The sequence below is a fragment of the Gopherus evgoodei genome, chromosome 21 (assembly GCF_007399415.2).
Source record: "Gopherus evgoodei ecotype Sinaloan lineage chromosome 21, rGopEvg1_v1.p, whole genome shotgun sequence".
In the NCBI taxonomy this organism is placed as follows: domain Eukaryota; kingdom Metazoa; phylum Chordata; order Testudines; family Testudinidae; genus Gopherus; species Gopherus evgoodei.
This window is the reverse complement of record NC_044342.1, coordinates 9811278-9883366: the sequence shown is the minus strand read 5'-3', so window position 1 is coordinate 9883366 and position 72089 is coordinate 9811278. Positions and strand designations below refer to the sequence as shown.

Below are 72089 nucleotides of genomic sequence, written 5' to 3'. Positions count from 1 at the left end.
AAGGTATATAGGCACTAGTGGTTATTTCAAAGAAATTTAGGCCCCAAACACCAGTTGAAATCAGGTGATATTGAAAACTGCTGTTACGCATGTTGAGAAACCACCTTTCTGTACCAGCTGCTGCTCCCATGAAAGTCTTTGCATATGCAGCCCCACTCCTGTTCACTGGCCCAATATAAGGTTGTTAAAGACAGGGAAAGTTGGCCTTGTGACTTTTTACACAACTTTGGGAAACTGGGCCTGCATTGTGGATCAGTGTGTGTTCATCTCAGACCAAACCCACTCAGACAAATCACCAGAAACAAGGCTTTATTCTGTAAAGAAACACAGAACAGGATTACAGTCCAGCAGCCTCCTGTCCGCTTGCCTGCTATGTGCTCCCAGCGCAGCCAGTGCTGGGACCTCTTGCTGGTGGGGGATGCAGGGGAGGGCAGAAGGTATTTCCTGGCAGGGACCAGGAAATTCTCCCAACATGCCCCAGTTTGTATCCCACAACTTGCTGTTCCCATGCCTGCTGCTGCTGAAGTACACTGGATCTTGGGCTGCATATATGCTGGTGATGTGACTGTGTTTATTGTTCATAATTGCAAAATCCAGGTTTTGACTGAATGTCATACTCTTTCAAGCAGGCTTCCTTGGTTCTCATAAACTGAAGGAAGAGTGACACACTTCTGCTGTGAGCTTGGGTGCTCTTCTGCCCTCCAACTTTCCCAGGTGGATTTTGTGGAGCCAAACTGGCTTTAAGACACTGACAAATATGCTGGGACTGGATGATATTTTGGGTTGGAATTGTGAGGGAGTTATGGAAAAGCTAGAGGAAAGGATGCAAATTTGAAGTATTTGCCTCAACTGTCCTTCCGAGGATGGGTGTTAGTAATTAACAATATAATTGTTAATATGCTGTGGCAAAGTGATCTGGTTTTGGATCCTGCTCCACACTTTTTAGGAAAAAAGGTTCAGAAGGTTCCTTTGGATTTTTTCTCATATGACAATCAATCTCATTCTGGGGTGCAATCCAGACCAGTGAAGGGGGATCACCTCTTCTCTGCAAACTTAGGAGTCTCACAGTATTTTACTGCTGCAGCTCCCATCTGGGCCACTCACAAATAGCCTTGCAGCATGCAGGTAACAGCGTGAGTGTCTGTGTATAGATGTAGCCTGCCAGCCACATGTCACTCACACTCTGGCTTCCACCAACCTGGGTTACCACTTGCAGGGTGACCCCAACACACTCCCAGTCCTTGATTTTCCTCCAACATGTGTGTTCTGCACTGTCTAGCTCTCTCCTGGTCAGTCCAGATATTTTAGATTCATTGCCTCTCTAAGGGGATCAATATACTACTATATTACCCAAACAATTCACAACACCAGATTAGTTATAACTGAAGAAAAAAAGTGTATTTACCAATACAGAAAAAGATTTTAAGTGAGTACAGGTATAAGGTATTAAAAGAAGAAATGGTTACAAGACAAAATAAAGATAAAGCACTTTCTAGTGCTAAACTTAACAAACTAGACATGATTCAATTACCACACATTTCCAGTAACATTGCTGACCAGGCTGTCCAGGGGGGTCTGCTCCCAAAGGACAATGGCTATTTCTTTTGTCTTTTAGGTGAAAAGAAGACAGATGAATAGAGAGAGATAACTTCGGGTGTTTTGGCCCCTGACTTTTATACTTCAGTTACCCTTTCAAATGCATTTTCCTGTGGGTTACCCTAGATAAAATTCATTTCCTCTGTGTGGCTGGAGTCAAATAATCTGGTGGTGAACGAGATTCCTTACTGTTTGCCTACATACAGATCTATTTGTTCCTCCCCACTTTTCTTATGAGAGAATGGCCACTTGGTAGGTGATTGCCCATCAGCTTTGATGATACCTGGCTAAAGGTGGCAGCATATCCTTTGTCTTTGAGAAACAGTTTTTCCACTCCCCAAATTTGTTTGGTAAACACGCTTCAGTCAAGACTTCAGCTTATGTTTATAATTTTACATATAATGTTACTATACACATTTCTTCATGATATTATTGACCAGTGAGTTTTTAGTTTTGAAATGACATCTCACAAGGCATATTTTGCACAACAATAATTGTAATAGTGTGTAGGATATTAATACAGTGTTGCATTCCATCCCACCATCATTTGCTGATGCAAAGTATTTTGTAGCTGGAAGGGGGTCAAGGGTCTCTTTGATATTTTGAACAATGTTGCTACTTTTCCATTACAGTCTCTGCAGCAGCTCTTGTTTGGGAATGAGCCTGTTCCTTGGAAGTAGCTAACCTTTGCTTTTCTTTAGCGAGCAGGGTTTGGCTTTTGATAGGAAACTTTGCCTGCCTCAGTTTTGAGATGTTACCTGTTTTAATGCTTAGAGATTTCTTAAGCTGAGGCTGCAGGACTCACAGCTGGACTTCCCAGGGCTGCTTGCTGAACCTCTTGCTTATAAACCAGCAGTGAGGATTCCTAGTCTTGTTTCTAGGAGTCTTCTCTCTTTCCTTATTGCAGCAGGTGTAACAAAACTGGTTTGTTGAATTGATTTTACTAATTGTACATGGGTCTCAGCAGATACCTTGGCTGTCAAATTTGATTTTAATTTCATTCACTGATTACCTTGGTTTTTATCACTGGTGCAATCTGTCCTCTCTAGGGGCAATATTACCAGTCTGGACAGCTGCCTCCTTGAGTGAGCTATTCCTGAATGTACTAATGTTTCATTTTGCTGCCTCTTTTTTTTCTTGTGGACTGGCATGTTGACAAGCCTGTTGCTTGTCTTTAATGGGTCTTCTGAATTTATCATAAGCTATAAGTCATTGTATATGCTTGTGGTAAAGATTCATCACTTTTGAATGCTTCTTGGGTTGGGCAACTGTTTTTGGATTTGTATTATTTGTGTTACTCTGTTTCTCAGAATGGATATTGAAAAAAGATTTTGGTGCATTAACAACTTCAGATGCTATCGCCTGTAGCAAATAGCTGACGCTACTGTAGTGGGGCTTGCATTTTTTCTTGGTGTGGTGAGTCAGAGTGCCATCCTTTGCCCCTATTCTTGGGCATTGTGGGCTTCGCTAGCGCCCCGGTGGGAGACAGAGAGGAATGGGGAAGGGACCCAGGTTCACTCTCCTACTCAGGGTCCAAGCCCCTTCAGCTCCGCTTGGACAGGGTTTCTCTTCCTCTTTGGCTAACAGCAATAATCCTCCAAATTCTAGTCAGCTCTCCTTCCCTCTCTCTGTCTTATTGAAGCAGGGTATTTTTATTAGGTCTTTGCCCTCAGATGCTCCAATTACCATGTAGTAACCTTTCCCTAGAAGGGCTGCCCAAAGGATTCAGGGGGTCTGGGGCAAAGCAACTTTGGGGGCCCCTTCCATAAAAAAAGGTTGAAATACTATATTCTCATGTGGGGCCCTGTGTGGCCCGGGGCAAATTGCCCCACTTGCCTCCCCACCCCCACCCCCGAGCAGCCCTATTTCATTGTCCATGGGAAATAAGGACTTGATCATCCCAGGGCTTATATACCTTCCATCTACCACTCTTCTACTGCTCTCTGGCCCTGCTGTATCACATGCCATATCTCAAACACACTGTTGGTCTCTCTCTCTCTTTCTCCATATATATAGAATCATAGAATCTCAGGGTTGGAAGGGACCTCAGGAGCAGGACCAATCCCCAACTAAATTATCCCAGCCAGGGATTTGTCATGCCTGACCTTAAAAACTTCTAAGGAAGGAGATTCCAACACCTCCCTGGGTAACCCATTCCAGTGCTTCACCACTCTCCGAGTGAAAACGTTTTTCCTAATATCCAACCTAAACCTCCCCCACTGCAACTTGAGACCACTACTCCTTGTTCTGTCATCTGCTACCACTGAGAACAGTCTAGATCCATCCTCTTTGGAAGCCCCCCCTCATTCTTCTTTTTTGAAGACTAAACAATCCCAGTTTCCTCAGCTTCTCCTCATAAATCATGTGCTCCAGCCCCCTAATCATTTGTCTTGCCCTCTGCTGGACATGTTCCAATTTTTTAACATCCTTCTTGTAGTGTGGAGCCCATAACTGGACACGGCTCTCCAGATGAGGCATCAGAAATGTCAACTAGAGGGGAATGATCACGTCCCTCGATCTGGTGACAATGTCCCTACTTATACTGCCCAAATGCTGTTAGCCTTCTTGTCAACAAGGGCATACCCCTGACACATATCCAGCTTCTCTTCCATTGTAACCCCTAGGTCCTTTTCTGCAGAATTGCTGCCTAGCCATTTAGTCCCTAGTCAGTAGCAGTGCATGGGTTTCTTCCGTCCAACATGCAGGATTCTGCACTTGTCCGTGTTGAACCTCATCAGGTTTCTTTTGGCCCAATCCTCTAATTTGTCTAGATCCCTCTGTATCTTATCCCTACCCTCCAGTGTATCTACTACTCCTCCCAGTTTAGTGTCATCTGCAAACTTGCTGAGAGTGCAGTCCACGCCATCCTCCAGATCATTAATGAAGATATTGAACAAAACCAGCCCCAGGACCGACTCTTGGGGCACTCGGCTTGATACCGGCTGCCAACTAGACATGGAACCATTGATCAGTACCCATTGAGCCTGATGATCTAGCCCGCTTTCTATCTACCTTATAGTCCATTCATCCAGCCTATAGTTCTTTAACTTGCCAGCAAGAATATTGTGGGAAACCATATCAAAAGCTTTGCTAAAGTCAAGGAATAACACGTCCACTCCTTTCCCCTCATCCACAAAGCCAGTTATCTTGTCATAGAAAGCAATTAGGTTAGTCAGGCATGACTTACCATTGATGAATCCATGCTGACTCTTCCTGATCACTTTCCTCTCCTTTAAGTGCTTCAGAACTGATTCCTTGCGGACCTGCTCCCTGATTTTTCCAGGGACTGAGGTGACACTGACTGGCCTGTAGTTCCCCAGATCCTCCTTCTTCCCTTTTTTAAAGATGGGCACTACATTAGTCTTTTTCCAGTCATCCGAGACCTCCCCCAATTGCCATAAGTTTTCAAAAATAAAACTCAGTGGCTCTTCTATCACATCCACTAGTCCGTTTATCACCATTGGATGCAGCACATCCAGCCCCATGGACTTGTGTTCATCTAATTTTTTTAAATAGTCCTGAACCACTTCTTTCTCCACAGGGGACTGGTCACCTTCTCCCCATACTGTGCTGTCCAGTGCAGCGGTCTGGGAGCTGACCTTGTTTGTGAAGACAGAGGCAAAAAAGCATTGAGAGCATTAGCTTTTTCCACATCCTCTGTCACTAGGTTGCAGCCGGGGAGGCGAGTTGAGAGGGAGGGACAGGGAGATGGGGGAAAGGGAATGAGGCTAAACACTCCTCCCTGCTAAGCTGTATGCAGGGAAGGAGGGTACCAGCATATAGGAGTGAACTGTAGGGAGTACCGGGGGAAGGGAAGAGCCGCCACCTCTCTCCACTAGGCTGCAGGCAGGGGAGCAAGGTGCCAGTGGTGGGGGGACACAGGCAGATAAAGTGGTGGTGGTGGTGGTGGTGGTGGTGGTGGTGGTACTGGGGTCCTCGCTTCTCCCTCCAGAGGGATATAGGTGGGGATGGGGGGAAGGCTAGAAAGGATCCCCTTCCCCACACCAGCAGCAGTCCTCCAAGGAAGGGAGATCCCACAAAGCAGCAGCAGTCGTTCAGGGAGGAAAGGAAGGCAAGAGCTCCAGCCAGCAGGGAAGCGAGAGCAGACTGACCAGTCACTGTAGTGATCATTACACTCCCCTTGCCAGGCAGAGCCTAGATTGCCCTGCCCTCCTTGCCAGATGTATAAAAGGCAGGCCCTGCAGCACAGTTGGCATTGAATCTGTTGAGGAGAAGGACACTCCCCCTGTTCTGCAGCGTCCCAGAGGGGAATCTATGCCTGGCTGTTCCTGATCCTCAGACACCAACAAGGACTGGCCCGGAGGAGCTGGAAGAGGCCTAGAGGCCACAGGTATCAACCCACTAGGAGGGAGGAAGTAGCCCGGTGCAGCTGGCTGTGGCTCAGTTGGTATGTTGCAGCTGGATCCTCGCCGATGCAGGGGCAGATGATCCTGCCCCTGCCAGGCCCTGGGTTGGGACGCGGTGCAGTAGGGTCCCCCTGCCACCCAACCCAAGGTGACTAACTCCTTATACTTCCCTGAGAAGCTCCTGCTCTGGAGAAGGATCCTCTCTTACCAGTCAACTGTAGACTGTTTCTTTGCTGGTTGTCTGAGCTCCACCCAGGTTAAAGCCAGCCACTGTTTCTTTGCTGGCTGCCTGAGCCTCCTCAAGCCCAGGTCCCAGCTCAGTTATAGATCTGTTTAAGGGCTCACAGCAGGAGATGCCCAAGCCCAGGCTAAAGCCTCACTGCGACTGTTGGTCGCCCAGCCCTATTGTGGGCTTGTGATTGTCCTGCGGACTCTGGTCCTGGCCAGATGGGACTGGACTGAGTGGCCTCTCTCTCCCCGGGAGAGTGAGGGACCATTACAGGATCACATCCTGAAAGAAATCTTTCCTAAACCCTCTCTTCTGGCTTTCAAACAACCCCCCAGCTTTTCCAAGATCATCATCAGAAGCAAATTTCCCACAGATCAGGTCACACCAACTCAGAGCTACATCAGACCCTGTTAGAACAGATGTAAAACCTGCAGACATATCTCCACTGCCAGGATGAGCAACACTCCCCTCAACACACCTTTCAAGACCCATGGGTCCTACATGTACCTGTCATGACACAGAATGTACCTCAAGTAGTGAATCAAATGCCCAGACAACAGCTATGTGGGTGAAACCAGACAATCACTGTGCTCTCAAATGAACTCAAAGGCAAAGCGATCACTTTATAACAGTCCCTTGAAATATGTCCTAAGTACTTATGCTAAACAAGCTGTTCCAGCTTGTATTTAGCTGTGACACAGAGTACAATTCCTAGACTTGAAGAAGAATTCTTCTGTATAAGCTTGAAAGCTTGTCTCTCAGCAGGAGAAAGAATAAAAGATGTTACCTTATGCCCCCACCTTGTCTTTGTAATATTTTGGGACCAACAAGCCATGAAAACAGTGAATGACTCTTTTTTTTTTGACACTTTCCATCTGAAGGTTTTCATATGTCAGATACCAAAAAACATTTTTTTCATTTTTCAGGGTCAGTTGTTTTGACAAAAAGTAAAAATCTTGTGTGCACACACATATATTTTGTATGCTGTATTTCTGTATCAGGGTCCACTTACACCCTCCTTCTTTTAAAATTGAAACCAGACTGATTGATCCTTGTTTCATTCAAACTAATATTAATTCTTTATGAGGGCCACACATTTTCTGACAGCATTTCTCAGGGCTACCTTGACCTCTCTGTTTCTCAGGCTGTTGATGAGTGGATTAGCCAGGGGAGTCAGAACAGTGTAGATGACTGAGAACACTTTGTTCAGGGCTCTCAGTGTGTTGGATTTTGGTAGCATGTAGACAATCATGATGGTCCCATAGAAAAGTGCTACAATGTTGAGGTGAGAGGAGCAGGTGGAAAAGGCCTTTTCTCTCCCAGTGGTAGAAGGGATTCTCAGGAAGGTGCTGATGATACAAATGTAGGATGTCAAGGTTAATAGAAATGGGGAAACTGCATCTAGGAAGGAAAATATATAAAGAACCAATGTGATGACGCTGGTGTCGCTGCAGGAAAGCTTTAGCATTGGAGTGAAATCACAAAAAAAGTGGTCCATTTCATTGAGGCCACAGAAAATTAATTGTGACATAAAAGACATCATTATTGTACATGGTAGAAATCCACTTATCCAACACTCAGCTGTTAGCTGGAGGCTCAGCCTGCCACTCATATGGGTTCCATAGTGCAGTGGTTTGCATATGGCTAAATGCTGATCATAAGACATTGCTGCCAGGAGATAACACTCTGTAGTGGCTAGAAAACAAAAGAAAAAAAAAACTGTGTCATGCAGCCCCCACCCTCCCGAAACAGTTCTGTCCCCCGTCAGGAGACTGGCTAGCATCCTAAGCAGGATGGTGGAGGTGTAGCAGGTCTCCAAAAAGGACAAGTTCCCCAGGAAGAAGTACATGGCAGTGTGAAGGTGTTGATCAGTCACAACTACAGCAATGAGGAGGAGGTTGCCAGCCATGGTCACAATGTAGGTCACTAAGAAAACCAGTATGAGAAGGGTCGGCAGCTCAGGGAGATCCCCAAACCCCAGGAGGATGAATTCTGTGATGGCTGTTTGGTTTTCTCCTTCTCCTTTCTCCATGAGCTGTATCTTGTGACAGTGAAAAAGTAATTAGCATCGAAAGATTTGGCTGTACCATGAAATTAGGCAGATTTCCATCACTGGATTCCGTAAGGGTTCCAGCTGCAAACTGAGAACTGGTTATGTATTCTCTCACACCAGAGAAACTTCTTCACTTGGAGACTTTTGGAATAAAATTCCTCACCCAACAAACAAGCTGTCACCCAGTTGATTTGCCACTCTTCTGCCCCATACCCCAAATGTTTTCATTAATCTATTCTTAGATTTCAGATAAAAAGGGACCTGGCCTGGAGTTTGGCACAACTGATTAAAAGAGCTTTAAATTAAGAACTTAGAGGAGATGGTTAGGAGATGCTCATGTAATAGCAACACCTGATTTTAACCTAGAGATGGAGGGAAATCAAGTGAGAAAGGATACAGAAATTTAGAAAGGAACAGCAGTGGATAGGAGAACGGACTTTAAGAGGAAGGACAGTGCTGATACTAGTCAGACAGGTGACACTGGCAGTAGAATGACTGTACTAATTGGGTGAAGCCAAGCAGCAACAACTACAATGTGTGTACACCAGTGCAAGGAGCCTTGATACGAAAATGGAGGAACTGGAACTACTGGTGCATGAAATGAAACCAGATATTATAGGGTGTGACAAAGTTCCTCCTCTGTCTTGGTGGGTCCTGCACTTATTGGTGGATTTTGCTAGCCTCAAAGATCTTCCTGTGATGGATCAGGAGTTGGGAGGTTTTGGAGGAAACCCAGGCCAGCTCTCTACTCCAGGTTCCAGCCCAGGGCCCTGTGGATTGCAGCTGTCTATAGCGTCTCCTGTAACAGCTGCATGACAGCTACACCTCCCTGGGGTACTTCCCCATGGCCTCCTCCAAACACCTTCTTTATCCTCACCACAGGACCTTCCTCCTGGTGTCTGATGATGCTTGTGCTCCTCAGTCCTCCAGCAGCACACCCTCTCACTCTCAGCTCCTTGCGCCTCTTGCTCCCAGCTCCTCACATGCACATCACAAACTGAAGTGAGCTCCCTTTTAAATCCAGGTGCCCTGATTAGCCTGCCTTCATTGATTCTAGCAGCTTCGTGATTGGCTGCAGTGTTCTAATCAGCTTGTATGCCTTAATTGTTTCCAGAAAGTTCCCGATTGTTCTGGAACCTTCCCTGTTACCTTATGCAGGGAAAGGGGACTTACTTAGCATGGGGCTTATATATCTGCCTTCTATCACTCTCCTGTAGCTATCTCGCCTGACCTTGTCACAAGGGATGACAGAAGCATGTTGGAATAATAGTCATGATTGGAGTAGAGTTATTGAAAGGGTAAGTGATGTTCAGGAAAGACAGAAATAAAGGCAAAGGTGTTGGAGTAGCATTGCATATAAATGATGAAGTAGACTTTAAAGAAAATGGAAGCGATGGAGTGGATAAGATAGAATTTGTTTGGATCAAAATCACTGTGGGGAAGAAAGCTACTAGAGGTATCCCTGGAATAGTGCTTGGGGTGTGCTGCAGACCTCAAGGATGTGATTTGAATATGGACCGAGACCTCTTTAATGAAAAAAAAACCCTACTACTAGGAATTGTGTGCTTATGGGAAACTTTAACTTCCCAGATATAGATCAGAGGACAAGTGCTACTACTAACAATAGGGCCCAGATTTTCCTGGCTGTGACAGCTGAGATTTATTCATCAACTAGTTGCCAAACCAACAAGAGGTGATACCATTTTAGATTTGGGATTGGTGAGTAATGAAGACTCCATAGAAGAAGTGGTTGTAGGCGACAATCTTGGCTTGAATGATCATGAGCTAATTCAGTTTGAACTAAATGGGAGAATAAGCAAAAATAGATCTGCAGCTAGCGTCCTTGATTCAAAAAGTAAGGGAATTAGTTAGGGAAGGGGAACTCAAGGATCTGAATGTGGAGGAGGCTTGGTGTTACTTAAAGTCAAAGGTGAAGAGCCCATCTGAAGCCTGCATCCTAAGTAAGGGAAAAAATTCGTAGGGAAGGGCAGAAGGTCAAGTTGGATGAGGAATCATCTCAAACAGGTGATTAAGAGAAAGCAGAAAGCCTACAAGGAATGGAAGATAGGAGGAATCAGCGAGGAAGGCTATCTTTTGGAGGTCAGAAAGGGTAGGGATAAAGTGAGAACTGCCAAAAGCCAAGCAGAATTGGACCCTGCAAAGGAAATGAAAACCAATAATAAAAGGTTCTATAGCCATATAAAGAAGAAGAAAATACGGAAAGAAGTGGAACCACTAAGCACTAAAGATGGTGTGGATATCAAAGATAATCTAGGCATGGCCCAATGCCTAAACAAATACTTTGCCTCAGTCTTTAATAAGACCAATGAAGAGCTTAGCGGTAGTGGCAAGGTGGCTAATGGGAACAAGGATATGAAGGTAGAAATTACCACAATCGAAGTGGAGTCAAACTCAAGCAGCTTGATGGGACCAAACTGGGGGCCCAGATAATCTCCACCCAAGAATATGAAAGGAACTGGCACATGAAATAGCAACCCCAATAACAAGGATTTTTAATGAATCTGTGCATTTGGGTGGTCGCATCCTATGACTGGAGAATTGCTACTACAGTTCCTATTTTTAAGAAAGGGGAAAAGAGTGATCCAGGAAACTAGTGGTTTCTTAGTTTGACCTCAGTTGTATGCAAGGTCTTGGAACAAATTTTGAACAGAAAGTAGTTAAGGACATAGAGGTGAACAACAATTGAGATAAAATACAACATCGTTTTACAAAAGATAGATCATACAACACCAACCTGATCTCTTTCTTTGAGAAGCAAACTGATTTTTTAGACAAAGGAAATGCAGTAGATTTAGTCTACCTGGATTTCATTAAGATATTTGATATAGTTCCACATGGGAAATTATTAAATTGGAGAAGAAGGAGATTAATATGAGAAATGAAAGGTGGATAAGGAACTGGTTAAAAGGGAGACAACAATGGGTCGTACTGAAGGGTGAAATTTTAGGCTGAAGTTTACTAGTGAAGTTCCTCAGGGATCAGTATTGGGAAAAATTTTATTTAACATTTTTATTACTATTCTATTAGCACAATAATGGGAGTGTGCTAATAGAATTTATGGATAACACAAAATTGGGAAGGATTTCCACTATGGAGGAGGACTGGAAGATCACACAAAAAGAACTGGATTACCTTGTAAACCAGAGTAATAGGAATGGGATGAAATTTAATAGTGCAAAGTGCAAGGACATGGATTTTGGGACTAAAAGTAATATTTTTGCTATAAGCTGGGGATGTATCAGTTGGAAGTGACAGAGACGGAGAAAGACCTGGATATATTGGTTGATCACAGGATGACTATGAGCCACCAATGTGATGTGGCTGTGAAAAAGGCTTCTACAATCCTAGGATACATCAGATGAAGTATTTCCATTAGAGACAGGGAATTGTTAGTGCCATTATAGAAGACACTGGTGAGACCTCATCTGGAGTATTGTGTGCAATTCTGATCTTTTATGCTTAAGAAAGTTGAATTCAAACTGAACAGGTACACAGAAGGTCTACTAGGATGATCAAAGGAATGGAAAACCTGTTTTATGAGAGGAGACACAAACAGCTTTGCTTGTTTAGCCTAGCCAAAAGAAGGCTAAGGGGAGATATGATTGCTCTCTATAAATATATCAGAGGAATAAATACCAGGGAGGGAGAGAAGTTATTTAAGTACCAATGTTGACACAAACAAATGGAGATAAACTGTCCTTCAACAAGTTTACTCTCAAAATTAGGTGAAGGTTTCTAACCATCATAGGACTGAATTCTGGAACAGCTTTCCCAAGGGAACAGAGGGGGCAAAAAACTTAACTGGCTTCAAGACTAAGCTTGATAAGTTTATGGAAGGGATAGTATGATAGGACTGCCTACAATGGCATGTGGCCAATCTACGACTGCTAGCAGCAGCCATCTCCAATGGCTGGTGATATGCGACACTAGATGGGAAGAGCTCTGAGTTACTACAAACAATTCTTCCCCAGGCAGGTGTGTCTGGCAGGTGGATGTTGGCCACGTGCTCAGGGTCTAACTGGTCACCATATATGGGGTCAGGAAGGAATTTTCCTCTGTGTCAGATTGGCAGGGACCCTGGGAGGTTTTTGTCTTCTTCTGCAGCATGGGACACAGACCACTAGCATAAATGATGGATTCTGTGTAACTTGAAGTATTTAAAGCATGATTTGAGAACATCAGTAACTCAGCCAGAGTTTAAGGGTCTATTACAGAGGTTCCGTGGCCGGCAATGTGCAGGAGGTCAGACTAGATGATCATAAGGGTCCCTTCTGACCTTAAACTCTATGAGTTATTAAATTATCCATTCTGATCTCCTGGCTAACAATAATCACAGAATTTCCCCAGTTACCCAGTGTTGAGCTCAAAAACTTTCCTAATCAGAGAGGGATCCAGTCTTAATTTGAACATATCAAGAGATGAGAATCAACCACTTCCTTTGGTAGTTTGTGCCAATGGATAATCACTTCACTGGGAAAAAAAACTGTGCCTTATTTCTCATTTAAATGTGTCTGACTTTAGCTTTCAGCCATTGGTTCTAGCCGTGACTTTCTCTGTTTGAATAAAAAGCCCTTTTCTAACCAGTGTTTTCTCCCCATGAAGGTACTGATAGGTGGTAATTAAGTCACCTCTCAGTCTTCTCCTTGATAAACTGAACAGATCAAGCTCTTTAAGTCTTTTACTGTAAGATATTTTCTCCGGCCTGCAAATCAGTTTTGTGGCTCTTTTCTACACCCTCTCCAATCTTTCAACATCCATTTAAAAATGTGCTCCCCAGCACTGAACACAGTATTACAGTATCGGTATCACCAGTGCTCTCTGCAGAAGTGAAACCCCCTTCCTGCTCCTGTTCTGTGCCCCTTGTTTATACAGCCAAGGATGGCATCAACCCTCAGCACTGTGCTGGGAGATGATGTTGAGTTACTCACGCACTGTATCAGAGGGGTAGCCATGTTAATCTGGATCTGTAAAAGCAGCAAAGAATCCTGTGGTACCTTATAGACTAACAGAAGTTTTGGAGCATGAGCTTTCGTGGGTGAATACCCACTTCGTCGGATGCATGTAGTGGAAATTTCCAGGGGCAGGTATATATATGCAGGCAAGCTAGAGATAACGAGGTTAGTTCAATCAGGGAGGATGAGGCCCTGTTCTAGCAGTTGAGGTGTGAAAACCAAGGGAGGAGAAACTGGTTTTGTAGTTGGCAAGCCATTCACAGTCTTTGTTTAATCCTGACACGCACTGTAGCCACTACCCATGCTGTGATTGGGGCCAGGGTCAATACACGAGCTGCCCCAGAGAAGGGCAGGAGGGAGGTGGCACCATGTCAGTGCCTGCAATGAGGGAGTGACACTGACAGCACAGACAGGAAAGTGACTCTGCCCCTGGCTGTGCCCAAGACACAAATCAAACCACACACAGCTTCCTCTCGCTCATAGAGCAGTAATGACTAGTCCAGACACACGAAAACTGCTTAGAAGAGATAACTGGCTATTAATTAATTGCAACTATTAATTACTGACTATCAAATTACTGATTTTTCATGCTGTGGCAGTGCCAGGGGATTGGGTCCTTACTGTGTTGGGTGCTGTGTAAACACCAAACAATTAGTAACAATTCCAAGCTGCTAGACGGCTTGGAGGGTCCTCGGTGGAACTGCAGACAGAGTCTGTGCCCCCTTCCACCTGCCACAGGAAAGCTGTAATTCAGCACTCCCAGCCCCTCTCTCACTTCAGTCGTACCAGGGCCTAGGATGGAAGATTTGGGGGAAGAATGGAAAGTCTTCCTGTGAAAGATACGCATCCACCCCTGTTACTGCAGCTCCTCACAATTTCTAATGTATTGATTTTTGCAATACCCCATGACATAACATTAGAAGCCTCTGTGCTTCTGAAAATCCCACTAGGTGCCTAAATACCTTTCAAAATGTGATCCAAAGTGACTTATCCCTGGTCACCCGGAAAGGCTGCTGCTGAGCAGAGATGAGACCCCAGGTCTTCAAAGTTGCAGGCAGGTGTCATAATTGCTGTAATACCTATCACCTGCAAAAATTAAGATAGAGCAGTCAGTGCTTGGTCAAAGATTGTGGCACAGACACGGGACACTGCTTCCTAATCTGTAAGGATTCCAGTCTCCATTCAGTGCATTTTAAAGATACACCCTTTCCTGGGAGGAACTCAGTACCACCCAAGAAATGCTGGTAGGCTCTCTGCTCCCACTGAAACCCACAGAGGAGACACTCAGCATCTCAGCACTGGGCTGGGAAGGGGCATTGGAATCTGCATCCCCCAGGAAAGGCAGTTTAGAATCTGAGGGGCAAGGTCCATGAGCAAACCATGAGCTGTCAGGGGGTGGGGGGGAAACAGCCAGACAGAGAGCACCATGGGGCGGGGATGACAGACACATAGTGTGTAAGGGCAGAGGTGAGAGCTGGGTCTGCTTTCTGGTCCATCTATGTCTCTAGCTGCAAATCACAAAGAAACTGACTCTGAAGTCCTTCCTTTGGCACAGCTCCCAGCATGTGAGGACACCATTCAAGAGGGTGTCTCAGAGCAAGGGCTGTGTAGGAACAAGGACTTGAGGATCTGCCACGAGGCTAGTGACACTCACTTTCAATCCTCATGCTCTTCATGGCTAGGGACTGGGACTAGCATCAGTCAGCCTTCCTGTCCCAGTTCCCGGGAAGACCTCTGCCTATGGCTGCTGAGACAGGTGCCTCTTGCTGCCCAAGCTGACTGCTAGCATCACACAGACCCTTAGTGCCTCCTGCTCTGGGTTCCTACAGGGTTTATCAGGGAAAGCAGCTGCCCCCTGGCCGTTGTTACTGCTGATGGGATCTCTCTTAGGACTGCTGCCTGTGATGCTCTGGGTTCCATTCAGAAGTCAGTTGATGTTGTGTTACTTGTTAAAACAGTGTACCTGCAAAGCAGGTGCAACTGGCATCCTAATCCCCAGGGAAATCTCTCATTTTCCCATGTGCTCTACGTGTGTGAAGAGCCCATCTTCATGGGAAATTATTTACAATCCCTTTAATGATCATATTGAACTCCTACATACCACTTTCCAGCCGTGGATGTCAAAGCACATCGTAAAGGATAGCAAGTGACATTATCCCCATTTCTCAGGCGAGAAAACAGAGGCACAGAGAAAGGAGGTAATTCCCAAATGTAACCCAGCCTTGGCGTAGCCAGGAATACAACACTTTGACACAGGCTTCCTCTGTCAAAATGCACTGACCTGGACCACATACTCCAAGACCCTTAGTCTATTACATATGGAAATCTTTAGAGGTTATCTCAGGGACTTATAAAGCTGCCCTTCAATGTAGTACCTAAGCACCTTCTATGTAAAATGGATGACATTAAGGAAGCTCCTCATAGATGTCATGAATTTTCCAGTTTTTTTCCCTTTTTCAGGGTAAAAAATCTCTGCTTTGGTGTAGGGGGTTAAAACTTTTTATATTTTGTTTTCTTTTGGGGGGATTGGTAGGTGTGATTTTTTGGGGACAGATCATCCTTAGCATCAGTATAACAATCTCACAGGGTGCACAGAGACTGCTTGCACACTGAGCGCCACCCATATCAATCTCTAGCTAGGTCCTGAAGTGCTCTGGCCCCCCGAATCAATCTCTAGTTAGGGCCTGAAGTGCTTTGTCAAATGGATCATTCTTTACCTACGTCCTGAATTACTCTGGCCACCTGGCTCCTCTAGGTAGGTCCTGAGGAGCTCCAGAAACCTGGATCAACCTCTTGCTCAGTCCTCAAGTGCTCTGATCATTTGTATCAATCTCTAGCTATATCCTGAAGTACTATGGCCATCAGGCTCAGTCTCTAGCTAGGCCCTGATATTCTTTGGCTACCCGGATCTACATCTAGCTAGGTCCTGGTCCCCTCATCTATCTCTGCCTAGGGCCTGATGTCCTCAAACCACAGAGAACAAACTCTACTTAGAGCCTGAAGTGATCAGGACACCTGAATCCATCTCTAGCTTGGTCATTAAGTGCTTTAGCCACCCAGATATGTCTCTAGTTAGGGCCTGAACTACTCTGGCCACCTCGATCAAGCTCTAGCAAAGTGCTCAGTTGCCTTGACCACTGGGATCAATATCTAGCTATGGATCACTTGATGACCACTTGTTCTGTTCATTCCCTCTGGGGCACCTGGCATTGGCCACTGTCAGAAGACAGGACGCTGGGCTGGATGAACCTTTGGTCTGATCCAGTATGGACGTTCTTATGTTCCTATGTTCCTGAAGGGCTCTAGATACCTGGAATAAATTATAGCTAGCTCCTGACTTGCTCTCACTGCCCAGATCCATTTCTAGGTAGGGCCTAAAGTGCTCTGGTCACCCAAATCAATCGCTATCTATGCCCTTTACATGTTTCCTCACTCACTGTCCTTCCCCTGCTTTGCTCCTTCACCTCGTACGTATCCTCCACAGCAGGGTGCATCCCACTCCCAGTGCTGTGCAGAGAATCAGCCCTTGGTCCGGGAGATTGTCGACCATCACTCCCTGGTGGACGTCTGGTGCCACCACCACCCTGACGACATCTCAGTGTTCACCTTTGTCCAGATAGAGGCCCATCATTCGCACCACTTCTGGTTGGACTGCATCTACCTGTCATGCTTCCACCTTTCATGGGCGCACTGCTCCAGCATCCAGCCAGCCCCGTTTTCAGATCACCATCTAGCCACCATGATGGCTTCTCTCTGCACAGAGAAGCTGGGGCCATCCTATTGGCACTTTAATAACAGCTTGTCAGAGGACGTGGGCTTCGTGGTGTCTTTCCGGGAGTTCTGGTTGGCCTGGGGAGGACAGAGGCATGCCTTTCCCTCGGTGCCGTGGTGGTGGGACATGGGGAAGGTGTGCACCAGGCTCTTCTGCTGCGACTACCCCAGGGCACCAGCCGATGGAGGGATGTGGTGATAAAGCAGTTGGAACGGGAGCTGGAGAGGTGTCTGGCTGCCAGCCCCGAAGATCCATCCCTCTGCCTAGCGTACCAGGAGAAGTGGGAGGTGCTCCGGGCCCTTAAAGACCATCGGGCCCGGGGTGCTTTTGTTCAATCCTGCATCCGCCTGCTTCCCCTACACCCTGGAGAAAGGAGGGGGGCCAAGAAACACGTCACCTACCTTCTGGCAGAGGACGACACCTTCCTCATGGATCCGGCAGTGATGTGCAGGAGTGCCAGATCCTTCTATGCAAGCCTTTTCTCCCTGGACTCAACTGATCCTAATGCTTGCAAAGTGCTCTGGGATGGACTCCCGATGGTCAGTGCGGGCTACCGAGACCGGCTAGAGCTGCGTCTCACTCTGGCTGAGATTTCGGAAGTCCCCTATCGCATGCCTACTAATAAATCTCCGGGCATGGACAGACTCACCGTGGAGTTCTATCGCATGTTCTGGGATGTCCTCAGCCCAGACCTAGTCATTGTCTGGGCCAAGTCCGTGAAGAGTGTATTCCTCTCTCTCTTGTGCAGGCAAGCCATGCTCACCTTATTGCTGAAGAAGGGGGACCTCCGAGACTCACGGAATTGGCATCCCATCTCGCTCCTCAGCACAAACTACAAAATTATAGCAAAGGCCATCTTGCTGCAGCTAGGGTCCGTGCTGGCAGACATGGTCCACCCAGACCAGACCTACACCATCCTGGGCCACACCATATTTGATAACCTGTATCTGATCTGGGATCTCCTGGAGCTTGGGGGTAGGGATGGTCTGTCATTCGCCCTCCTGTCCCTGAATTAGGAGAATGTGCTTGACAGGGTAGACCATGGGTATCTCCTGGGCACTCTGCAAGTGTTAGGCTTCGGAACCCAGTTTGTCAGCTTTATCTAGGTGCTGTATGTTTCCGCAGAGTGTCTGGTCATGCTCAACTGGACCCTGACCCAGCCAGACAGCTTCGGGCGGGGAGTATGGCAGGGGTGCCCACTCTCGGGCCAGTGGTACACTCTTGTGATCGAGCCCGTCCTCTGTCTCCTCCATCGGAGGCTGATGAGGTTGGTGCTCCAAGATCCGGAGCTGCGGCTGATCCAGTCTGTGTATGTCAGTGACATACTCCTTGTGGTCCAGGACCCGGAGGACATGGCGTGGGTGGAGGCTTGCCAGGCCATCTACTCAGCAGTCTCCTCCACCCGGGTCTACTAGGTCCAGAGCTCTGGCCCTGTGGTCGGGGACAGGTGAGCTCCCTCCCACCCGCTTCAGGCCATCCGGCGGAGCGCAGGTCCACTGCTCTATCTCGGTGTTTACCTTTCTGCCATGCATCTGTCTTCGCCGGAGAACAGCTATGGTTTGGAGGGCAGAGTGACAGAGCAGCTCTGGAAATGGACAGAACTAATCCGGTGCCTCTCTCTCCGAAGCAGGCCAGCTCCAGGCACCAGCTCAGTAAGTAGGTGTTTGGGGTGGCCAACAGAGAAGGATTGCACATCCAGCTCTTCCACAGCGGGTCCCTCAGTCCCTCTCGGAGTGAAGGACCTGCCATCGAATTGCTTCGGTAGAATGAAGTGGCGGCAGTAGAGCTGTGACATATGGCGATTTAAAAAAAAAATTGTGGCTGCTTAGGGCGGGAAAAACCCTGGAGCTGGCCTGGCTCAGGAGCAACCCAGGAGCAGCCCAAAGCAACTAGGGATTACTAGGGAATTAGGATCTATAAGTTTTTTTAAAATAATAAAATGTCTGTGGAGACCCTGGTTGCAGATCTGTACTTAAACAGATTCAACTTCTGTGTCATTCCAAGACAACATAATCTGTGCAGCCTTGAGAGTATTATCAGTTGCACACAATGCTAAGAGGCAGTAAAGGCTGATAGCATGAATCAATAATTTAGAGTAAACTATATTAGAAGGAATTTGTATTTACCCCAAAAGAAACCAGGAAACTGACAGTTAAGGTGAAACTAAAAAGGAATACAAGGCACTATGGCATTTCCTGACAGTTTGGAATTGATTGGGTGTGATTTTCAAAACTTGCCATGTTGGATAAAAACAGACAGACAGACCGTCCAGGCTGATTCCCCACTCTGGCACTTCAAGTGCAGAAGGTGGGGGCCGAAAGGACTCTAAAAATTAATACTGGCCACTCCAGGCTGGTATTAAACTCCCAAGGTTACAGGTTTTCTCTGACCTTGGATTGGTAAATGCTGCCACCACCCAAGTGCAAAACCCCTCTGGGAATCTAGGGAGGTGCACTTGGGAATTCTTCCCTGTGGGGTGCCCTCAAGCCCTTTCACCCCCCACTCTGGGAAAGAGCTGAGAAAGAAACCAAAGGAAATCAGCTGTTGCCACCAGATAATTAAATAACTTGCACAAACCTCTTAGGACACAAAAGCCCAATCCTGTTCTTAAAAACAAAGGGACATTTTATTAAAAACAAAAAGAAAGAAAACATCTGGAAACACAGGTGATTGCTAGATATTAAAAACCAGCATCGTTGCCCTTTTCCATTATTTAATTGCCTACAGAAATCTGTTGGTCACTGTTCAGTATAGCTGACTTCCTCTCCTTTACTCCAGAGACTGGTGTTGATTTCTCAGCACAACAGCTTGTTACTGTATTTGTGCCCTTTACTCTCTTCAAGTGGAGTCGTTATCTCAATCTAGCTGCCGCCTTCCCATTCTTGACTCTCTTGTGCCACCTGGTGGCAATTATTGGGTATAACTTCCCGTTTCTCATTCCTTAACCTCTGCTACTATCCCCAGTTATCTATAGCATAGAGGCCCTTTTCTCTTCAGTGCCCTTTCCTCACCACTTACACACTATTACACAGCTTCTCCTCTCTTTTCACTTTGCTCTCTTGGTCATTTGACAGCATGACTCCTCCTTTCTTGTCCTTCCATTTCAGCTGCTATCCATCGGTCTTGCACAGCGCCCCCACACCTGTCCCATTTCTCTGCCCTCTTGTGACACTAGACAGCATAATCACATCTTTTGTCATTTCTTACCTACTTCTAGGTGTGCACTGAGCCATTGGGAACAACACCACACAACAGCATGACTGCAACAGCAGATATTACAACAGGCGTTTCCCATCAGTCCAGTGCATTGCTGTTAATGTGAGGTCCGTTTCCAATGGAAACGCATAGACTGGACCTCCAGTGACAGAAGCCCAGTGACTATCCAAGCTGAGATTCTCAGAGGAGTCTAGGGGAGTTCAGTGCTGAGCTTCTGTTTCAAAGGGATTTGGGTACTTAACTCCATTAGGCCCCTGGGGAAATCCTTTCTGCAGAGTTGAGCCCTACAATTCTCACTGATCGCCAGTTCCCCTGGCTCCAGCGAAGTCCTGATGTGCTCACAGTGACTGACACAGCACTGCTGTGTTTAGCATCACAGGTGTTCTGCCCATTGCTAGGTCATAGCCACTTCCTCTCATCATAGGTTGCCTCATTCCCTGAAGAGAGGGCCACATGTGGAGCAGAGCTATCAGAGGCACCTGAGGCTGGCTGGACATATGCTGAGAGCTAGCCCTCTCGGGCCTTGCACTTCTTGCAGTCAATTCTGGAGACAATCCCTGCCTTTGAACTGCTCAAGCAGCAGAGCGGTTTCTCCCCTGCAGTGCCATGTGCTGAGTCCCTTTGTGGTGACTGTTTGACTGGCCTGGCCCTAGAACAGCCTCAGTTCTATTTGTGCGCATCTCCTAGTGCCCTGGCAATCCCCAAGCTGGATCAGGCTTGTCCCCATTGACCTGGGCTCCAAGTCTGCTTCTTTGTGGTTGCCCAACCTGCCTGTACCCATGAGTCCAGTGAGCCTGGTGCTGGTGCTTTGCCAGAGCTGTTCACAGCCAAGTATAGCGCAGGTATGAGCTATGAAGCTGTTCCTGGTGAAGTGTTCAGAGGTCACTGCTGGGGCCCAGCATTTGGCCTGTTGGAGCGCAGTTGCAGTGGTTCGCTTGCAGGGGGTGGTATGGTGGGGGTGGCATGAGGCCAACCCCACCATATCACCCCCCACATGGAACTGAGGCTGTTCCTAGGGCCAGGCCAGTCAAACAGTCACCACAAAGGGACTGAGCACATGGCACTGCAGGGGAGAAACCGCTCTGCTGCTTGAGCAGTTCAAAGGCAGGGATTGTCTCCAGAACTGACTGCAAGAAGTGCAAGGCCCGAGAGGGCTAGCTCTCAGCATATGTCCAGCCAGCCCCAGGGGTCACAGATTTCCTAGACTGACATTCCCACATGCTGCACCAAGAGTTCATATTTTCATTCCTCATATGTTTATTTTTTTTAAAATACAAACACAGCTTTTTATGGAGATAAACACTTAGTGACAATTTTGTCTCTACTCTGACCAGGGCCTATTTAAAAACTGCATGATGGGAACATGGGTATGGCCACCTTCCTCCCTGCTCCTTCCACTTAGATGGACCACACTGACCTGAGCTCTGGCTGGATTCTCCATTCTGTCCTTGGGAGTATAACTAGCAAACTTTATGAAACTGTCACCCATGGGTCTTTGGCTGGACTAGGCTGTTGGAATTGGATTATCAGATTTTATTGTCTAACATAGAGAAAGAATGAGTGACAGAGGGTGTACACAGGGATTTGCTTTGATATTTAGTGGCGTTTTTGCCTTAGGAAACATGACATTTTTGGGCATTTTCAGATGCTAAACACACTCCTCAGCCAGGGTGAATCTTTAGACAAACCAGGGAGAAATACTGTCATCCTGTATGTACCAGTGCTGGACATGTGACATTGCTCCAACTGTCCACAACCTCATGTTCCTATTTGTTGTGTTACATGGACACAATGAGGGACCATAAACCTCTGCCTCAGTAACTCCATGCAGATTGTCTCCATTTGTTTTTCACATCAGGGTTAAGATATTTAATAGGAGTTTTTAACTTAATTTCAATGGGGGCTTTTTGTCTATTGAGGCAGTGGGGTAGCAGGGGTTTATGGTTCTGGGTATGCTGAGCAGAACCTCAGTGGTGGAGAAGTTTCTGTTTGTTTCATGTTCATAGACCCAGAACAAAATAGCCAAGAGGGGAGGGGAGAATAGAGTGTACCAGGGGAAGTGCTGGGGTGGGACCCAGTCAAGTTCGCAGCTCTCTTCCAGGTTTGTGGGTGAGACCTAGGGCATGTCTCTGCTGGACAAAGGACAACCCTCTGCTCCTTAAAATAATCTGCATCCATGAGAGAGAAGGGCTGATTCCCTTTGTGAATCTCAGCAACTTCCTAGAAAGGAGCCAATGCTCTTTGTCCAGGACCTTCTCCTGGACCTCATAGGGGTCTGATACTCTCACTTCCAAAGCTGGCCTGGAGCTTGGAGTTAGTGCTCAACAAAACCAGGCAGAGCCCTGTCTTAAAGCATCAGTACTTTCCCTGTGTCCCTGAAGGAGGCAGGACCCCAACACTGCTCTGCCCTGACTGCTCTGACCATGGGTGGCCCAATGGGCTCTCAGGTACCAGGACACAATGGAAACATGGATCACCCAGTCTCTCATTTCCAGGCCTCCCCAGCGTTAAAGTAAAATTCCTGCTGCCACTCCCCATTATGATCACCTCCAAGATGTGCTGGAGTTTGTGCTGGGAGTCGCTGTTAGCAGGCTCTTCAGCATGGCATCCGTGTTCTCTGCAAAGGCTTTGTTCATAGCCTGCCAGCAGAGGGAGACCATGGGTCATGGCTGTGGAGCCTGGGACTACACCTGCCAGGATGACACCTGGCTCTGCAATCCTTGCCCAGAGCAGTTCTCTGCAGAGGACCTGGTGCACAGCAGGTATGGAACAGCCAGGCTACTAGGGATGGGAGCTGGGCTTCCTGGCAGAGACCAGGGACCAAAGCACAGCATCTGCAAGGGAGGGAATCCCCACAGAGGGGTAACATAATCTCCCACAGAGTGAGAGTCTCCCCCTGACAGTTTATTAAACCTATGGCCTGTTCCCATCTCTGCCCACCCTACACCCGCCTCAGCAGCTCCAGCTATGGAAGAGAGCAAGGACTGGAGGCTTTCCTGCTCCTGGGACAGAGGAGTAGGTTGATCTATCTGGATGCAGGTGTTTGCCTTCCCCATGCCCATGGGCAATACTCCATGCAGCGCAGCACACAGGAACTGCAATTCCTGTTCCAGATCCAGGGGAAGCTTCAGTTAGTTGACAGGAGACAGTGCATGAGACCTTGCAGTTGGGGGCTGACACAGACACTAACATAGGTATGGAAGTTAGAGGAACAGGGCAAGGCCATTATGGGGCAAGGAAGGCAGGGCTTTGGGAAGCAAGAGCGGAGGATCAAACACTTTCTAAATATGGGTCAGGATTATTCCCACTTCAAAGATGGAGAAAGTGAGGCATCAGCGAGGAGAGCATATTACCTGTCAATGTCAGGGATGCAATACAACCCATTTCCTGCTCTCATCACTTGACCCTGCTGTATAAACCCTCCTGCCATCCTCTCCTATAGCCATCCTAACTCTGCTGGATTCAACTCAACCTCCCAGCCAGGAGAGAGAGACCTGCTTTGCCAAAGAAGGGGATCTGGAAAGGGAAGGGACAGTGACTCCTGTCTCTGGGCCTGAGCAGCACTGGGGTTAGGGGTTTCAGGCAGGAGAGTACTGGAACCTGAGGTTGCATATGGCCACTATGAGTTGTGCTGTCTAAGGGCAGCTCGTCAGATATCTCGTGTCATGCCCAAAGAAAACAAAGGAGACTGAGAGATTCAGGCCACATTGACCCACGGGCACTTCCCATAGAAGAGGCTACACAGAAATCCAGACACAGCCAGCAGGATCTCACCCACTGGGCCCTGTGTGTAATCTCCTCCCAGTCCCACAGCTTCCTCCTCACCCCAGCCTGAAAGGATGTGGATAAATTGGAGACAGTCCAGAGAAGGGCAATGAAAATGATCAGGGGGCTGGAGCACATGACTTACAAGGAGCGTCTGAGGGAACTGGGTTTGTTTAGTCTGCAGAAGAGAAGGGGGGGATTTATTAGCAGCCTTCAACTACCTGTAGGGGGGTTCCAAAGAGGATGGAACTTGGCTTTTCTCAGTGGTGGCAGATGCCAGAACAAGGAGAAATGGTCTCAAGTTGCAGTGGGGGAGGTCTAGGTTGGATATTAGGAAACACCATTTTACTAGGAAGATGGTGAAGCACTGGAATGGGTTACCCAGGGAGGTGGTGGAATCTCCATCCTTAGAGGTTTTTAAGGTCAGGCTTGAAAAAGCCCTGGCTAGGATGATTTAGTTGGGGTTGGTCCTGCTTTGAGCAGGGGGTTGGACTAGATGACCTCTTAAGGTCTCTTTCAAACCTTATCTTCTATGATTCTATTAAAGAAAATCCAGGCCCCAAATTTGTTTCAGCAGAAAATGCATTCTCTGTTACAAAAGTAAATACTGGGTGAAATTTCTGAGCAATGTGATTAATTTCATTTAATTGATTTCCTTTGTTCTTGGGATACAACCATGTGGATTCCCACTCTGTTGCACTCTTTATCTGTATCTGTCTCTCTCTCCAAAAGGAGAGAAAGCCATTTACAAAGTCTTGCAATTTGCTTTCACTTAGCAAAGACGCAACAGGTCAACTGCGATTGAATTTTGCTCTCTTGTGAAGGATCTTTGACCGCGTACTGGATCTACCATAATCTCAAGAAAGCGATGTTGGAGTTATTGTGCATAGTTCTCTGAAAACATCCACTCAATGTGCAGCAGTGGTCAAAAAAGAGAATAGAATGTCGAGCATCATTAAGAAAGGGATGGATAATGAGACAGAAAACATATTACTTCTCTATAAATCCATGGTATGCTCACATCTTGAATACTGCATGCAGATCTGGTTGCCCCATCTCAAAAAAAGATATATTGGAATTGTAAAAAGTACTGAAAAGAACAACACAAATGATTAGAGAGATGGAACGGCATCCATATGAGGAGAGATTTAAAAGACGGACTTTTCAGCTTGGAAAAGACACGACTAAGAGGGGATATGATAAAAGTCTATAAAATTATTAGCTGTGTGGAGAAGGTAAATAAGGAAGCATTATTTACTCCTTCTCATAACACAAGAACTAGGCATCATCAAATGACATTGATAAGGCAGCAGGTTTAAAACAAACAAAAAGAAGTATTTCTTCACATAATGCACAGCCAATCTGTGCAACTCGTTGCCAAGGGATGCTGTGAAGGCCAAGACAATAAAAGGGTTCAAAAAGGAACTAGATAAATTCATGGAGGATAAGTCCAACAGTGGTTTAGCCAGGATGGGCAGGGATAGTGTCCTTCCCTTCTGTTTGCCAGTAACTGGGAATGGGCAATAGGGTATAGATCACCTGATAATTACCTGTTCTGTTCATTCCCTCTGAAATATCTGGCATTAGTCACTGTTCGAAGACAGGGCACTGGACTAAGACCTTTGGTCTGTCCCACTATGGTCATTCTTATGTTCTTATCTCCTTATGACTGATAGCACTCTTAAAACCCTCAGTGCATCTGCACTTTCTCCCAGGATTAGCTATATGCCAGAGAAAGAGAGACCTCATTCTAGTGTTTGGTGAAAGGTGTAAATTTGTGGTCAGTTTTTCTCAGGGTCTCCTTCACCTCTTTGTTCCTCAGGCTGTATATGAAGGGATTGACTGTGGTAGTCGAGACCAAGTAGAGTGATACCATTATGCAAGTAGCTTCAAACCCACTTATCCAAAATCCAGTTGCTAGCTGGAGGCAAAATCTACCATTCATAAGGGATCCATAATGCAGCAGTTTACACAATGCTATATACCAGTCATAAGATATCAAAGATAGATAACATTTTGCAAATGCTATGGAACCAATGAAATAAAATTGCATGATGCAGCCACTGACTGAAATGGCTCTGTCTCCAGTCAGGAGACTGGCCAGCATCCTGGGAAGGACGGTGAAGGTGTAGCAGGTCTCCACGCAGACCAAGTTTCCCAGGAAGAAGTACATGAGAGTGTGAAGGTGTTGATAAGCTATAACTAACATAATGATGAAGGTGTTCCCAGCCAGGGTCAAGATGTAGCAAGCACAGCAGGATCTGCAGGTCAGAGAGATCGTTGAATTCCAGGAGGATGAATTGAGCATTAGACACTGATTTCTCCAGTCTGTGTTTGCCAAGTTCTGCAATGCAACAATTATAAAGTCAAATTTGGGGACATGAGTCTAAAAATTGCTTCTCCTCTTCCAGATGGAGAAGTTTAATAGTCTGTGCTTTGCAGAAGCTCAAACTAGAAGATCATAATGGTCCATTGTGGCCTTAGAATCTATAAATCTATGAATCTTAAGTCCTAAAATGGATTATGGATATTCTATGATCTCATCACAATTTGGAGATGGTAAACTTAAATTTACTGTAGGTATTCCAATTAAATTCCGTCACCTAAATCTACTCTTTAGCAAATGTCCCTATAACTAGATCTTGGAATTTCAATAACAGTTAAGTGCCTAAACCCCTTAAGCCCCATTCAAATCTGAGCCTATTTCATTATCTCATCATCCACGGAAAATATCCATTGATACAGACATCCACCACCTGTAAAAAGAGAATGGTCATGGTCATTGTTTCATTTATTGAGGTATCCCACAACTTGAGGCAGAAGAACAATCATTCTCGGGACTATTCTCTTTACCCGCTTCAATTTATCAACACCCTTCCTGAATTGTGGACACCAGAATTTGGCAAAACTGCCAAATACAGAGATAAAATAACCTCTCTACTCCCACTCAAAATTCCACTGTGTATGCATCCCAGGATTAGATTAACCCTTTTGGCCACATCACCACCACACTTGGAGTTCATGTTCATCTAATTATCCACCATGACCTCCAAATGGCATTCAGAGTCACTGCTTCCCAAGTTAGAGTCCCCCAACCTGTAAGTATGGCCTACCATTCTAGGCGTGGGGCCATGACATGGGAGGAGGGTCACAAACAGGGGTCAGATGCCATTGTGGGGTTTGCCTATGGTCCCAGTTTGACTTAATTTTCATCTGTAGAATGTTGCCCTCTACTGGTTAGAATTATGCCTTCCCCATTTTTTATTGTATCATCTGTGTCCTTAACAGCTGTTATTTATCTTAATTTATTTATTTATTTATTTTCATACAGACGTTTGAAAGCAGTGTGACCTAGTGGAGTGAGCACTGGCCTGCTGAGTGACCGTGAGCAACCCACGTCCCTTGGCTGTGCCTCAGTTTCCCCATCTCTGAAAAGGGGCTAACGACACAGTCTGAGATCTGCTGATGGAATGAATTATAAGAGCTCAGGATTATTATTCTTAATTTAAAATTATTTCTTCAAATCCCGCCTGGATACATTTTATTATGATAATTACTACCGTAGCACTAGGACCCTGTCATGGACAGTCACCCCAGACCTCCCTATCTCAAAAGAGAGCAGTAATGCTGAAAGTGAGCCACGTTGTGGCTTTCAAAGGGCTCAGTACATCCCCAGTAAGTGACTGGGAGCAGCGGTTTGTGGTGATGTGTGGGGAATAGTGAGAGGGGGGCTCCAAGGCCAGGTTCAATTCTTCTGCACCCACAGGCCTTATCTTGTCAGGCACTTGCTTGCCTTGCTCTAACACCCTGGACTGGGCATCTCCATGGATTTCCTCACAGCTCTAGGGCCTGTTTATAGCAAATCTCCTTTGCACACTTACATTCTTTCCTTGCCTCATCTGCTTTGCTGAGGTTGGAGGATCTCACTATTCTCTGCCCTGGCTTCATCTTCTTCCTCAGCTGAGGGCTCAGTCCCCCGCTGGGCAAACTGCCGGCACCACCAATCTCTTTTCCCAGGAGCACAAGAGAGACTTGCTCACACTTTCTCCTCTCTAACCCATACCCCCAGCTGATCACTGCTCCTCTGCCATGATCCAGCCCAGCACTGCTCAGCCCAGCCCAGCTGCTTCTCCCAAGTGCCCATGGAGATGCCTCTGGCTGGAGTGATGTGACGCTGACCCAGGCCAGTGCTAAGCTAGGTGAAGTGGCTCACGAATGTGGCTACCAACCTCAGGGCAGACAGACTGTGGCAAATCAGGGTACAAACCACAAACTGATTGTATGTTCTATAATTAGATTTCACCAACCAAGTGTCAAACACTATAACAGCCTTAGCATGGAGTCACAGACAGTCCCCTTGGGCCCTGCAGTTTCTCTTGCCACCCTGGTCACCCTTACACCAAAAATCACAACAGTGTTCATGCTACTACCAGTCTCAAAGGTCCAGCCACTTACCCCAGTCGTACCTTAGACCTCACAACAAAGACAACACTTCTAGCCAGTGCTGTAATAAACTAAGTAAAGATTTATTAAGTATGAAAAAGAAATCAGAGAGTTGTTTACAAGGTTAAAGCAGATAACCATATACACACATACACTCGAAGAAAAGCTCTGTGTAAGCTTCTCTCTCACACTAACAGCAGTTGGTCCAGTACAAGATGTTACCTCACCCACCTTGTCTTTCTAATATCCTGGGACTGACATGGCTGTAACACTGCAGGACCAGCACTTTACATTCATCCATGCTTCTTTTCTGTTTGGTGAGTTACACAGGCTTACAATGCACACGCTCCATATGACTATACCATGGGATACAGATGTTTTAGGTGAGATTAATGCATGCAGAGATTTACGATCATTTCATGAAGTCTAAACACTACACACATTGTTATAAACCCAATAGCTATTTAAACAATGCTAACCCACAGGTGAGCTGACTGGTTTCCAGCTCTGTATTTGTCAGTGTTCAGTGAGGCCTAGGGGTGTTGGCATGGGCTAGCACCAAGCTCACAGCACCACTCCTATGGAGATGCTTGGGCTTGCTCAGGGGCTCCTCATTTTATCAATACTCAGTGTGAATCTCCACATGCTTCTGAGACCCTTTGGAACTTTACAGGAATTGGAAAATAAGCAATTCTCCAATTCATGAACGCTACTACACAGGTCTGTGCTAAATATGGCACAAGTATCTCCTGTGTCCTCACTCAGGTGAGTAATCCATATTCAGGAAAGGGGTCCATGGCATTCATTGGAGGTGCTGGTGTGAGTAAGGACTTCCTGAGAGAAGCAGGCTAGCCTGGATTGAAGGGTGCAGTGTTACATTTCAGTCATTCATAGCAATCAACCAATTTTGTGTTTGTACAACACTGAGCACAATGGGGTCCTGGGCCATGACTGGGGCTCCAATGTGCTACCCTAATTAAAAAAAAACATTATAGTATAAGCAGGAAAACTGGTTAGAGTATTTTTTCCCTCAGTTCAGTTTTGATGGAAATGCTGATTGTTTACCAAAAAACTAAAACCTTATTTTTTTCTGCTGAAAATGGAAAAATATTTTGTCCAGAAAACAAAACAAAAGAAAGAAAGAAAGAAAGAAAGAAAGAAAGAAAGAAAGAAAGAAAGAAAGAAAGAAAGAAAGAAAGAACAGTCGTGTTTAATATCCCCAAAATATTAGTGCAAAAACCAATTTTCGGATAACGTTTTTAGCTTTTCCATAGGAAGTTTAACATTTGTTGAGGAAAGCATACAATTTGTCTAATTTTTTTCTGTGGTCAGAAACCCAATTTTCCTTCCAAAAACGTTTTGGCAGTAAATGTTTGACTGGCCCCAATGGTGAAGGGTGAGCAGAGAGATCTGATGTGGTTTTAGAAAGGTGGCTGTATCGCGGCTGTGTTTGTGACATTGACACAAAAGACCCAGCAGTAACTCCCCTGACTCAGTCATTTAAACGTTCCTCACAGATGCAGTCGGGGAGACACAGCCTTGTCCTGAAAAGCTTCAAATATGAGCAAGCATCTCCACTTCAAACGGACGATGTTCTTCCAAATGAGATTGTGGCATTTGCACATCACTCGGTGGATACCTGTGCTCTTTATGGAGATACTCCTAGTTCTGAAGAAAACTCAGAGAGAATAAACTGAGCTGTGGGACCTTACTACTGGTCACCAAACTGAGAAATAAGAGGCCATTACTTCAAGCTGCAAACATCTAGGAGCTTTAGGTCAGTGTTATCCCCCTACTGCTCCTGCTTAGCGTGGATTTTATGCCTTCCATTCAGGACTCTCAATTGTTATTAGGTTTTTTTATTGATTTAGATTTTTAATTTGTCTCAACCCCACCTTATTTTTCATTAAACAACATATTGTAGTCTATATACTATTCTATATAGGTTCTTATACCTCACTCATCATTGTTGTATCTATTAGAAGTCAAGGCTTGATTCTCCACTGCTTTCCGATATGTGTAGTCATTTTCATATGTGTAAAGTGACTGTCTCATCTCCCTTCTCCCTTTCATCTCTAAGCTCACTGACTGCAATGCCTCTCTTCTAGTACTATCCTAGACCATCTCCAATCTGGCTTCCATCCCTTGTACTCCACTGAACCCCCTCTCACTAGAGTCTCCAATTGCCTCTTCCTATCCAGATCTCACTATCAGTATATCATCCTCATCCTCTTCGACCTGTCAGTCACTTCCAAAAGCATTGACCATGCTCTTCTTGAAATCTCTTGTTCTCCCTTGTTCTCCCTGTTTACTCTTCTGATTCTCCTCCTATCTCTCAAACCGCTCTTTCAGCATGTCCTTCAATAGATCTCCCTCATCCCCTCTCCAGGTTTTTGTGGGGTTACCACAGGGCTCTCTCCTTTGTCCCCTTCTCTCCACCCTCTCACTTTATCTCTGGGTGATCTCATCCACAAGCATGAATTTATCTACTATCTCTGTGCTGGTAACTCACAAACTGATCTCTCTACTCCATAGTTGTCTCTACTCCATACCTGTCTTCTTCTACAAAAACTAATATCTTGGCCTGCCTCTCTGACATCAGCTCAACATGGTTCTTAAATTTCCCACCCCAAGTCCTCCCCAATACAACTTTTCACAATCACACCACCGTCATTCTGCCTGTCACTCAGGCCCATAATCTGTGTAACCTTGAACTCGGACCTCTCTCAATGGCCTTGCACACAGCCTATGCCTAAATTGTGAAGATTCTTTCTTGAAAACATCTATAAGAGGTAGCCTTTCCTATCCCTCCACATCCCTAAAACTCTTATCCAAGCTCTCATCATCTCACACCTCAATAGCTGCAACGTCCTTCTCTCTGGCCTGGATAAATGCAGTCTTTTCCCACATATATACATTCAGAATACTGCTGCAAGGATCATTCTTCTAGTCTGTCACATTGACCATGTCAGCCTTCATTTTGTTAGGCTAACCAAGCCAATCCCCTTAATACTCCTTTTGTAAGGTAGGTTCTCCATTCCTTGGATCATCTTAGTACCTGTGACTGGGACGTGAGCACAAATCTGCCTTTGCAAATTGATTTATAGGCTCCTATGTTTATTAGGATGCATTGGAAATTGCAGCCTCAGGTGATAAAATTATATTACAGTTTAATGCTATGACACTCACATTATATAATACTGTTTGTTTAACTAGGTACATCCTATTGCAGATGGAGAGTGGGAAAATCAAACATCAGTCACAGAATTTATCCTCCTGGGATTCGGTAACAACTCTGAGCTGCAGACCCTCCTCTTCCTGCTGTTTCTCATGTTCTATATTGTGACTATGGCTGGAAACATCTTAATGATTGCTCTTGTTGTGGCTGATGAGCACCTTCACACCCCCAGGTACCTCTTCCTTGGGAACTTGTCCTGCTTGGAGACCTGCTACAGCTCCACGATCCTGCCCCAAATGCTGACGAGTCTCCTGTCTGGGGACAGAACTATTTCACTTAGGAGGTGTTTCACGCAATTTTATTTCTTTGCTTGCCTCGCTGGTACCGAGTGTTATCTCCTCTGTGTGATGTCTTATGATCAGTATTTAGCAATATGCAAGCCACTGCATTATGCTGCCCTTATGAAAAGCAGATTCTGCCTCCAGCTAGCAGTTGGATCATGGATAAGTGGATTTATGGCTAACTCCGTAACAATATTTTTCATGTCACAATTAACTTTTTGTGGTCCCAATGAAATTGACCACTTCTTTTGAGATTTCACTCCTATCATAAGACTCTCCTGCAGTGATTCTCATTTAATGGAACTTGTGGCTTTCATTCTGGCTTCCATATATACACTGCCTTCTTTTATATTAACTCTGATGTCCTATGTTTGTATCATGATAACCCTCCTGAGAATCCTTTCCAGCATAGAGAGGCAGAAGGTCTTTTCCACCTACTCCTCTCACCTCATTGTGTTGATAAGTTTCCATAGAACCCTGATCATTGTCTACATGCTGCCAGATGTCACCATGCTGAGAGACCTACACAAACTGTTCTCCGTTTTCTATACAGTCCTGACTCCCCTGGCCAATCCTCTCATCTACAGCCTGTGAAACAGAAAGGTTAAGGAGGCCCTGAGAAAAGCCCTCAGGAAATTTTTGGCTTCACAAGAATCCAGAAATTCCAAGCAATTTTTCTAAGGAAAATTAAAACAGTGTGAATCCAAGTTGTTTCAAAGCAGCACCTGTTTGGTTCCTGAGGCTCTCCTGCTCTGACTTTTTGTCTAATCTTGGAAGGAAAAGAGCACATTTTGGGTTTATGGGTAGATTATAACTCACACTTGGACTTGGGCTTCCTGCTGCTTCTGTTGGGATGTTTTTCTCATCTCCATCAATGAAACACTCATGATGCACCACATCCTCTTTCCAAGAAATGAAACTGATGTATCATGGCAGACATAGTCTCATTATCTACCCAACCTGAAGCGTGCAGTGGAAGCATGAGCCACCAGAACTTCAGCTGCTATGAGACACCATTTCAGCATTTAATAGTTGAAATATATCTTTCTGTTTCAGTATGGTTGGAATTATTGTTATTGATATTACAGTAATATTGTTATAGTAATAAAGAATACCCCCAGTCACTAATTCAAATTCCTTTATTAAATCCAAAGGCCAAATAATGTTTTTATAATGGCTCTAGACATGTCTAGAAACCTAAATACTAAGTAATTACTATATTCACCTGTCATAAACAGATAGCTAAGGGTTAATGCTTCTTTTACCTGCAAAGGGTTAAGAAGTTCACTTAGCCTAGCTAACACCTGACCAGAGGAACCAATGGGGTAACAATATGTTTCAAAAGGAAGGAGGGAAATTTACTTTGTTTAGAGTCAGTTACAGTTTCAGTCGGAGTGAAAAAGATCAAGGAACCAGCCTCTTATCAGGATAGTAAGTTTTAGAAAGGAATACATAGGTTTATGTTTCTTTTCTGTTGTAGCTTGTCTTTGTGCAATTAGGGGAGTAATCAAATTTGGGTATTCTTGTGTGTAATAAGGTTTTTGCCCAGGGGAACATCCTGTGTTTTAAATCTGTTGTCTGTGAGAGCAGCTTGTATGCTGTCTTCCAGAGGTTTTTTTTTCTTTTTGTTAGCAAAATAAGTGTAAAGAGGCCTTCTCTTCTGAACACGGACTGGTGCATCCGGGGGCAATTGCGGCTTCTTGGCTTCTGTAGGCATCTTGTACTGGACATGTCTTTGTGTCTAGTCTCCCTGTTTTAAAATCCCGCTCACAAAACTACGTGTTTTTATACACAAGGCCAAATGCTCATTGGTGAGTTTTTCAAATAACCCACCACACAATAGCTCATTTCTAAAAGGCTCTTGTTTAAAATTTTGGTACTCTAGAATTGGTTTAACAACTGCATTCTGTGACCTAGCTGTAAAACAACCTCTGACTGGTCCACCAGAAGGAGGGACTAGCTCCCCAGACTCGCCACCCAGAACAGCTATCATTTCACTACCGACAGTTGCTAGGGTAGGATGTCTCACTCTGCATGTGTCCAGTAACACAGACTCTTACTGCTTTATTTTTTCTTCTCTTTCTCTTCTTTCATGCTCTGCCTTTACTATCCTCTTTTCTTCCATAACTTACCTCTCTTCTTTCAAATTTTCTTTTTTCTCTAAACCTTACTCAAACTCTCTTATTTCATCTTTACACTCTCTCACACTCTTGTTTCAACCTTTTTTCCCCATGTACCCAAGCACAAACATACACAACACTTCCCTTAGTCAAACACATACATATAGACATTTTTTCAAAATGGCCGACAGCAACGGGGTGGGAAGGCAGGACATAAACCTAAAAGGGGCATGGAAACCTTCAAAAAATGCATGGTGATGAATATAATCAAGAGTTATACTACTCACCTGGTAAGGTTGGGCTCTAATTGGGTGAGCATTACCTGTGTCAATGGAATGGTATGCCCATTTGGTCTGTCCTGGGGTGGCTGAGAACATGGGTGTGAAGATAGTGCACAGTTTCTTGATCTGCTGTCACTGAATATGTCCGAGGGTCACAGAAAGCTTCACGTCTCCCATGTCACTGTCACTTTTTCCTTCATAATAGACACTTTCAGGCCACTCAATGTTATCTCCTCCCTGGTCTGAAAACTGAAAAAACCTTTAATTCTCTGGAATAAAAGGGCTTTAGAGAATTAATATGATACACTTTAGGCTTTAGGTTTGAGGTGGGGTTTGTTTAGGCTATGCTATAGTTAACAGCTCCCAGGTGCTCTTGGACCGTAAATTGCCCTTCCCATGATGCTTCTATCTTATGGGCCAGGGGCGCCTTTAAGACCATCACCTGGTCCCCTACTTTGAATGAATGCTCTCTGGCATGTTTATCATACCAGACCTTTTGCTCTTTCTGAGCATCTAGTAGCTTCTCTCTAGTAAGGGCTAAAGAGTCTCAGAGGGTGTTTTGTAGGTTGTTTACAAACAGAGGTGGCTCTAGGCACCAGCAAAGCAAACACATGCTTGGGGCAGCCCATTTGCAGGGGCAGCAGGGATCCCACATGGGAGTTGAGAACCAGAAGGGGGCCCAGGGAGCTGTAGTTCCTTGGTTAGCTCCTTGCCTATAGAGCCTGCCCTGGAGCAGGGAAAGAACTACATTTCCCAGCATTTCCTTGGGCACTACCGACAGGAAAGGAAGGGGGAGGAAGTGAGGTATCTGAGACCTCATGCTGCAATCTGCTGTGAATGAAGATCTGCACTGTGAAGAGTAGGGATACAAATTTTAACATTCAATAAATAGGACACTCCACGGAGAGGGAGGGTAGCCCCACCCTGACACCATCCATTCCCTCCAACTGCCCCCCACAGAAACCTCAACCGATCCAACCCACTCACTCCCTGATCACACCCTGCTCCTAGCAGTCCTCCAGGATCCCACCCCCTGTCTAAGCCTCCCTTCTCCTTGTCCCCAACTGCCCGCTGCTGAGACCCCTCCCAACTTCACCCCAGGACCCCATCTCCTACCTGTCCCCTGACAAACCCCTGGGACTCCCATGCCTATCCAACCACTGCCTGTCCCCTGACTGTCCCCCCAAACCCCTAACCCATCCAATCCCCCTGCTCCCTGTCCCTTGACTGCCCCCCCAGATACATAGTAAGTATTTATAACTTCAGATACAAAAATGATACATGCATACAAATAGGACAATCATATTCTACAAATTATAACTTTTCTAATTACACCTCGCATGACTTATCATGCCTCAAATACATCATAATTATACCACAATCTTGTCTTAATAATATCACTATGAAGAATATGTGGTGCAGTGTCACAGGGTCTACCCCAAGCCCTTTCTTGTGTAGCTCTGAGGCTGGGTCATGCAGCTGCGGGAGGGGTGAGAATTGCTGCTGTCTTCCTCTTGGCAGTTTTAAGATCATTTGGGATAAAGCAAAGAAAAGCAACACATTTTACATTTCTGAAAGGGCAGGTATTTCACTCTTTTATTCTCATAAACTAACCAAGAGATTTGCTTGCAAGTTCTTGGAAAATTCATCCACACTCACAGAATAAGTACTGTAAGTGTGGGGGCCAATTCACTGTATTCTTCACTTGTTAAAGTGGGAGCAGTGGAGGTGGGGAGTGCAAGTCTCAGGTATTTCCCTCCAAAATGTGTCACAGAGCCAGAGGTCAGCCACACCCAGACTCTGCCTTTATTTCAAGAAGTCCAGATCCTGCTAGTCTGGAGTTTAACAGGTACGCTAAGATAAGTTACGATTCCTCACAGGAGTGCTACTTTGCCAGATCATATCCCAGTGATTGCCCCATTACATATATGTCTGTTATCTTGAAATATCTATATTCTTGTCAAACACAAAAAATCTTAGGACAGCTGTCCTCAAGGCTTTCTTTACCTCCTTGTTTTTCAGGCTGTATATGAGGGGGTTGACCAATGGGGTTAGGGCTCCGTAAACAACAGAAAGCACTTTGTTCAGGTCTCTCAATGCCTCAGAGCCTGATAGCAGATACACAATGACTAGCGTTCCATAGAAAATTGTCACCACAATGAGGTGGGAGGAGCAAGTGGAAAAGGCCTTTTGCTTCCCAGTAGTGGAAGGGATTCTCAGGATGGTAGAGATGATACAAACATAGGATGCCACTGTTAATAGAAATGGAGGCAATGTGAATATGCAGGAATGTATGAAAGCAGTAACTTCCAGCATGTGGGCGTCACTGCAGGACAGTTTTATTATTGGGCTAAAATCACAAAAAAAATGGTCAACTTCATTGGAGCCACAGAATCTTAATTGTGACATCATAAATATTATGACAGCAACAGAACTAAATCCATTGATCCAAGACCAGGCCACTAGGTGGAGGCAGAACCTGTCATTCAAAAGGACTGCATAATGTAGTGGTTTCAATATTGCCAAATATCGATCATAGGCCATCACAGATAACAGAGAACACTCAGTGGTTAACAAAGATCCAAAGAAATATAACTGTGTGATGCAGTCACGAACAGAAATGGTTCTGTCACCAGTCAGGAGACTGGTCAGCATCCTGGGCAGGATGGTGGAACTGTAGCAGGTCTCTAAGCAGGATAAGTTCCCCAGAAAGAAGTACATGGGGGTGTGAAGTTGATGATCAGCCACAACTAGTGCAAAAATGAGGATGTTCCCAGTCATGGTCACAATGTAGATCACCAGAAACAGCAGGAAGAGAAAGATCTGCAGCTGAGGGACATTCCCGAATCCAAGGAGGATGAATTCTGTGATGGACGTTTCATTTCCCTGTTGTTTTTTTCCCATTAGTTTCATCTAAGGAAAATATATAAAAAAATCCAATTTATAGTGTAACTTCCATTTCAATAAACTCAGCTTTTTAATTCTGGTTTCTCACTGCTGGTTGCAATGTCTATGGTTGAGTCAAGACTCCAGATGGCAGAGGCATTCTTGGTAAATTTTTTGAAAGTGCCTATATTAAATCACTTTGGAATAGTTCCTATTGTCTGGTATCTACATGACAGAACACATCTCCTCTTCTGCCTCCTGAACATCCCTGTGTATTACTTTAACCACAATGTCTGAGATTACCACTGGAGATTAAGGGAATTAAATGCCACTCACATGGCTTCAAATCAAAATATCAGTCATCTCCAAAAGCTGGGCTCATACCTCTTTTACCCATATTTACATTGCAGACTCCAGCAGATTCCAATGGAGTGGACATTAGAATTGGATCCCAGAGACATTGGTTTTATTGCTTTCTCATCCACACCATGTCCTTGGCTTGTCACTTCCCCCCTCCAGGTCCCTGTGCCCTCATCTATAAAACAGATGATGAGGATGGTACCACTTAGCTTTTCTTAATATGATTTGAGATTTGTGAAACTAGAGCTCTACAAATGCTCAGTTGTTCTTGTGTAAAATGGATTTAATGATACTTAAGACAGTTTACTAAATTCTTTAATAGCTATGACAATTACTGCAATATAACAATGCTATGTTATCATACTGCTATCATATGAGACTATGCATATCTTTGAATAAACTCTCAGACGAGAAATTAAATGAAACTCACAGTCGCATCAAACTTTTATATTTTCACCTTAGTTTCTGTAGATATGGCATCAACTCTGTGTTTAACACATTATTTTTATACATTTTCTTCTCCGTCACCTCATTTTACTGATATACCTCTGAAATCTCTCCTAAAGGGAATCACACAGTATGTTTATTTCTCTGCAAGGATATTCACCATTCTTTCTGACAGCGGTTCAACACCTAAAATTTACTGGCAACATTTTCAAGAAATGCCTAAGAGACAGATTTTGAAATGTATTCATCCACCTTAACTTGTGGATAGGCACTTTGAACATTTTAAACATGACGCAGAGCATAATCTGTATAGCTTGATTTTGGAGGTCTGCCAATGTCTGTTTGGATACGGTTTGGGGAATATGTCTTTGTCCAGTTGCTAATTCCAGTTGGTTTGATGAATGCCATTTCTATTTGCAACCATCTCTCTGGATGGGATCATCTCTTTTGTAGAAGGAAACCTACAACGGGTTGTAGGGTAAGATATGCCTGGAGAGCAGTGACAACACCATCAAAGGCCATCATCACTGAATGGTTCACCCCTGATGAAACAAGGGGAGTGTTGAGAGGCCCACATCTAGGAACAGTGCACAGTCACTACCTGGATCCAGGCAACTCAGTAGAACATGGGATTCAGAGGTCAGATTCAATCACAATGGTCCAATGTCCATTCTGAGTGGGGAATTGGACCAGGAGGTTACACTTGCATCTAAGTTTTCCCCTTGACTGAAACTCAAAACTGCCCCACTAAAAAAAGCCACAGGAATATTTAGTAATCCAAAGAATGGAACAGATTCTTCTGGTTCTAATGTCACAAGGCTTCTGGTGCCATTAGAGTTTTTCAGCTAACAATCCTGTTTTCACTGTTTTTATTATTTGTACCTAACCTTTTTTTTATAACCCCATTGCTGCTGCTGAAAAACACAGAGAGGATGGGAATTTGGAAATATGGTGTAGTGACCTAACCTAGGCGGAGATATGGAAAGATGTTTTTCATTCATTCAGAATAACTGCAGAGATAGTCTGGCACATAATTAATGCACATGCTAAATAAATAAATAAATAAATGCCTAACTCCTATTAATGTCCCCAGCTCCTACAGTATCAAAACACACAGCTGGAACACAACATTTCATTTGGCAAATAAACTCTTGGGAATAGTTTCACGCACAAATGTATTTAGGTGTGTTTGTTGTAGTCAGGATAACCCTGCAATTTTCCATTGGGTGCAGGAGCATAACTCATACCCAGTGAGAACATAGAATGCAGGGTATGGGCAGGGGCGGCTCTAAGGATTTTGCCATCTCCAGCAAGGCAGGCAGGCTGCCTTTGGTGGCATGCCTGTGGGAGGTCCTCCGAAGCTGTGGGACCAGCGGACCCTCTGCAGGCAAGCCACAAAAGGCAGCCTGCCTGCCGCCTTCGCAGTGACCGGCAGAGCGCCCCCCGCAGCTTGCCGCTCCAAGCACGCATTTGGCATGCTGGGGCCTGGAGCCACCCCTGGGTATGGGCCCACCCAGAAGGAAATTAAGCCAGCCTGAAATTTTGACTTACTCCAGAATGAAGGGGCTCAGGTTTTGAAACAGTTACAGATGTTTTGATGGGATTTATTCCTCTAATTGCCATTGAAGAAGATGTTCAGTGGCAAAATAAGGCTGTTAGGTTGAAATTCCAAACATAGTCCAGGACTGACTCAGTTGAAATTATGATGTATGTAATAAATTCCATGTGTCAGTCTGAAGTTTCTAAGCCTGAAAATCAAAAAGGAATCCTCCAAAAGGTGGAAACATGGACAAATTTCTATGGAGGAGTACGAAAGTATATCACAGGTGTACAGGGACAGAATCAGTAAGGCTAAGGCACAAAATGAGTTGCAATTAGAAAGGGACATCAAAGGCAACAAAAAGAGGAATTAAACTTACGTTAGTAGTAAGAGAAAGACAAAGGAAAGTGTACGTCCTCTACTTAGTGGAAAAGGAAAGCTAATATTTGATGACATCAAGAAGGCTGGAAAATTCACACAACCGGCATACACAAGAACTCCAAACATCTATCCAAAGACTAGAATGTCAGTTGAGTCAGTGTGAAGTGATGGAAGTAGCTACAAGAATATTAAAAGCTCTTTTTGTTTAGAATATCACCAGGTTCATTTATCACTGTGCTTCTCTGTAGACTAGTGTCCAGTTCTTAACTTTTCAGCCACTTTTGGACTTTCTAACACACATGACTTTGAGATACACTCATGGGCCAGTGCAGGCTTCCAGCTACTAGTGAAGAAGTAAGCAGATTGTCTCCAGATTGCTTGGCACAGTGACTTTGCTGACCTGGCAGCTAAATGGTAGGTAACATTTCAGAGAACAGGGACCTCAGACAAATTTGATTAAATTAACTCTAACTTTTAAAAAAACCTTTGATTAATCCCTACTGGATGGAATATGAAATGTCACTCTCCTTTCCCCTCCCTACCCATTCTTCCCCTTTCTTTTCCCTCCTCTCTCATTTATTTACGTTTCTGTTCTTCTGCTTTATTTTATTTTTTTGGGGAGGTTTTTGTTCTCCACTTCATTTTGGGGAAAAGAAAAATACAAACAAATTAATAAGAAATGTACACAGTTAAGAGTACATTACTATTACTGAGTTAACATTTAAATAAAGAACGATTAGACATTTAAAGGAGTTTAAAGGAAACAATTTCCTTGTCACTTACCCCAGTGATGTCAATAGAGATGCGCTGCTGTAACACTGCAATAAGTGAGAGGAGAATGACACCAAAAGAGAGGTGACTTCTTCTTTCTCTTCAATTTTGTAATGCCCCTATATAAATTCTTGGCTTGCACATTTGTCACATTCACAGCACTGTTCCCCATGGCTGAATTGCAACCACCTATATCTGCTCCGGTGACCACATGGGAATTCTCACCAAAAAGTCTCTGCTGTGATGTTGCCAGGCAACTAGAGCTATTGTTTAGTTACAAATGGTGACAGAGGTCAGCTGTGACTGATACCAAGTTTCTGCTTGTACCTATTGGGTGTCTGGGAAGTGGGCGGGCAAAGCCCGCCCACTGCTAAAGGATCCTCCCCTTGCCTAAGGGGAGGAACCACAGGGCCACAGAACCCACTGAGTGCGGGGGACAGCTAAGAAAAGAACAGGGACAGGAGTGAGGTCAAAGGGTCAGAAGGAGGGAACCTAACGGGGACACCGAGCAGAGAACCCCGGACAGCGCCCACTGCTCCTCGAAGGCGTCAAGGGAGCCAGTGGACGCCGCCCAGAGGAACTCCGCCCGGATGCGTGATCGGACCATGGAGCGGAAGCAAGCCCCACAGTCACCGGAGTCTCCATCGGCCAACCTCCCCTCCCTGGTCGCGTGGATGTTTCTGCTTGTAGTTGGGTGGTTACCTGGTCCAGCCCTGACAAGGTAGAAGCAAACCCTGGGAAAGTGCAGGGTCTAGGCAAAAAGGCCCAAGCTGACTGGGGAAGGAGCTACACCTGGGCCACACCCCAATCAGGGCAGCTGGGCCTTATAAGAAGGCCAGGGCAGCAGAGCAGAGGCTTACCTCTAGCTGTGGAGGGAGACTGGCCTGGCCTGGACTGTAGGGGAGTAAGAAGGTACCTGGGTGTGAAGCAGTGCTGGGGAAGAGCCAGGGGAGCTCCAGGCTGGTGACTCCCCAGGCTGCAGGGCCTGGTTCCAGGCCCATAGAGATACTGGGTGGTAGAAAAAGGCAGCAGGCCAAACTTCCTTGCCTGTGATGAGTGGCTTTTATACTGCAGTCTGTCTAGTGAGCAGGGGCTAGGTAAGGACTGGTAGTAGCCCAGAATGAGGTGAGGTGAGGTTGGGGTAGTGGATGGGGGCTCTCTGGAGAAGGGAGACTTACGAGATTGTTGGGGTATTGCCAGGGGGCAGCACACGAGAGAAAATGGGCACTGGAGTCTGGGAGGGACATGGGGGGCCAAGATGTGGCAGATCACTGGCCTGCAGAGGGTGGTCTGGGCTGGAAATCAAGCTAATTCCCTGAGAGACCAGTGGGAGGTGCTTCAGGGATAAGTCCACACACTGCTACATCTGATATGGGGTGAGTTATAGAATGGGCAGCTTCAATCCATAAGGGCTGAAAAAGCTGAAGAGGAGGGGGAGGTCACTTGGTCATCAGAGAAAGCTGCAAAATGATCATAAATGTTGTTTTGTAGTGACTGCCTGGGAGGACAGGTGTCATGTTGCTGTAGTATCCTGGTGAGATACCATAAGGACACAGATGTTAACGGTAGCCAGCATGCTGAGCATGCCTATAGGTGAACCTCTACTATCTTCATTTCAGAGTTGGGAGCAGATCCATTCCTGCCTTGGAGTTAGACCACTATGTTACTACTCTTCTTTAGCATTTCAAGTTCTTCCTCAGTCTTCCTGCATCCTGGAGGGAAGGGAGATGGTTCCTTTCTATTCCCTCCACCTCTCAGCCCTTTCTGGGGTCCAAGTCTCCCCCTATAAAGTGTGACTAGTTCAGTGTTGTACACTATGGCAGGTAGGAAGAACAGGGCCCCCTGGATGGGATCTGAGAGGAGCTGTTCTGTTTCCTCAGCAACCCCTGTCCATTCTCACGTACAGCACTCAATAATGGGAATTGCTTCTCTTTATCAGCCAGGCATTAATCTGCCTCAGTTCTGCCATGCCTCTTCAATATGTGCTCCCCATGGCAACCATGCATAGCAATCCCCAAATCCCTGTGAAAGTCAATGCCTAACGCTGGGGGACATAGTGAATTCTTATTCAGGCAAAATTCCACGGGTTGGTGGGCTACTGATGTGAGTCACAATACAGATTTAGGATTCAAAGACAATTGAATTTTGATTCCCTATCCTGAGCCATATCCCCACACGTAATGAAAATAGTTTTTTAGCAAAGATTGGTCACCACTCAGCTCTAGAAACTTTCCCCATAGCTGAGTACAATTGGAAATGCCATGCATACTGCAACCATGCTGGCTCCTGTCTTTCCTCCTTGGCGTATCCGTAAGATGAATGTTTGGTAAAAGTGATACCCTAATGTAAATACACACCATTTATGTGCACACGATCCTGTTTCTCTCTAGTATCAGCAGTAAGCAAATATAACTGCCTGCTTCTAATTCACATGGAAAGATGATATTTCTTTAGATCAAGTGTTAAAGGTCTACGGTGATTCAGGGTTCAATAATTTTGGCAGGGCTAGCTAGTATCTATGTACTCCATATGCACATCTGTCTTATATGTGTAAGGTTATAAAATTTTCAGATGACACTCAATTGGAGGGGGTTGCCAGCACTTGGGAGGACAGGATTAGAATTCCAAACAGATGTGACAAAATTGGAGAATTGATGTGCATTGTACCAGATGAAATTCAGTGATAAGTGCAAAGTATTTCACTTTGGAAGGAAAAATCAAATGAACAGCAATAACAAAATGGGGAGTAACTGACCAGGCAGAGTCCTGCAGTAACTGGGAGTCACAGTGGATCAAAAATCAAATATGAACCAACATTGTGATGCAGTTGAGGAAAAGGCTCATATACTTTGGGGGTGTATCAACAGGAGCGTTGTATGGCTGCTGTACTCAGCACTAGTGAGGATTCAGCTGCAGTACTGTGTCCAGTTCCGAGTGCCACATGTAGGCCTTGCTGGAGCCCTTGGTATAACTAGCAGTGTGAACCAAAGTCTGTGAACCAGAGAAGGCCTGGCCTTGGCAAATAGCAATGCACCAACTATTAGCTAATACCAAGTAAGCACATTGCTGACCTGAGAAGATGGTACAGGAACACCCAGAGTTCAAGTAAATGTGTAAGCACGTTCCTAGGAGATGGTACAGAGACACACTGACCCCTCGTATGATAAAGAAAGAATGACAGGATAGTGGAGGAGAAAGTTTCATGGAACTAACAGTTACAAAGTACAGATAGTAACATAGTGTCTGGTGTGTAATACATAACTTATTTGTGTAAAAGGAGAAGTCACAGGAGGGGCCTCTTTGTGCCAGCCTAAGGGACAAGATCCTGGCATCTTTACTGAGCCAGTGCCCATGTCTTGAGCATGCATGCGGTAGTGTACATGTAACCATTGAGCTGGGGATCTAGGACTGTGCCTCATCAAAAATAAACCTGGCTGAGTAACTTCACCAATGAACCCAGCCTGTGGTCTTTGTTTATGAACAATATCAAGGTCTGATAAGCTGCATTCCCTGTTAGTGTAGCTGATGTCAGAGCTCCAGACACAGCAGCACTTAGCAGCTTTAGCACTGCAGCAGCAATACATCACTTTAAGAAGGATGCAGATGAATTTGGTAGGCTGTAGGCTGGAAGGATAATGGAATGGTAAAATATTAGTTTCCATTCCCAGTGACCTGGTAAGCAGCAAATTAGTGCTGCCAGGGAGAAACGGGGAGCATTCTTCCTGAGTCATAAACTCTTCCTTTGGCTGCTCCTGGGGCTGTGTGACCCACCTCTCGTATGTAACACAGGAGTATGTAACATGTAGCCATGGAACCTTTAATAACACTGATGAAGGCCAAGTCATCAGTGAGAACTCTTGGCACATCCATACATTTACCTTCTCTCGTGGAATCATTTTATGATATAGACCTGCAGCATGCGAATTGGCAGGAAAGGAAGAGTGATGTCATCGTGGCTGCACTTAAGAGTGATCTGAGCTGCTGACATAGCCATGTGCATAATTTATTCCTAATCTAATTATTAGACAATTTTTCTTAACAATTTAGCATCATTAAAATCTAATGGTTACAAACATAGCCTACATAAATATTTTAAATCAGTTTTAACATTATGGAAAGTATGAACGGTATGGTTTATTTCAGTTATAAGGTCATTCGGGGGAAAAGGTAGGAGAGGGGACAAATGCTAAATTAATGCTAAAATGCAAAAAACACTTTTTAAAATTTTATTCTCATGAAGTAATTAAGATATTTTCTTGCAAACTCATCTATGCTCAAAATATAAGTAATCAAAGTTCAGAGATGATATACAGTATTCTTCAGACATTTGAGTGTGAGTGCTGGTGCAGTGTATGTCTCAGAATTTATCTTGATGCGCTAATACCCCCCTCCCCCAATTTTATCACATGACTACAGGTGCTCAACACACAGACTGCGCCATTAAAATCTGTCCTTGAATTCAAAATATCCTTATCCTGATATTCACTAGTTCAACAGGCACACTAAGATAATTTAGGGCTACTCACATGAGTCAGACTTTGCAAGTTCATGTCCCAATGATTACCCCATTACACATATGTCTGTTATCTTGAAATATCTATATTCTTGTCAAAGACAAAAAATCTAAGGAGAGCTTTCCTCAAGGCTTCATTTACCTCAGTTTCTCAGACTGTATATGAGGGGGATGACCAGTGGGGTCAGGACTCCATAGAAGACGGAGAACACTTTGTTTAGGTCCTTTAGTGCATCAAAGATTGATAGCAAATACACAATGACTAGAGTCCCACAGAAAATTGTCACCACAATAAGGTGGGAGGAGCAAGTAGAAAAGGCTTTTTGCCTCCCAATGGTGGAAGGGATTCTCAGGATGGCAAAGATGATACAAACATAGGATGCCAGTGTTAATAGAAATGGAGGCAGAGTGAATATAGAGGACTGTATAAAGCAGTAACTTCCAGCATGTGGGTATTGCTGCATGACAGGTTTATTATTGGGGTTAAATCACAAAAGAAATGGTCAATTTCATTGGGGCTACAGAATGTTAACTGGGACGTCATAATAATTAACATGGCAATAGATGTAAATCCACCTATCCAAGACCCAACCACTAGCTTGATGCAGAATTTGCTGTTCATAAGTGCTGCATAATGCAGGGGTTTGCATATCGCTAAATACCGATCATAAGACATCATAGATAAGAGAGAACATTCAATGGTTGCCAGAGAACCAAAGAAATAAAATTGTATGATGCAGCCTCTAACAGAGATGGTTCTGTCCCCAATCAGGAGACTGGCCAGCATCCTGGGCAGGAATCTCCATTCTTTTAAGGCCCTGGCTGGGATGATTTAGTTGGTGTTGGTCCTGCTTTGAGCAGGGGGTTGGACTAGATGACCTCCTGAGGTCTTTTCCAACCACAATCTTCTATGATTCTAAAAGGAATAACATAGCATGTTCATTTCTCTGCACCATTCTTTCTGACAGTTGTGTAACACCTAATATTCATGGAATATTTTCAAAAGGGCCTAAAGGTGATATTTTGAAAACTATCTGTGATAAATGAAGCTGGAGGGAGGAGCTCCTTTTATGGACACCCAGCGAGCCAGTTAGCTTTAAAGTCCCTCTTGGTGGCTTCTTGCTTTACCTTTAAAGGGTTAAAAAGTCCCCCAGATAAAGAAAAGGAAGTGGGCACCCAACCAAAAGAGCCAATGGGAAGGCTAGAACTTTTTAAAATGAGGAAAAAAGCTTTCCCTTTGTCTCTCTGTTTCTCTCTCTGGCCTGAAGAGAAGGGGGCAGCTAGAATGCTGTGTAAAGTTTGGACCAGGTATGAAAATTCATCCTAGAAGGATTAATTGGGACAAGGAATGTTTAGATAGATGTGATTAGGGTTATTTCTTTTATTTTCTGTAAGCTTGTGGACTCTTCTCTGCTAACCCCAGATGCATTTGTTTCCTTGTAACCTTTAAGCTAAACCCCTAAGAAAGCTATCAGAAGCAGGAAGCCTGCTAAACAACCAGTAGGGCCAATGGATGATTGAGATGATAAAGGAGCACTCAAGGATAATAAGGCCATTGCAGAGAAACTAAATGAATTATTTGCATCAGTTTTCATGGTTGAGGATGTGAGGAAGATTCACAAATCTGAGCCATTCTTTTTAGGTGACAAATCTGAGGAACTTTCCCAGATTGAGATATCATTAGAGGAGCTGTCAGGTTCCCTCCTCCCTCTGAACTCTGGAATACAGATGTGGGGACCCACACAAAAGATTCCCTAAACTTATATTCTATCAGTTTAGGTTAAAACTTCCTCAAGGCACAAATTCCTTTCCTTGTCCTTGGACAGTTTTGCTGCCACCACCAAGTGGTTTACACAGAAATTCAGGGAAGGGTCATTTGGAATCCCTATTTTCCCAAAATATTCCCCCAAGCCCCTTTACCCCCTTTCCTGAGGAGGCTTGAGAACGAACTACCAACCAGTTGCCTTAGCAATGTGAGCACAGACCAGACCCTTTGTCTTCAGGACACTGAACTCAATCAGGTTCTTAAAAGAAGAGCTTCATAAAGAAAAAAATAACAGAATCACACCTGAATAATCAGGATGGAAGGTAACTTTACAGGGTAATAAAAATATTTAAAACACAGAGGTTTCCCTCTGAGCTGAACTTTACAGTTACAAAAATGGGAATAAAACTACCTCTGTAGCATAGGAAAAGTCACAAGCTAAACCAAAAGATAAGCTAACACTTTTCCTTGCCCTTATTTACAATTTCTGTGGATTTAGATGGATTATACTGGATATATTTTCAGGAAATGTTGTACCTGCTTGGCTTCTCCCTCCATCCGGAGAGGAAACAACGAAAAGCGAACAACAAATAAATCTTCCTCCCCCTCATCCCAATTTGAAAGTCTCTTCTTTTCAGATTAGTCCTCAGTTTTTAAAAAATGGCTGCGGAGGTGACTTCAGTCAGGTAAGCCTGACTTCAGTACTAGGCAATCTGGTTGAAGCTATAATAAAGAACAATATTATCAGACACACAGATGAACGTAATTTCTTGGGGAATAGTCAACATGTTTTTTGTAAAGGGAAATCATGCCTCACCATTGTACCAGAATTCTATGACGAGGTCAACAAGTATGTAGACGGGAGGATCCAGTGGGTACAATGTACTTAGATTTTCAGAAAGCCTTTGACAAGGTCACTCTCTGACGGGTTCGGTCACGGAGATCCCCTCGGGACTGTCACCTGGTGTGCTGAAATTATATCTGAGCCTAATATCCCTGCCAGCTTGGGACTCTAGAACCCTGCCTTGTTGAGCCAGACACACTAGCCTGCTGAAACATAGACCCAGGGTCTGGGCCATGCCCCCAAAGCTGCAGACTTTAACCAAAACAGCTCGGCAGGTTACCTGTCTCCAGCACCCAGACACCCAGCTCCCAATGGAATCCAAACCCCAAATACATCTATTTTACTCCATATAAAGCTCATGCAGAGTAAACATAAATTGTTCCCCCTCTATAACACTGATAGAGAGATATGCACAGCTGTTTGCTCCTCAGGTATTAGTCACTTACATTGGGTTTATCAATAAACAAAAAGTGATTTTTATTAAGTATTAAACAGGATTTAAGTGGTTTCAAATAATAACAGCCAGAACAAAGTAAGTCACAAAGTAAAATAAAATAAAACACGCAAGTCTAAGCCTAATACATTAAGAAACTGATTACAGGTAATATCTCACCCTCAAAGATGTTCCAATAAGCTTCTTTCACACACTGGACTCCTTCCTAGCTTTGGCACAAGGTGGGAATCTTTTGTCTCCCTGGGTCTCCATCCCTCGTTCTAAATAGAAAAGTACCAGGTTTAAGATGAATTTTATTATCAGGTGACATGGTCTCCACTCCCCATGGGCTGGCCCACATGTACACAGGCTTTCAAGTAACTAAGGCCATTTACAATTGAGTGTTTCTGGAGCACCCTTAATGGCCTCCCCCTAATATGTTTACATCAGTGATACAAATTTATATCTTATTCTCCAAAGTCCAGATATAGAAATAATACATGCAAACAAATAGGATGAACACGCTTAGTAGATTACAAGCTTTCTAATGACACCATACAAGGGGTATTAGTGTAAAGCATATTCCAGTTACGTTATATTCATAAGCATATTTTCATAAAGCATATGGAGTGCAACGTCACACCCTCACCAAAGGTTCTTAAGCAAAGTAAGCAGTCATGGGATAAGAGGGAAGGTCCTCTCATGGATCAATAACTTGTTAAAAGATAGGAAACAAAGGGTAGGAATAAATGATCAGTTTTCAGAATGGAGAGGGGTAAATAGTGGTGTTCCCCAGCAGTCTGTACTGGACCCAGTCCTATTTAATATATTCATAAATAATCTGGGAAAAGGGGTAAACAGTGAGGTGGCAAAATTTGCAGATGACACATAACTATTCATAATAGTTAGGTCCCAAACAGACGGTGAAGAGCTACAAAAGGATTTCTCAAAACTAGGTGACTGGGCAACAAAATGGCAGATGAAGAAAAATGCAAAGTAATGGAAAACATAATTCCAGCCACACATATAAAGTGATGGATTCTAAATTAGTTGTTACTGCATAAGAAAGAGATCTGGGAGGCACTGTGGATAGTTCTCTGAAAACATCCACTCAATGTGCAGCGGCAGTCAAAAAAGTGAACAGAATTTTGGGATTACTTGACCCAGCTGCCACTCGCACAAATGGACACAAATTTTGTAGCTCAAACCCCCTTAGACACAAATCAACAAAATCATCCCCACAGCACAACCAACAAAACCAGTAGCCCCAAACAGACAAAGCTCCTCACAGTAGTACACACTCACACAAATCAACCCCCACACAACACAACCTGTACAAACACACAAATCAGCACAATCACCCACACAACAACACAACCTCTGCACAAATAACCCCAGGCAACTCTCTGCAGCACTGAATGTTGACTCAGTGTGAAGTGACTCAGAATGGTTGATTTTAATTTAGAGTAACTCCAGGTTCATTTGTCGTTGGGATTCAGTCTGCTACTGTCTAATTTTTAATTTATCAACCATTTCAAGGCTTTTTAGCAGATATGACTTTATGAATTACATCTGTGCAAAAACTACTAGTGAAGAAGAAAGAGAAATGTCTCCAGGAATAGAAGCTTGACACAGAGACTTGGCTGAAAGAGCAGATAATGTTTCAGCATAGAGGCACCTCAGACAAATCTGAAAATATTAGCACTAATTTTTTTTAAAAAACCTTTGATTACTCCTCAGTGGATGGAAATTGAATTTTTGCTGTCCTTTGCACTCCTTTCCCCACTTTATCCCTTCCTTTTCCTCTCCTCCCCTCTAATTCATTTCCCTTTATGTTCCTCTGCTTTTTCTTGTTCTCCCTTTAGGGTGTTTGGGGGAAAATCAATAAATTACAAGTAAATAAATAAGAGATGTATACACTTAAATTCACATTATAGTAACTGACTTATCATTGAAATGAATGAAGATAAAAAAGAAGTAAATTAGGAAACAATTCTCCTGTCACTTACTGCAGTATAAATCTGGAATAACTGCACTGAAGTCCACAGAGATGCACTGCGAGAAAACTGGGGTGAGAGGAGAATGACATCAAAAGAGAGGTGTCCCTATATAAATTCCTGCCTCATGCACTTGCACAGACACAAACAGTCGCCTATGCAGCATGATTCCCCATGTGCTGCATTGCAATCACCTATATCTGCTTTGGTGACCACATGAGAATTATCTCCACAGAGACTTCGCTGTGATGTTGCCAGGAAATCTGAGCCACCGTTAGTAACAAATGATGACAGAGGTCAGCCTTCCAGAATGATGCAAGGTTTTTTGCTACATCTGATACGAGGGTGAGTTTTAGAATGAACAGGGGGCTGGAATTGCTGAGGAGGGGTTGCTTGGTCATCAGACAAAGCGACCGAGAAGCACCATATGCTCATGGTTCCCTAGCCATGGCTTTGTAGTAGTTGTGCTGTAGAAAGGTGCCATGTTGCTGGGACTTTGGAAAGAAGCACCACATAGACACAGACATTGATAAAAACAGTAACCAGCATATTGTACCATGGCTATAGGTGACACTTTATTACCTTAATTTCACATTAGGAAGCAGATTCATTCCTACTAGGTCTCCAACATCTTTGATGAAGTTGGATCTTCATTACTTATCACTTATTCTTCAACATTTCAGGATCTCCCACAGTCTTCCTCCATGCTGGAGAGAAGGGAGATGTTTCCTCACTCTCTTCCTCCTCCTGAATGCTGAGCATTTTCTCCCCTCCCCCATTCTCTGATCCCTTCTTGGGGTGTGATCTTTCCCCCACAATGCATGAATAGCTCAAACCGCTTTGTAGTCTGTAGCAGGCACGAAGAACTGGGCCCCTGGGCAGGATCTGGGTGAAGTTATTCTGTGCTTTCTCATATATCAGCCTCAATAACATGTGTTGCTTCTCTTGACAGATAGCTATTAGTCTCCCTGAATTCCACCATAGCCTGGAAAGAGCCACTCCAATATGTGGTCTCCACAAAAGGCACATATGGCCACCCTAAATCCTAGCTTATATCAATACAAAACACTGAGGGACTCATGGAATTTTGACTCAGGCAAACTTCCATAATGGTTTATGGGGTTACTCATACAAGGCAGGATGCAGCCCAAAGAATCACAGACAATTGAATTTTGACCTCATGTCCCAACTCATCCACTTCCACCCCCTAGTAGATTTACATCCAGATTTGACTTTGTTCAGCTCCAGAAACTTGTCCCATACCTGAATACAGATGGAAATGTCATATATGCTGCCACCATGATGGCTTCCATTTCTCTGCTATGGTGGATCGGTAAGACTTCTGACTGTTTGGTGGTGAATGTGGCACCATAGCATAAATAAGCACCATTTATTTGCCTAAGATCCTGTCTCCTGGTATCTGGACACAGCAACTACAGCAACCCAGTCCTTCAAACAGTATAGCAATTTGCCACTGATTCCCATGCAAAGACGTTATTCCTTTAGATCAAGTGGTAGAGGCCTGGGTTTTATTGCCGGTGACATTTGATTCAGTCCCGTTTGTTGATAAGAGAGAAAATGATGTTTGTATCCACACGCAGCCATGTTCCATTACAAAATGTGAGAGTTGTACTCCAGAAGACCTTATAGAGTCAACTAAATTAATGTCTTCTGTCCCTCCATGACTGAGTGGGTGACCAGTGGACATGGGGCCTTCTTCACTCACCTGAATGAAAAGAGTCTTGAATATTGTCAATTCCCAGTAGTCTTCTACTTTATACTTCACATGCTCTGCCTTCCCTCATTTATACATCTGCATTCTCCAAATGGTGGACCCTGGAAGCATGTAGAGCCCCTATTAAATTCTATCTTGAGTAAGTGGAGATGGCCCTCACCATTTTTCATGATTCATGTCAGTCTACTCCAGGGCTGAGTGTACCATTTTTAACACTTGGGTAGGGCCATGTCCTGCTTAAAATTCATTGTCAGCCACTGAGTTATTGCTTCCTTACTGTGATGCCTCCTTCCACTCTGAGCTCCTTTCTGGACTCCTAGAGGTTGAGCACTGTGAGTGCAGTATGGGATGCTGTGACTGGTGGGACATGGAACAAAATTAAGTTGCACAGGTGTGATAGGTGGCAGGATCTCTTCTTTGACCTGCTATGGAATCAACTATGGTGCATAAGATGCTCATCACAGACAATCAGGAAGGAAGAATATTCATTTGGATTAGGACCAGCACATGGGTATCTGAAGACACAGATTCCACTCTTTCTTTTGCCACAGACTATGACCATCACCTCAGCACTCAGTGACTCAGTTTCCCTATCAGTCATAAAGGGTAATATATGCAGTATTGTTGTGGCCATGTCAGTCTCAGGATATTAGAGAGACAAGGTGGGTGAGATAATATCTTTTATTAGACCAACTTCTATTGGTGAGAAAGACAACCTTTCAAGCTACACAGAACTCTTCTTCATGTCTGGGAAACTTACTCAGACTTCACTGAGGGACACACAGCATCTCCTCCTATCCATGGAAGGAATATAACTATCTATCCATCAATCCCATGCATCTTTATCTAATCTATCTATCTATCTGTCTATCTATCTATCTATCTATCTATCTAAACATGTGCAGCAGATACACATCCTGGTAATTTTGTATATTGCCTTTCCTAATATCTGATTTGTGTCCATTTATCCTGTTACGTAGCGACTATCCAGTTTGGACGATGTACATTGCAGAGGGGCATTGCTGGCATATGATGGTGTATATTACATTGGTGGGCGTGCAGGTGAATGAACTGGTGATGGTGTGGCTGATCTGGTTAGGTCCTGTGATGGTGTCGCTGGTGTAGATATGTGGGCAGAGTAGGCATCAAGGTTTGTCGAATGGATTGGTTCCTGCATTAGAGTTACTATGGTGTGGTATATAATTGCTGGTGAGAATATGCTTCAGGTTGGCAGGCTGTCTGTGAGCGAGGACTGACCTGCCACCCAAGGCCTGTGAAAGTAGGGGATCATTGTCCAGGATGGATGCCTACCAAAACTTAGATTGATGTATAGATGCAGACTGAGATAAGCAGCTAATTACAATTGACTTTCCATAGGAGCTGGATGCCTAACCAGGTTAGATTATTATTATTATTATTTTTGTCAGTTACTAATGGAGAAGTCTGTATGCCACTATACAGTGCTCTTAGGGCTAGCATTTACTGACTAGGGTTTTGAAATTCTAAGCACAGTCCATAGACTGAAGGCAGCATGAAGGTTGAATTGTCCTCTCAGTCCCAGAGGGCTTTTCAGTCATAGAGTCAATGAAAGTTCTATTGGACCTGAGTTATGGAGAGAGGTCTCCAGGGCTCCGAAGGTTTTTCTTGGTGATGTCCTTATGGGGAAGTGCTGTCTTCTCTCTTTTAGCCATGAGATCCCCAGTGCCTAGAAGCAATTTTAAAAGCTCCTCTTCAGTACTTAATTACTCAGAGGCAGAAGCAGACGTAGAGGAAGAAAGACATTCTTTCTTGATGAGGTAGGAGTGGATGGAATTGGTTCCATCTTCTACGTAATAAGGGACTGATGGGACAAAGCAAACTGTGTGGTTATCTGAAGTTTTCTGGTCTCTATTACGGAGTGGGTCAGACTAAAACATCTCAATAGCTCCTCATGGATTGAAGGTGAACTCCTGGATCAATTTAAGTCAATGGCAAAACTCACAAGGTTATATGAACAGCTGTACTTTCAAGTGTTTGCTCATCCAACAGATCAACAGAACTGAAAGAAGTAAGAAGACCATAATTTTCCAAAATCATCACTGGCCTATCTCTTCTCCCATTGAATGGTAAAACTTCTGTGGTCTTCAGTGGGTACACAGTTAAGCCAATGGCTGGTGTTTTCGAAACTCAGACAATACAACTCTATAAGGGGAGTGACAGTTAATGGAGGTGCTACATGGATTTCTTTTTACTGATTTTTTCTTGAAAATTCAGCCCAGGTGAGGAAGAATTAAAGGCAGTGGAGATACCCACATGTGTGGTTTGGTGACCTGTGAAATGTGTTGGAAGGGTCAGAGTCTGCAAATCCAACCAAGCAAAATCAACATTGTTATCCCCTGCTTGACAGGCAGCCTGAGGGTGGCATGGACTGAGGAGTACGGACAGCCTCTCTGATCAATAGAATTGTTCCAGCCAGATCCCGAAAGATTTTGATTTGTCTGAGAAGAGAGTACTCCCTGTCTTTGACCCACATGAGGTCAATCTAACAAAGGCTGCAAGTGCAGCTGTTATAAAATGAACAAAAGAAGGAGAAGAATCCTGGGTCCTCTCTCATTTATAGTCTGGGCTGACCCCAATTCAAATCAGGAATATATAAAACCTGATGAGCTACCTCAAGGATCACAGTAAGGCAAACTGGGGTATCTGTTCAGATTTCATCCACTCAGGAAAAAATCCCCTACACTTTGAAAAGAGTAAGGATTGAGTAAAACCTCAGTAAAATCCTCTGGATTATGCTCATGGAAAAGGGAGGTGAGCTCCCAGTTAAAGCAGCATTGGTCATTAAGACATGCCATTAGTCTGGATGTGGCCCTCACAAAGAGATCTGTATCGATGCTCTATTGCAGCTCTATTTAAGAGAAAGCAAAGGAGAAAAACTCAGGTTTAATCATGTTTTATTCCACAGTTCTTCTAAATATATATTCACTTGGCTCTCTGTCTCACTCTCTCTCTCTCTCTCTCTCTCTCTCTCTCTCTCTCTCACACACACACACACACACACACACACTCGCATGCATATAGACCTACATATGAGGAGTATCTATACCTCAAGCATATTTTAAAAGGAATGAATGTTCAGCTTGCTAAATCTCATGGTCCCCTTTTTCTAAAACCCTAGAAATTTCCACTAAGAAGCCCTTGTTTGTGCTATCCAATTTTCAGAATTATCTGATTACTCCTGAGGGTTGCTAAGAAGGGGCAAAATTGTTTTTAAATAGAAACATTTTAAGGTCTCGCATAATTACTGTGTCCATTCTGAATCCTGGGATGGAACTCAGTCAGAGAAGCTTCTTCTGAATCATTTACTTTCTGAGGTACACAGACAGCCTATTCTGCTGCATAAATTTGCACGTTGTAGCCCGAGTTTAAACCAGATTTCAAACCCCCAAAATGGGTTCTTCAGATCTTAGGTTCCACTGAAGGTCCATCTCTGGTTATTAAGATTAATTTTTACATGATAAGAATATTGAACTAGAGATGATTAGAAAATGGCATTTCTATCTTCCGGGAAATATGGACATTTTAAAATTTGTTTCCTTCCTGAACTTCAATATTTTGAAATTTTCATGAAATGGATATTGTGAAAAAAAAAAAAAAGAATCCAGATACACTGAAGTGACATTATTGGAAGGTTTCATTTTGATAATGTTGAAATATTTCATTTCAATAGTTCTAAACAATTACTGTTATAATGTAATATGAAACATAAAACAAAACATCAAATATAATATTGTATATAATATATAAACTTAATATTGTATTTAATATTCTAAGGTAATATTTTATAAATTAATGTGACAAAAAGTCAAAATAAAACAAAATAAGAAAGTAACAAACTGAAATGGGAACATATATAAAAAAAATTATGCATTTTGATTCAACTCTTCAATTTTTTTCTGTTGAATGTGTTGTTAAAATTGGCCAATTCCTGCAACATATTTTGCTTTCAGCAAAATGGCATTTTACAAAGGAGGACAGTGTGATCATTCCCCTCCCCTCAACTACATATGTATCTAATATCAGTAATTGCATCCCTTTGTTTTCAGGCTCCAAGGTATCTGCTGAAGAGTATTGAGGACATGGGGAAGGACAACCAGACATGTGTGACTGAGATACAGTTACTGGGATTCTCCGATTTCCAATCACTGCAAGTCCTACCCTTTGTGCTGGTGTTCACCTTCTATGTGATGGCCCTGACAGGGAACACTCTGATTGTTATCGTCACGATCACAGACTTTGCCCTTCAGACCACCATATATTTTTTCCTCAGGAATTTATCCTTCTTAGAGATCTGCTACACCTCGGTCACCCGGCTCAAGATGCTGGTCAACCTGATCTCGGAGACCCAGTCCTTCTCCTTTGTAGGCTGTGGTGCTCAGATGTTTTTCTTTGCTCTCTTTGGTATCATGGGGTGCTGCCTCCTCTCTGTCATGGCGTATGACCGGTACGTGGCCATATGCAACCCCCTGCAATACACACTCAGCATGAACCAGATGGTTTGTGCTTGGATGGCAGCCGGTTCCTGGATCATTGGTATCCTGGTAGGTTTTGGACACACCTTTTCAATATTTACACTGCCTTTCTGTGGGTCTAATAGAATCAGCCATTTCTTCTGTGATCCTTTCCCTGTGCTGAGACTGGTCTCAACAGACACACACAAGAATGAAGTTGCTATTACTACCTCTACAGTTCTCTTTAGCCTGGCCCCATTCTCTTCTCATACAGCCTCATCATCTTCACCATCCTGAAGATTTCCTCAGCTGAAGGCAGACACAAAGCCTTCTCCACCTGCTCCTCACACCTCATTGTGGTTTCTCTCATCTGTGGGACTGGAACTTTTATTTATATGCAGCCCAGTTCAGAACAGTCCCAGGGCAGTAATAGGTTCTTTTCCCTGGTATACACGGTGCTGACTCCAACATTTAACCCCATTATTTACAGCCTGAGGAACAAGGAGATAAGATGTGCTCTCAGGAAGACAATAGGCAGGCAAATGTTCCCTCAGGTAACATCTATGGGATGATGCTGTTGTGTGTTGTGCTTGAGAGACTCTGAGGTGGGGAAATTGTACATCTCTGTTCTTGCTAGAAATGCAATATATGCTTGTCTGAAATGTCTTAAATGTTCTCCTCTCAGCCAGGCACAAATCATGAGTAACTCCAGTGAAGGATTAATTCCCCTTACACTCACAGAAGTGTAAATGTATAAAACACTGGGGAGACCAAAGAAAGGGTAGAAGACTGATTAATTGGAGAGAAAACTGCATCCTGGCAGAGACTGAAGGATATATATTGTTAATGAAAGGATGGTTAAACAATGACTTAATCAAAATGAGTAAGTAACTGGGAGTAAATGATTCTTACATTTAACAGACAAAGTTATAGCAAGATCCAACGGCTAAAAGTTGATCTAGACAATCGTCAAACTACAAATATGATCCTATATTTTACCAGTAAGATAGTAAAATCAAGAGTGATGAAGACTCCAGAAAAAATGGAGGAGGGTTCAATAATGAGGCGGACAGGCCACATGGATTCAGAGGCTTCTGGATTGCTTGGTAAACTGTGTACAAGCAAGGGGTTTGTATTTTAATGCAGCTAAATATAAATGTATACATCTAGGAAAAAAGAACACGGGCCATAAGTACAAGATGAGACATTCTATCCTGGGAAGCAGTGACTCTGAAAAAATATTTGGGCGCTGTGGTGGATAACCAGCTGAATGTGAGCTCCTAGTGAAACGTTGTAGCCAAAGGGGCTAGTGCAATCCTGGGTTGCCTAAACAGGGGAATTTTGAGTAGAAGTAGAAAGGTTATTTCACCTCTGTATTTGACACTGCTGGAATACTGTATTCTGTTCTGGAGTCCACAGTTGAAGAAGGGTGTTAATATATTGGAGAGGGTTCAGAGAAGAACCATGAGAATAATTAAAGGCCTCGAAAACATGACTTAAGTGATGAATTTAAGGAGCTTAATCTATTCATTTTATGAAAGACAATATTAAGAGGTGACTTGATGACCGTCTATAAGTGCCTACAAAAGGAATGCAGCAAAGAATCCTGTGGCACCTTATAGACTAACAGACGTTTTGGAGCATGAGCTTTCATGAGTGAATACCCACTTCCTCAGATGCATGACATGCATCTGAGGAAGTGGGTATTCACCCACGAAAGCTCATGCTCCAAAACGTCTGTTAGTCTATAAGGTGCCACAGGATTCTTTGCTGCTTTTACAGATCCAGACTAACATGGCTACCCTCTGATACTTTACACAAGGAATGAATATTTGATAAAAGGGGCTGTTCAATGTAGCAGATACAGCCATAGCAAGATTCAGTGGCTGGCAGTTGAAGCTTGACAAATTCAGGCTCCAAATAAAGCATCTTATTTTTTTTTTTAACAGTGAGGGTAATGAACCATTGGAACAATCTGTGATGCTGATGCCAGATCTGATCAAAACTGCATGCTCAGCTGAAAACTGACAAACTCACAGCTGGAAGTCAGGTCGATTCTAATGTGTATTAGCAGAAGCTCAAAAGATGCTGTTAAGTGTATACGAATGTGTTTAGTGTTTCACCTTCATAAATTAATTTGATTTTGCATGCGTTGTTTTCACTGATGTGTATCTTGTTAATATTTGCTTTGTATATGCTCCCCAATATCTAAATAATACTCCAAATATGAAAGAAGCCTTGTGTTATGCAAATGAAGGACTCTTATGAGAAAGATAATGCAGCTCTGGGACTTCAAAGTGATTGTGCAGGGCATTCAGAGTTCAGAAACTCTAAAAGCATCCCTCTCTCACAGCCGTCAAAGAATAAACCATGTGATAGCTGTCCTGTCAGATTATTCTAAGAGAACAAATATAAATATGGATACAAAGGAAAATCATATAGCAGCACCCTGAAACTCATTTTTCAGGGTAACAATCCCAAGGAGCTTCACTCTTATTGCCAGGTCTTGTCCATTGCAGTGTGCTACTTTCCCCTTCCAAAGACTTACTCACAGTATCTGTGGGAGTTTCTGGGGACAGAACCACCTGCAAAATACTCAGTGTTGGACTTAGGCACCTAAAGTAATAGTTAGGTGCCTAGATTTGTTTGTGGATCTCGCCACCAGTAGGATTTTAAAAATCCCATGAGGGCATCTTGGAGTCTGGTCCACAGACTCAGACTAGGAGGCCTCATGTTATCATGCTAAGAATAGCTGTCTAGACATGGTGTCATAGGCTGGCGTTTGGGCACTGAAACCTAATGTCACAGCACTATCTATGTAAACGGGCGGACTCACCCCCGCAGCTCCTCCTGCTGGTTGCTTCGGGGAATTAGCTCGATTCCAGCTACGGAGCGCCCTCTGCAGGCCAGTTATCCACCTGTCCTCTGCTGGCCCCGGGCCCCTCCCTGGACCTTGGTGCCTCTTTAACTGGGTCTCCCCCCTCCCAGGGGAATACCCACCCCACTTTGCCTCAGTATTGGCTACTGCCTAGTCATTGTCTAGCCCCCACACCCTGGGGCAGACTGCAGTATCAGCCACTCATCATAGGCAAAGGGGTTCTGGCCTGGCTGCCTTTACCCACCCTCCGGCTGCCCCTCTGTAAGCCCAGTACCTTGCAGGCCTCGAATTAGGCCCCGCAGCCTGAGGAGTTGCTGGCCTAGGGCTTCTCAGCTTCTAAGGCTTTTCCCCAGCCCTGCCTTCCTCTAGGCGCCCTGAGTGAGTTCCCAAGCAGCCAAGCCTGTCTCTCTCTCCAGTCAGAGAGAGACTCTTTTTGCTTCTGGCTCCCCTGGCCTTCTTATACAGCCCTGTGGCTCAGTTTGGGGCATGGCCCCCAGCTGCAGCCACTCCTGCCATCAGCCCAGGCTTCTGGCTCCAGCTATGGCCCCTTGCCAGGGCTGTTTTAACCCCTTCTCTCCTGGAGCAGGAGTCCACCCTGCTACAATCTACAAAGCTATTTTTAGTGTGCTAGCATGCACCCTACTGCCATAAGTCAGTGGACCTAGGTGGATGCCTACCAAAACCGAGATTGATGTATAGATACATGCAAAGAGAGAGAGGCTGCTAATTTCCATTGACTTTCCATGGCAGATGGATGCCTAGCCTTTGTAGATGATTGTTTTTCTCAGTTACTAATGGGGAAGTGTGCATGACACTATACAATGCTCTTACAGCTAGCATTTTCTGACTCTGGTTTTGAAATTCTAAGCACAGTCCATCGACCGAAGGGAGCATGAAGACAAATTCCAGTCTCAGTCCCAGAGCACTTTCCAGTCATAATCAATGGAAGCTCTGCTGGACCTGGGTTATAGAGAGGGGTACCAGGGCTCCCAAGACAATGTTTGTTCTCCAACTCTAACTTAGAGATAACAGACAGGTTTTGCTTGGTGATGTCGTTACGGGGAAGTGCTGTCTTCTCTCCTTTGGTCACGAGATCCCCAGCATCTAGAAGCAATTTTAAAAGCTCCTCCTCAGTGCTTAATTACTCAGATACAGAAGCAGACATAGAGGAAGAGAGACATTCTTTCTTGAAGATGTAGGAGTGGATAGAATTGGTTCCATTGTATATTTACTAAGGGATTGATGGGGCAAAGGAGGCTGTGTGATTAGTTCTCTGGTCTGTGTTACACAGTGGATCAGACTAAATGATTTCAATGGTGCCTTCTGGGTTGAAATTCTGCGGGTGAAATCATGTATCAATTGAAATCTGTGGCAAACTCACAGGGTTTTATGAACAATTCTGCTTTCAAGTGTTCGCTCATCCAATGGCTCAACAGTCCTGAAAGAATTAAGAAGACCCTCATTTTCCAAAATCAGCTATGGCCTACCTCTTCTTCCACTGAAGAGAATAGTAAAACTCCTGTGGTCTTCAGTGGGAGCAGAGATAAGCCAGTGGCGGGTTCTTTCAAAACTCAGACCATACAAGTCTGCTAGAGAGTGACAGGTAATGGAGGTGCTACAGGCACTTCTGTTTATTGATTTTTCCTCAGAATTCAGTCCAGGTGAGAGAGAATGAATGGTTCAGTGAAGGCAGTGGAGAGCTCCAAAAGTGTTTGGTTTGGTTACCTGTGAAATGTGTTGTGAGGGTCAAAGTCTGAAAATCCAAACAAGCAAAATCAACATTGTTATCCCCTGCCTGACAGGTAGCTTGAGTATGGAATGCACTGAGGAGTAGATGGCCTCTCTGGCCATTAGAATTGTTCCAGTCAGATCTGGAAAGAAGGGGTTTGATTTGTCTGAGCAGGGATTGCTTGCCATCTTATGCCCACTTGAGTATAAAGACATAAGCTCACTTTACCAAAGGCTACCAATGCAACTGTTAGAAAATGATCAGAGGAAGAACAAGAAGGATTAAATGGGCCAAAAGAAACCTGATGAGGTTCAACAACGACAAGTGCAGAGTTCTGCACTTAGGGCAGAATAATCCCATTCACTTTTACAGACTAGGGACCGAATGGCTAGGAAGAAGTTCTGCAGAAAAGGACCTAGGGGTTACAGTGGACAACTAGCTGGAAATGAATCAATGGATGCCCTTCTTGCCAAGAAGGCTAACAGCATTTTGGGCTGTATAAGTAGGGACATTGCCAGCAGATCGAGGGATGTGATCATTCCCCTCTATGTGACATTGGTGAGGCCTCATCTGGAGTACTGTGTCCAGTTTTGTGCCCCACACTACAAGAAGGATGTGTAAAAATTGGAAAGAGTCCAGTGAAGGGCAACAAAAAAGATTAGGGGGCTGGAACACATGAGTTATGAGGCGAGGCTGAGGGAACTGGGATTGTATAGTCTGCAGAAGAGAAGAATGAGGGGGGAATTGATAGCTGCTTTCAACTCCTGAAAGAGGGTTCCAAAGAGAATGGATCTAGACTGTTCTCAGTGGTAGCAGATTACAGAAAAAGAAGTAATGGTCTCAAGTTGCAGTGGGTAGGTTTAGGTTGGATATTAGGAAAAACTTTTTCACTAGGAGAGGGTGGTGAAGCACTGGAATGGTTACCTAAGGAGGTGATGGAATCCCCTTCCTTAGAGGTGTTTAAGGTCAAGCTTGATAAAGCTCTGGCTGGGAAGATTTAATTGGGGATTGGTCCTGCTTTGAGCAGGGTGTTGGAATAGAAGATCCCCTGAGGTCCCTTCCAACCCTGACATTCTATGATTCTATGATATACTCAGGGCTTACTCCAATTTAAATCAGGAATATGTAAAAACTGATGAGCTGCCTCAAGGATCACGGCAAGGCAAACCTGGGGTCTCTGTTCGGATTTCACAAATTCAGGAAAAAAAATCCCATACACATTAAAAAGAGAAAGGATTGAGTAAAACCTGAGTAAGAGACTCTGGATTTTGCTAATGGAAAATGGAAGTGTGAGTTATCACTTAATGCAGCACTATTCATTTAGATATGCCATCAGTTTGGATGTGGCCCTGACAAAGACGTCTGTATTGGTGCTCTACTGGAGTTGTATTTGCAAGAAAGCAAAGGAGAGAAACTCAGGTTTAAACATGTTTTATTCCACAGCCCTTCTGATAGATGCTCACTTAGCTCTCTCTCGTGCATATACGCACACACTTGCATACATATATATGTACATACATACATATACGAAGTATCTATGCAGCAAGAACATTTTAAAAGGAATAAATGTTCAGCTTGCTAAATCTCATGACCCCTTTTTTCTAAAATCCTGGAAACTTCTACAAAGAATCCCCTGCTTGTGCTATCCATTTTTCAGAATAATCTGATTATTCCTGATGATTGCAGAGAGGGGGCAAAATTGTTTTTAAATAGAAAAAAATAATGTCTTGCATAATTACTCTTTCCATTCTGAAGCCTGGGATGGATCTCAGTGGGTGAAGCTTTTCTGACTGATCCCCTTTCTTTCTGAGGTACACAGCCAGCCAGATATTAATTTGCAGATTGGAGCTCCAGTTTAAACCAGATTTCAACTCCCCACAATGGGTTCTTCTGTTCTTAGGTTCCACTGACGGTCCATCTCTGGTCATTTTAATTAATTTATTACATGATGAGAATATTGAATTTGAGTTGGTTAGAAAATGGAATTTCTATCTTCTTGGAAATATGGACATTTCAAAATATGTTTCCATTCTGAATTGGAATATTTTGAAATTTTTCATGAAATGGATATTGTGAAAAAAAAATCCAGATATATCAAAGTGACATTATTGAAATGTTTCATTTCAATAATTCCAAACCATTGCAATTATAATATGATATAAAACAGAGTACAGAATACCAAATATTGTTTTGTGTATAATATATAAATCTAATATTGTTTTATATGTTATTATAGTATTTAAAAGTTAATACTTTGAACCCAATATCCCATAAAAGTGAAAATAAAATGAAATAAGAGTGTAGGAACAAAATGATATGGGAAAGTCTATAAACAAAATAATTCATTTTGATTTAACTCATTGCAAATTATTTTTGTTGAATGTTTGGTCAAAATTGGGCCATTCCTGAAACATATTTTGATTTCAGCTAAATGGCATGTTGCAAAAAAGAATAGTTCCATCATTCCCCTTCCCTCCTCCCTGCAACTACATCTGTATCTAATATCAGCAATCGCTTCCCTTCGTTTGCAGGTTCCAAGGTCTCTGCTGAAGAGTATTGAGGACACTCAATGGTAGGACAACCAGACATGTGTGACTGAATAGAGTTGGTGGGATTCTCCGATTTCCAATCATTGCAAGTCCTACCCTTTGTGCTGGTGTTAACCTTCTATGTGATGGCCCTGGTAGAGAACACTCTGATTCTTATCATCATGATCACAGACTCTGTCCTTCAGACCCCTATGTATTTCTTCCTCAGGAATTTGTCCTTCCTGGAGATCTGCTACACCTCGGTCACCCTGATCTCGGAGACCCAGTCCATCTCCTTTGTAGGCTGTGGTGCTCAGATGTTTCTCTTCTCTCTCTTTGGTATCACCTGAATGCTGCCTCCTCTCTGTCATGGCGTATGACCGGTACGTGGCCATATGCCACCCCCTGCAATACACCCTCAGCATGAACCAGATGGTTTGTGCTTGGATGGCAGCCGGTTCCTGGATTGTTGTTATCCTGGTAGGTTTTGGACACACCATTTCGATATTTACGCTGCCTTTCTGTGGGTCTAATAGAATCAATCGTTTCTTCTGTGACGTTTTCCCTGTGCTGAGACTGGTCTCCACAGACTCCCACAAGAATGAAGCTGCAGTTACTACCACCACAGTTCTCTTTATCCTGGCACCATTTTTGCTTATCCTCTTGTCATACGGCCTCATTTTCTCCACCATCCTGAAGATGCCCTCAGCTGAAGGCAGACACAAAGTCTTCTCCACCTGCTCCTCACACCTCATTGTGGTTTCTCTCTTCTATGGGACTGGAACTTTTATTTATATGCAGTCCCAGGGACTGGAACTTTTATTTATATGCAGTCCCAGGGCAGTAATAGGTTCCTTTCCCTGGTATACACAGTGCTGACTCCAACATTAAACCCCATTATTTACAGCCTGAGGAACAAGGAGATAAGATGTGCTCTCAGGAAGACAATAGGCAGGCAAATGTTCCCTCAGGTAACATCTATAGGATGATGCTGTTGTGTGTTGTGCTTGAGAGACTCTGGGATGGGGAAATTGTACATCTCCATTCTTGCTAGAAATGCAATATATTCTTTTCTGAAATACCTTAAATGTTCTCCTCTCAGCTAGGGACAAATCATGAGTAACTACAGTGAAGGATTAATTCTCTTTACACTGACAGTGGTGTAAATGTATTAAACACTGGTGAGACTATTCCTGGAATTCTGTACCCAGTCCTGGTGTCTCTACATTAAATTTATATTGGGTAACTGAAAAGCTTTCAGAGAAAGAGTAGAAGATTGATTAATGGGACAGAATACGGCCTCCTGGAAGAGACCGAAGAAGATATATATTGAAAGGGCAGTTAAGCAATGACTTAATCAAAATAAGTAAGTAACTGGGAGTAAATAACTCTTACATTTAACAGATAAAGTTATAGCAATATCCAGTGGCTAAAAGTTGAACTATGCAAACGTCAAACTACAAATATGATCCAATATTTTACCAGTAACAGAGTAAAATCAAGAGTGATGAAGACTCCAGAAAATGGGGGAGGCCTCAATAATGAGGGGGACAGGCTACATGGATTCAAAGGCATCTGGATTGCTTGGTAAGCTGTGTACAAGCAAGTACTTTGTATTTTAATGCAGCTAAATATAAATGTATACATCTAGGAATATAGAACACAGGCCATAAATACAAGATGAGACATTCTATCCTGGGAAGCAGTGACTCTGAAAAAATATTTGGGGGCTGTGGTGGATAATCAGCTGAATGTGAGCTCCTTGTGAAATGTTGTAGCCGAAAGGGCTAATGAAATCCTGGGCTGCATAAACAGGGGAATTTTTAGTAGAAGTACAAAGGTTATATTACTTCTATATTTGACACTGCCGGAATACTGTATCCTGTTCTGGACTCTACAGTTGAAGAAGGGTGTTAATAAATGGAGAGGGTTCAGAGAAGAGTCATGAGAATAATTAAAGGTCTAGAAAACATGACTTAAGTGATGAATTTAAGGAGCTTAATCTATTCATTTTATGAAAGACAATATTAAGAGGTGCCTTGATGATCGTCTATAGGTACCTACCCAAGGAATGAATATTTGATAAAGGGACTGTTCAGTGTAGCATAGACAACCACAGCAAGATTCAATAGCTGGCAGTTGAAGCTTGACAAATTCAGGCTCCAACTAAAGCATCTTATTTTTTCTTTAACAGTGAGGGTAATGAACCATTGGAATTTTCTGTGATGCTGATGCCAGATCTGGTCAAAACTGCATGCTCAGTTGAAAACTGACAAACTCACAGCTGGAAGTCAGATTGATTCTAATGTGTATTAGCAGAAGATCAAAAGATGCTGTTAAGTGTATGCGAATGTGTTTAGTGTTTCACCTTCATAAATTAATTTGATTTTGCATGCATTGTTTTCACTGATTTATATCTTGTTAATATTTTGCTTTGTATATGCTCCCCAATATCTAAATAATACTCCAAATATGAAAGAAGCCTTGTGTTATGCAAATGAAAGACTCATGAGAAAGGTAATGCAGCTCAGGGACTTCAAAGTGATTGTGTAGGGCATTCAGAGTTCAGAAACTCTAAAAGCATCTCTCTCTCACAGCTGTCAAAGAAGAAACCATGTGATAGCTGTCCTGTCAGATTGTTCTAAGAGAACAAGTATAAATATGGATACAAAGGAAAATCATTCATTTCAGGATGGGTTGGATTCTAACAGGGTAGAATAATTGAACCAGAAAAGGACATACCCAAAGCTATTCAGGGTTGCCCTGAGAGACTTTTGGGAAACTGGCAGATTACTCCATGTCTGCTACCGTTTGGAATTATAGACTCATCTGAACACTTCAGAGGCCGTAGCAGCACAGAGTTCAAAAAGGCAGGAGGAGAAAAGTGGATGTGAGAGTGCTGTTTTCAAGGCAAGAGGAAGGAAGCCAGTCATAGTGGACGTTACTTGGGGAAGAACAAACAGCACTAGAGGTGCCCGGTAAGTGACTTTTATTTGGGAAGGTAGTTGTTCGATATGGACTTTTGGGATGAGGAGAGCTGCAGAAAGAAGGGTTTAGGGCTGCGTGTATGCCTAGATGCAAGATAGGGTGTTGATGTGCTCTCTCACATTGTGGTAATTGGCCTCAATGATTTCTTCAAAGGTCTCATGCAGAAGCTGGGCAATGCACTTGCACAGGTTCCTTGGCAGAGCTACTGTGCTCCTAGTCCCAGTAAAGCTAACATGTCTGCACCACTGTGCCATGAGGGGTGGGGGGACCATTTCTGCACACAGGTAAGAGGCATAAGGTCCAGGGCAGAAGCCACAATGTAGTAGAAGACCCTCCCTTGATTCCCAGGTTACCCTCAGCAGCGAGATATCTTCCAGGACAAACTCTTCTGCTGGAAAATGTGGGGACAATGTTCAGTATAGAGGCCCCCTGCAGCAGTAGCCTCTCCCCAAGGCACAGAACCAAGCCCAGAGGACACTACGGCCCTGAAATAATCAGTCCCCCTTGCCCCTGTGCTTACTCACCATTTTGGGGCTCCTGTGGGTTACGTGTGCTCGTTTTGGGACTGGCACTTTCTGCTATTGCATACACTGTACTTATCTTTAAGTATGACCGAATCATTGCTCTGTCTAGTGTGAACAATGCTGCCTCTGTTAACTATTGCATTTTGGCTTTACAGATGCAACCTTGAGATCCCAGCCATCCTTGTTATCAACAGCCGAAAGCCTTCCAAAGAATCAGGAAGCATGCACAAAGAACCAAAGAGGACCTGCTGCATGAAGTCATGCAGCAGTCCCTTACTGAAAATCAGAAAGTACAGGAGTGGCAGGAGACTGAAAGAAGGCTCTGCCAGCAAAATGCAGATTGCCAGCACCAAAGGATGAAGCGGCTCATAAGCATTATGGAGCGCCAAGCAGACTCGATATAGATGCTCATAGCACTGCAGATGGAGCAGCTCCTCGCCTGCCCCCCCTTCAGCCCTTGTCCCAAAACTCTTTCCCTTGTGCCCCCATGTCACTGCCAACCCATTTCCCCCAATATCTGGTTTCTTACCACCACTAGCTGCCTCCAACACCTGTAGCTTCACCACCCAGCCCTGCAAACTACAACCCTTACCCTCTACACTCAACCCCCATCGCCATCCATTTTAGCCAGCCTGAAGTGCAGTATTCATTGCACGGCACTCCAGACAGGAAGGCTGAATATGATAACAGGACGTATGCAAATCTGTGATTGTCTTGTTCCACATCCCACCCCTTCCTTCGTCCCAGCCAGCACAGATGAGTCATGCCATTTCTGTTTCCCCAGCAGTTGTGTTTCTTATCAATAAATGCATTTTTTTTGGCTTTGAAAACATTCTTTATTGCATTAAGTAAAAGATATCATAGCCCAGGAAAGCAACAGGCGCTGCAAGTCAGTGCATCATATGCACCAAACACAGATGCATACTAGCACTGGAACTACTGCACTTCACTCCTGTGCAGGGCACCAAACATTACTGGTGACTTTCAGCATCAAATTGTCCCTCAAGGCATCCCTAATCCTTACAGCCGCACACTGGGCCCCTCTAACAGCCCTGGTCTCTGGCTGTTCAAATTCAGCCTCAAGGTGTTGAACCTCTGTTGTCCATGCCTGAGTGAATCTTTCACCCTTCCCTCCACAAATGTTATGGAGGGTACAGCATGCAGCTATAACTGTGGGGATGTTATCGTCTGCCAGCTTCCCATACAGAGATCACCAGCAGCCCTGTAATGGCCAAAAGCACACTGAACTGTCATTCTGCACTGACTCAGCCTGTTGTTGAACTGCTCCTTGCTGCTGTTAAGGCTTCCTGTGTGGAGTTTCATGAGCCGCATATTAAAGGGTAAGTGGGGTCTCCAAGAATCACAACTGGTCTTTTGACTTCCCCTATGGTGATCTTCTGGTCTGGGAAGAAAATCCCAGCTTGCAGCTTCCTGAGCAGGCCTGTATTCTGAAAGATGCGTGTGTCATGCACCTTTCCAGGTCTGCCTGCATTAATGTCCATGAAATGCCCACAGTGATCCACAAGTGCCTGGAGAACCATAGAGAAATACCCTTTCCTATTTATGTATTCAGAGGCTAGGTGGTCTGATGCCAGAATTGGAATATGCGTCCCATCCACAGTTAGGGAAACCCATTTGTGCAAAGCCAGCCACAATGTCATGCTCATTGCCCAGAGTCATGGTTCTTCCGAGCAGGATGCGATTAATGGCCCTACACATTTGCGTCAAAATGAGTCCGGTGATTGACTTTTCCACTCTGAACTGGGTAGTGACTGATCAGTAGCTGTCTGGAGTTGCCAGCTTCCAGATTGTAATAGCCATCTGCTTCTCTGTCAGCAGGGCAGTTCTCAATCTCATGTCCTTGCACTACACGGTGGAGGCAAGCTTAATACACAGTCCCATGAAAGTGGTTTTCTTTACCCAAAGGATCTGCAGCTTGTCATCCCACCACTTACTGCTTATTTCCTGAGCCCACAGTCATAGAATATCAGGCTTAGAAGAAACCTCAGGAGGTCATCTAGTTCAATTACCTACTCAAAGCAGGACCAATCCTCCACTATTTGTTTTTGGCTACAGACCCCTAAATGGCCCCCTCAAGGATTGAGCTCACAACCCAAGGCCTAGAAGGCCAATGCTCAAACCACTGAACTATTCCTCCCTCTCACAAGCCACTGTGGTGAGCATGTCCATGAATGCCACAAGCAACTTCATGTCGTCTGTGTTATGCAATGACATCATTGTTGGACTTCTCACTGTCACTTTGCAGCTTAAGGAGTAACTCGACTGCAATTCGTGACGTTCTGGCAAGACCCATCAGCATATTCCTCACAAGTTCAGGATCTGTTCCCGCAGACCAAAAGGGAAGACAGAGCATGCAGTACAAAAAAAGTTGAAAAATGGTGCCAAATGTGGATGGAAGCACAGGGGTTGCTGGGATGTGAAGCGATGCATCACAGGGCATTGGGACAGACCCAGAATGCCCCTCACTCCCCCCTCTGCTTCTTTCCTACAAACCACAACGCCAGAATGGGAAGAGGTGCTCTGTGGGATAGCTGCCCATAATGCACTGCTGCAAGTGCCGCAGATGTGGCCATACCACTGCTTTTGCAGCTGACAGTGTGAACACATGGCAGTGCTTTCCCTGCTGTGGTCTCCGAGGCCTGGTTTAACTCACAGAGCTCTACATCTGCGAGTGCAGTCATGCCCTTAATACATTTCCCAGACCTGAAGAAGAGCTCTGCATAAGCTCTCACCAACAGAAGTTGGTCCAATATAAATTATTACATCACCCACCTTGCCTATCTGATATCCTGGGACCAACATGGCTACAACAATATTGTATTTACAAATCTTGGCCATAGATATCAAAGCCCAGAAGAAGAAAGAATCATTGTCTTTATTTCACAGATGTGGAAACCATGATGAAGAGAAATTACTTGATCCATGTCAGTGTCAGAGCTGGGAACATAACCCCAAAGTCATGACTGACCACCCCTGCCCCACAGACCTTACAATTTACATGGACAAGTCAGACAAAGGGATGGAAGGGGAACCACAGCTACAGGGAGATGGGAAGTAACTTGTCCATGCTCACAATACACAGAGGGTGAATTTCACTCACTGGGGAATAAACCAGATGTGGATGTAACCAATATACACAAGAATCAATACTGAGGCTGCTGGACTTATTTGAAGCATCTGGTGCTTGCTGCTTTTGGAGACAGCCAGAGCTTGACAACCCCTGTTATAACTATAAAAGGAAGGGAATAGCCCTCCTGTGTACAATACTATAAAATCCCTCCTCGCCAGAGACACCACAATCCTTTTACCTGTAAAGGGTTAAGAAGCTCAGGTAACCTGGCTGACACCTGACCCAAAGGACCAATAAGGGGACAAGATACTTTTAAATCTTGATGGGGGGAAGGCTTTTGTTTTGTGCTCTTTGTTTTGGGGTTGTTCACTCTTGGGACTAAGCTGGACCAAACATCAATCCAGGCTCTCCAAATCTTGCTGAATAAGTCTCTCATATTTCAAACTTGTAAGTAACAGCCAGGCAAGGCTTGTTAGCTTTATCTTTGTTTTCTTAACTTGTAAATGTTCCTTTTTGCTAAGAGGATTTACTGCTGTTTGGTGTAACTTTGAACCTAATGCTAGAGGGGGTTCCTCTGGGCTCTATGAATCTGATTACCCTGTAAAGTTATTTTCTGTCCTGATTTTACAGAGATGATTTTTCCTTTCTTTCTTTAATTAAAAGCCTTCTTTTTAATAACCTAATTGATTTTTCCTTGTTTTAAGATCCAAGGGGATTGGATCTGCACTCACCAGGAATGGTTAATCTCTCCTTTTTTTAAGATCCAGGGGCTTGGATCTGTGTTCACCAGGAACTTGGTGGAAATGTCTCTCAAGGCTATTGGGAGGGAGATAGTCTGGGGGGAAGGTAGACAGAGTTCCCCAAATAACTCTTAAAGGATTTGGGTGGTGGCAGTAAAACCAGATCTAAGCTGGCAATTAAGCTTAGAGGTTCTTATGCAGATCCCTAAATCTGTACCCTAGAGTTCAGAATGGAAAAAGAACTTTGACAATTCCAGTGCTCACAGCTCATGCAGAGCTGTTCAGGGCAGGTAGGACACCCAAGGTCCTACAAACAAGTAGGGGACCGATGCAGCATAGCAGTGTAACAAGATTGCAAGCCCCTTAAGGAAGACACCATCTTTTTATCCAGTGCCTGGGGTCCTGATCGATGGCCAAGTGTTCTGGTGATACAAATAAATACATAGCAATACAGGTCCCCACTGTGGAGTCGGTACAAATCCTACTGACAGCACTACCAGAACTGCCATCCCACGGCCATACTGCAGGCTGGAATCAGAATCTCGCACCAGTTTCTCAGGCCTTTACTTGCTCAGATAAAATTGACCCTGGATCCAAAAATTCCCTGGAATGATGTTTTCCTTTAGCCAAACTTAAATCTACTGGCTGAGGTTTGATGAACTGTAAAATTAATGTGCATACTCTAAGGAATAGCCCTGAATGTTCTGTCACTAACATCAGTTTAACATTCTTGTAACCTCAATTGAGGCAGTGTAGCCTAGTAGAGCGTGCATAGGCTCGGGGCTAAAGAGACTTGGGCTTTGTTCCTGGCTTTGACCTGTTGGGTGAGTCTGAGCAAGTCACTTCCTTGTTCTGTGCCTCAGTTTCCACAATGGGTACAAGGAGCAGGAGTACTTGTGGCACCTTAGAGACTAACTGGGCTACGAAAGCTTACGCTCAAATAAATTTGTTAGTTTCTAAGGTGCCACAAGTACTCCTGTTCTTTTTGCGGATACAGAATAACACGGCTGCTACTCTGAAATGGGTACAAGGGGGATAATTATACTGGCCTCCTTTGTAAAGCACTTTGAGATCTATTGGAGAAAAGTGCTACATAAGAGCTGGGAGTTTTTATT

General features: G+C 44.1%; 1 protein-coding gene and 2 pseudogenes across 1 annotated transcript; 2 read left to right on the top strand and 1 right to left on the bottom strand.

The window, feature by feature from the left end:
- Positions 1-36269: 36269 nt before the first annotated feature.
- On the bottom strand, positions 36270-37247 carry LOC115638016 (olfactory receptor 1020-like). Its single transcript, XM_030539613.1, has one exon. It carries the CDS (start codon positions 37245-37247, stop codon positions 36270-36272), a length of 978 nt encoding a protein of 325 aa, XP_030395473.1.
- Positions 37248-56475: 19228 nt separating this feature from the next.
- On the top strand, positions 56476-57068 carry LOC115638015 (annotated as a pseudogene).
- A 329-nt stretch (positions 57069-57397) lies between these two features.
- On the top strand, positions 57398-66090 carry LOC115638014 (annotated as a pseudogene).
- Positions 66091-72089: the final 5999 nt, after the last annotated feature.

What these genes read in the sequence shown, in the direction of transcription:
- LOC115638016 (XM_030539613.1), bottom strand. Translation starts at nt 37,247, where the DNA reads ATGAAACTAATGGGAAAAAAACAACAGGGAAATGAAACGTCCATCACA.